Here is a 71,093-nt window from a genome sequence, read left to right on the forward strand (position 1 = left end):
TAATTGACACACTCCAGAATGTTGAGACGTTTTTCTACAACTGATAATACCATAAGTGCTCCTTCTTCAATTACCACCATGACTATTTCTACCACTACTACCTCTACCATTAGACATGGACCAACATGTTTTTTTTTTCCATGGCAGATGCTGATGCCAATGGTTTAGAATTTAAAGTAACCAATGAGCAATGAGATCTGACAATATTTTGGGCCAATATGTTGGGCTGATTTGGATTATTTTCCTCTGTAATTTTAATTTACTACACATTCACCCACAGACTTTTTTTTTTTTTACTACAAAACTAAAGGAGAGCTGAGTAGTCATGTTTTCACCAGTGATCTAACATAAAGCTTTATGTGTACTTTTAGGCAGCATTTCGACTAAAACAAAATATCGGCCTGTGCTGGAGATTTAAGGTCGATGCAGTAAAAAGCCTAAGTATCGTCCCAATAGATCAGCCAGTTGATATATCGGTCTATCGCTATCATAATCCCTTACATTTCCTCATATCGTCAACATAAAGGCTTACTCAAAAGAGTTACTCAAATAGTGGAGAGCTGAGCAAGTATAATTATAAAAATAAAATGATTAAAACCATTAAATTAATTATAGACCTTTTTTAGATGCTCATTATATTATTTATTCTGTGTTCGGTTCACAGAGGGTGATAGAGAATATACTACATGTAATATCCGTCAATAGATCTGCTCCCAAACACTGTCCCACATGGCCAGAGCTCTTGTTTGGGATGTCATTGTGGAGACAAAGTGTGTGAAAGAGGATGGACAATGAGGCAGAGAGAAAGAAAGCGCAGATATCAAGTTTCTTTTTGCAATTCACAGATTCAACAGGTAGTTTTAATCTCAGAAAGAGGGTGAAAAGAGCAGGTAAGGGGAGAGGATGTGGGAATTTGAACCGTAGATAACTGCTTTAGTTCTTTTTAACAGTGCTAAGGCTAGACTTCCATACCATTTAATGAGCACAGAAACTAAGAGATGTACATATTTGAACGGTTATGTACAAAGACTGTTGGAATAGAGGAATTAGCTGCCTCGATCAAGCTACTGTGAGGCCCACTAATCCAAAAGCTGAAGGTCTGAACCCAGCTCTACCCTGTGCATGTTGTAGGTGTGTCCTTGGGCAAAGCACTACACTTGCTTTGCCTCCACTGTAGTTTGGTGCATTAAAGAGAATGCATTTGTGAATGAAAAAACAGGACGAGGATGGAAATTATCTTACAGAAACGATCTGATCTGTCCCTACCAAATGAACAAAATAAACAAATAACAAGTCAAATCTCTTAATAGTAGCCTCAAACCTATGTAACCATATCAAGTTCGGATGTGCTTTAGCTCTGTCCATTGAGCTGAAAACCCCAGCATCTCACAACACGCGTCAACAAACAAAGAATCTATGAAAGATAATTATTTGCTATGGGTCAGTAAAATCAATTATTTTGAAGAAATTAAAGAAAATATTGAGCAACACAATATTATTTTATCCTTTCTTAAAACTTTCAAAACTAAAAAAAAAACAACTATTATTTAAACTTTTTTTTTTGCTTTTGTAATAGTCATGTTCTCAAATCAAATTACGCTTGTCTCCGTGACGTCTCTCTCACCACATCCTGGCCCTGGCTTCAAAAGAAGATGACATGTCTGCTGCACGTTAGCACTTTTCCTGTTAATTTTCAGCTCACAGCCTCACACTTATGCCAACGTATAGGGAAGTGAACATTTTCTCACCATCCCTCACACACTGTGCTGTACTGATAAAATCATATCATGGTTAGCTACTGTCCAATCTGTGGGAAGCCTGTCTACTTTGGTGAGTGTGTCCTCTTCATTTTGCTTCTTTCGCCAACCAGGTTTGTGCAGTGACACTTGTTTTATGTTACCAGTATTTTATCTAAATCTGTTGGTTTTTTTTGTTTTGTTTTTTTATGTATTACCATTGAAATGTAGTTTTAATCCTTTGCCATCTACTTTGAATATGTTACAATGTGCAAAAAAGGAGTAAAAACAAGATCTGGTTAGGGTTTTCTACACAAGCACATTTAAGTTATTGTGCATATTGTGAACAGGATGTGGGCAACGTTCAGGGTTTTTGGGGTTCCTTCTTTCTTATTTGAATTTCTAGTTCACCATAGTGTATATACATCAATAACTTGTTCATAGACAAAGTATATGGTAATCCTAATACAACAAATGACTTACTAAAACACCATCACCTCAACTGAATGGGTCATATTGTTAATTAATTAATATGATAACATAATGATGTTTCAGATTTTGCTTAAAACATTTCCTGTTTTTCTCTAGTTTGGCACTTTTGGTGAAGTTTATAATTTTACTTCTATTTGGACAGGGGCAGCATACACTAACCACACACTAACAAATAGCAAAAGTTTGTCTAATTTATGCAGTTAATTTGACAAATACATTTAAATTACTGTCAGAAAAATGTGTTGCTTGTAAGTAATTTGTTTTTGCCTCTTTTTTTTTGAATTTTGTTTATTGATAGCACACATATGAGGGATTTTTTTCTGGATTAAAACTAGCCAACTTCCTATAATTTTCTTCAACATTTTCATTTTTCAACATTTCTTTATAAAACACCACTTGTCGGGTATATAGAGATATTCCGGTCTCATCCCACTAAAAGAACTAATACGTACAAAAACACAAGAACCTGTCATATGCACACGTGTCCAAATCCAGTTCATTTTAGTTACATGTGTGTGCAAAAGTACCATTTGTGCATGTTTCCATGGTTACTGGGCACCTCACAAATCACTCAAAGCACAACAGCCCTCAGACCTGCTGTCGTAGTGCAGCTGGTTTTACTTGTGGATTCAAGTAGCAGCTAAGTTCAAACTCTGTGATGTGACCTGGCCTACTTACCTCTTTTCCTCCACTAACACTGCACTCTCAGCCTCTTTGTACTGCAGCGGGCAAGAGCTCTGGAGAAGACAGCAGCTAACAAGCCTCACACTACTGCAAAACACATGAAACAGACTGTAAATGCACCAAAATGCTTAACTTTTTAACGTATTCATTTTCTGTTGTTTCAATCCAGTTTCCTGATTAAAGATGCCATTTTGAGAACTTCTGGCCATTCAGAAGATACAATAGCGTACTTGTTAAAAATGTCTATGGCGGTGGTGTTGATTTTTCATTACTCCGATACCCATGGCTAACACAATGATGTTCTATGAACTATGACTGGCCTACACAAGCTACAATATTTGTGTTATACGGTTAAATGTGCTCATTGTAATTTTTCTGGTGAAGGGTCCTCAAGCTACTCATCTCCATGATGTTATTGCTTTCCCAACAATGTTCCATAGTATTAAACCTCACACTGTCTATCTCTATGGGGACAAGCAGGTGACCCCAAGTGGTCACGCTGTTGTTACCTTAACCCTAATCCATTTAGAAAGCATGTTTTCTAGGCATTTTTAGACAAATGCAAAATTTAACTGTTTACTGCAAAACTGTGGAACATTCCTGGCTAAGAAATAACACTCATCAGAAAACTTACATAGTGCACCTTTAACATTTTTATTCTTATACAGGAGAAAGGAAGAGGTCATTAGGAAGAGACTACCACCCACTGTGTCTCAAATGTCACAAGTGTAACAGACAACTCAACGCTGGACAATGCAGAGGTATATGGCAAAGGAAATATAGTATATAGAAATGTATAAATTAAATGAATTCTATTTTTTTATTTCAGTATGACGAGAAGCCATACTGCTCCTACTGCTACTTAAAGATGTTTGGTCCTAAAGGTATAGCTATAAACTGTTATATACAATGTGATTTTTAATGATTACTGATGTTCTTTCTTTGCACAGGTAACAGGTAACCATTGGTAACCACCTGACCTACAAACCAACCATTAAAGAAAAAAAAAAATTTCACCAATAGATAAGGATGTCCTCATGCTCTAAAGATGGACAACATCTACCAGCCATGATGATCTAAAAAGTGGAAATTGTACTCCAAAACCCTAATGTAATAACATGTAATTACTCTCCAAATCAGACCACCTGTATTTGCCCCCAAATACTCAAAATGGGTGATACTTATAAAAAAAAATAAATGTATGTTATTGTTTGGATTTATTTAAAATGCTTAAACATAAAATATGAAAATTAATGTAAAAGAAAAAACATAAAGTACTAAAGACAACTACCTTTACTTTACTTACCCTTTTTATATTGTTACCAGGCATGGGCATGGCAGTAGGTGCAGTGTAGATGAAAGTAAGTCAACATAACCTCCTCACGCCCCACTCATACTGTATATTTATGTTGTAGGTCCACAAATTGGTTCTTTTGTTGCCTCACTGACAAAGAAGGAAAACTGGGAATATACCCATAAGGCCATTAGACACAAGAAAAGAAGACCCACAATAATGTAGTTTGCATAAAAAGACAACCATACTGATTTAAGATATGTACAACTCCTTGTTAACCAGAAATATTTTGTATATAGTATCATTTATGTCATATCTCTCAAATAAGAGCAAAGTCAATGTGATGTAAAGCATGTATTTGCATAACACCCAATGTGCCTGAATTCATGAATAATTTGCCATGTGTGCATTTGAGTATGGACCCCCAGGTACCTTTGGCACGGGGCCCCTGCATTTTCACACTCAAGGGACTCGGGTAAAAGAGTAGGAGAAGAGGGATGGAGGAGATGGTCTCTGTTGGCAGGGCAGAACAGTTATGGTGCCAGCAGAATCCACTGGAATGGAGCGGGCATCGATGTATCTCTGGCACGTACACACACATGTTCATACATTGTGTGGGGCTGCAGGGGCCTGTCACACTGTGCTGAAGGAAGAACACAGCCTCACAAGCACAAAGAGAAGGCACTGTGTATGTAGTGCACCGAGAATGTCATCAAGATATACATACGCGCATTTTCAATCCTACTTTTTATGAATGAGGATCTATTGAGATATGATTTGTTTAAAGGTCCTACATTAAGCAAACTGACTCTTGGGAGCCATGTTGCAGTATTGTTTCCTCCTCAAAAACATACATGGGCCTGTGTTTTGATTCATTCACACATACTTGGCCAATCCTGTATTATTCCTCAGCCTACATCTCCAAAGCTGAAAATGCTCCATTCCACCTTGTGATGTCACAAACCTGTTATTTTCAAGTTAACAGCTTCCTTTTACCTTTAGTTCAGTACGCATTGTCAATTCCAGGGCTGAAAATATACAAATGATTCTAGTGAAGGTGTATGGAAGGTGGAACAGACTGTTTAAGTGTCTGTTTGAGATAAGAAGTCAGCCACAATGTGCAGGGTTTGTGTTAAACATGTGTGAATGAAACAAAAGACAATGTCAGGTATGTTTTTGATGTGGAAACAAAAACATTGCTCAGAAAATAGCTTATATAGGCCCTTTAATTGGATCAGTTCAATTCATTTTCAGGAAATGCATTTGAGGTATAAAGGTTATTTGAAATGTTATTTGCTTAGGCTATCTGGTCAGGGAATAAAGTTGAGGTGTACATTATGAACATTATTACACGCAGACCAAAGTATAACGTGATGCAGTCTTGGAATAGTCCTCATTTGGCACTAGTTTATATCACATGTATTACTCCTTTATTCAGGTTTAGTCATACCAAACTCAGGTAGCTTGGCCGTTGAGTGTATTTTGACCAAAGGCGAGACACAAAAATGAATGCAACAAAATCATTTAAACCATCAATAACAACACCAGTGCAACATGATACAAAACCTTTGAATCTTCTCTGTCTGTTCCCCCACTCATGTACCCGCCCTCTCTCTATGCTGGCTTCACCCTGAACCCCCTACCTTGATAGATCACATGGCTGTTGTGATACCAGCTGGCTGACTGCTCATTTGCATGTGTTTCAGCTACATTGCCTTATTAGAGAAATGGGTGGCAGCGGCTGTGGTAAAGGTGGAGAGAGGCTAGGGTGAAGGAGAGAGCCACGGTGAGACTCTGTAGGCCTGATAAGACATTTGTAGATTTATGAGATTCAAATCAGTGCTTAAGTAATTAAGCTTTTGTTATTATGCCAAAAAATATATGTTAAAATGCAGTCTTTGTACTTCATCCAAAAATGTGCCTTGCCTTATCCTATGTGGTTATTTTATTTTATTTTATTTTTTTTACTTTTTTTTTTTTTTTTTTACTTTTTGTTCATGATGTTCTGTTCATTTGAATATATACACTCAGCTCTGAATATTTGATTATGGGCTGAGCTTAACATGTGAGGCTAAGTCAAAGTTAAAGGATTCAAAACGTAAAGTCATAGTTTATTCATAAAGAAAATGGTCATAACCACATTTCTGTACAAGGAACATGAAAGTGACCTAGCTCTCTACCGCTATCTAGTGGCACAATTAGAAAACTGCAGTTAAGTCCACATTCAGTGCGCATAATACAGGACACTGTGTAGCCTACTAATTCTAGTACAGTGCTGCATAAGATCCCGATGAATCCACTGTGATTATATGCCATAGGTCTATTTTGTTCTGTTGCACAGTGTTTCAAAAAGTAATAAAAAATATTCAGAAAACTACCGCATCTATCTAATTGGGGTCCAGGAAGTAAATATAATCATTAATTTGACCTGGTTTACTTAATTTACTTTGACAAGAGATGCATTTTTCTTCATCCTGAAATATATATATATATATATATATATATATATATATATATATATATATATATATATATATATATATATATATATATATATATATATATATATATATATATATATATATATGTATATGTCCAATTCCCTGTTGCAATTTATAAATGGAACAGAACTATTGCCGTAGATTAGTAGATTAGTTTAGATTGCCGAGACTAGTGCCGTAGATTTCCAAATCTCACCTGAAGGCATCTTTAACCGGCAATCGTCATTTTTCTGTGGCGCGCATGCGTGGTCCGATAAAAAGGAAGCAGACAAGCTCGACGGATTATGTGGACAGATCTGTGTGGAGGGGCAGCTGTTTTAACCAAATTGGGCAGATTTAGGTAGTACTGCCTGAATGGAAGTAGCTGTTGTATTGTAAACAGTAAAGTAGGTCCTAACAGTCGAGCCAAAATGATGTTAGAATGCGACCCGACAGAGACAGAAGGCGAGCCCGGGTTGGATAGCACTGGGACAGCGGCGGAGTGTAACTTTCCCCCTGAAGACACACAAACGGTGTTATTTGACAAGAACCGGATAGGGCTCGGGCTTGCGGTGAACCCCGGAGGCGCTGTTCGTATTTCGGACTCTCGGGAGAGTGTCTTAACGGAGTTGGAGACAGACGGTTCCGGGGAAGAGGCGCTGCTGTTACCGTGCTTAGCAGGAAGCTCTGCGTCTCCACGGCCAGTGCGGGAGAAGAGGGGCAGGCGGAACAGACACAGCTCATCTTCGGATAAGGACACCTTGGCCTCCCCAGGTAATGGCTTTGGGATACACGTGATTAAGACCGGTCCAAGTGTTTGACATGTCAGGCACGCAGCACGCTCACCAACCTCACAGGAAATTGCTGCTTAAGTAGATTTCTAATACGGATCATATATATATATATATATATATATATATATATATATATATATATATATATATATATATATATATATATATATATATATAACTGACCAGTGCATGTTAGAGGACAAATAATGCAGCACTTGCATCTTACTTTCCCATTTTTCCAGTTTTATACAATATACTTCCCCAGCTGATGAAATACACTTTAATAAAACTAAAACATTATTTTCATAACATGTATTTTTCTTTTTAAATCTCATAACAATAATCACATAAGTCAAATATATCTTAAGTGTAAATGCTGCAGCAGACTGGGAGGTTAAAGATCCATTCTAATGTGGCAGGAGTCAAGAGACAATGGTTGTCTGTCGTCAGTGAGTGAGTGCATGTCATACAAATTAGATAAAGTTAGGTGAATATGACTATATCCTAAAATGCCTGGCAGAATATATTGAGACTATGGGTCAAATGTTCAACAGTTCTGTTACAGAATATTTTAAATTCCAAACAATCTTCTTTCCTCTTTTAGTGTAAACTTGACTTGTTGTTTACCCATGTTGGAGTCTGTACTTTGTGTGCCTGCGTATTAACAGTGATATGAGATATCAGTGGTCATGTGTGTGATATGAGCTGGCACTTTTCAAACCTGTGATGTAACTTAAGTCTTGTCACAACTATATCTGTACATTCAAACTTCCCCATTCTAAGAGGATTTAGTTTATTTTTTACTGAAGTGGTGACACAACAATTGAACAAAAACAGTGTTTCTTTCTTTCCAGAAATAGTTTAAAAACAAATCACACTTGAACAACTAGGGACAAACTGAGGACCTAATCTCCTGGCAGTGACTGTTTTTTATAGCAAACGTCTTAGACTTAGAACTTTGTAACCATTTACCTGTAGTTCTATTTAAGTTTGGTTTACCCAGGAGAATCTCATTGAGATCCTTTACCGGATAGGCCCGTCCACAGTGCAGATGCAGTTGTACCTGTTTTAAGTGGTGAAAACAGAAGCACCTGGAGGAGATGAGCAAAATCATGGGAAAAAAGAAAAAGTCCTCACTGTAAGAAAACCCTGTACCCTCTTGTTTTGAGCCAGGAATCCCAAGTTACTTTTTCAGTAAAAAACTATTGTCTACATTACTGCATGCAAGATACTTAAATATAGAACAAAATGACCCTATATTTTTACATCAAATATCTTTGAAACTCCAGTGTACCATAGTGTGGTCATTGATTGTCTTGTTAAGAATAAGAATAACTGATAAACATTAAAATAAAATGTGAAATGCAAAGGTTGGACTGGGACATAGCAAGATGACAAGGTGATCCAGTAACCATAGCAGCAGCACATTCTGAGTCCTGTCAGCTAATTGGTTTTAACACTACACCCCCGCCTCCTACTCGACCTTGTTTCTCTGATAGATCAGTTTTAGATCATTGTTTTCTATTTGGGTTATTTGGGTCTTTCTTTGGCCCCTTTTACATGTGTGCTGGTTTTGTTTGACCAGTGTTATCATGCATGGAAATCTAAGCCAGAGGTACAAACTGAGACCCAAATCACTGGCGTCCCATTTCCTGTGGTCGCTTAAAATGACAATTGTTGCAGCTAGAGTTACCATGCTTTCAGTGAGTGCATTAGAGAGTTACTTGAGCAAGCCAGATTTTTATGACTTTACAGCTCTAAATAACGTTAGAACCTTTTAGGTATAACGTAATAACTTGGACTTAAACAAAACTTGTTGGTTTTACTTCCTGGATTGCAGAAAACCCACATAACAACATATTAATGAGACAGTAATATTTAGCTAAATCAAAAATTTCTGTAATAAAAGGTGTACTTTGTTCTCTCTCTCTCTCTTTCTGTCTCTCTCTCTCGAAATGTTATTTCTTTGCCTGGAATGTTCCACAGTGTAGCATTCTACTCCCTGTACTCCCTACAGATCTGACCTGTAACTTGGCCTGGTCATGTTACCAACTTTCTCTATGGAGCTATACAGAAGTTTAATGTCAGATGAGGGAAAATCTGGCCAAAGCGATAAAATCTCCATGGAGACAGATAGTAATAGCTCCACCAAAAAAAGATCCATAGTAGTGCACCTTTTAAATGTTGCTATTTATTTTTTACAAATTCTCTAATGAAATATGAAAAATATTAGTCAGAAAATGTTGCTGTTGCTAAAAGCATATGACCATATTTTTGCACCATATCAAATCCACTTAGCATACACATACCTGTAATTACATACTTATGCTCTCACACTAAATGTGTATGAATTGATTGGCCACAGATATGAGGAAACTGAGGATGGAAGTTTCCAGAGGGAGGAGTGGTCTGTGCTGTCGGCCTGTGGCTCTGACTCCTGCTGGGAAGAGCTCATAGACCCATTAGCTGGCCCACAGCACAAAGAGTGACATTAAAAATGCACAAGTCCATTCTATGTGCAGAAGCATTTAGTAAAATACAATGTATATCTAGTAAGTCTGGTCTTTGTTTTTTGTTATTGTTGGTTTAAGAATCTCAAAAACGCACTGTACGCACCCATGAATTTCCTATATTATTTCATTATAGAAGATGCTTTATGTTGCCAAAACACTTCACCTTCTGATTCAGTGAGAATCTTGTCTGATAATTGTGGCACAGTCACATGATCTTGCACATGGCACCTACCTCCAACTTCTTAGTGATGAGGTTGAGGGTACAATTTTTATGCCTGATTACGCATAACTTGAGTCTTGATGTTCTTCATGTGTAGCATCTTGTCCCTAGTGTTAATTTGAACAAGAAATTTTTATTATTTTGTCTTTGTCTTTAAAAATGTAGCTTTTAGTCCAGATGAACACTACATGTCCCATTGCTGAAAACATGTTCTATTTCTTGCAGTTCTTTCTTTTATGCCTTTAATTGCCTCAACTTCAAAAGATGCAAAGTTCCTCTGCCAAAAGCTTGCTGTTAAACTGCCCATCAGAAGTCAGATATGAAAGCTCTTGAAGGTGTCAAAGAGAGTGTGAGTGTGGTTCCTCAGCGTGAGGCTGTGAGCCAACAGGCCACAGGAGGCTACTTATATCTGCTCCACTAGTGTTGGAGAAATGTTTTTGTCAACATCAAGGGCGAAATGCCTGAGGTGCATCCAGTTCCTCATCCATAACATTTGATTGATGGATCAAAGACATTTTTGTGGTCCACTTTAAGAAATTAACTGTACTATACCCTTTTATTTCTCAATGTGCATGAAAATTTGGACTATGTTGTTGTCATAGCAATCTTAAATGCAAGTAAATTCAGTGCCATAAAGTAAATGTCTACTGCATCAACTATTCAGTTTTGTATTGCAGTTAAAACCCTAATTTTGTTAGTATTTATCCAATCCTGACATTGTTTACTCAATTTATTCTGACATTTCATATATAAAAATGGTTTTTCGAAGATTGGCTTTATTTCAAATTTTAAACAAATATGCAGTGTCAGAACTGTGTCAAATTAACAGTAAATTGTAACTGCACATTTCACAGACTGTTCCCCCATTTAATACACTTGATTAATTGATTTTGTAGGTATTAATTAATTATTTATTTATTATTTTATGCTTTTCCCAGGCTCTTTGGGATTATCTCTTTATCTTTCCCATATCTCGCTTGTCTTTGTGACAAATGGTGCATCATCTCCCTTTTCTTTTGTTTCTTTGGTGTCCTCCCCACTCCCCTCCTGAGTCTGTCCTTTCTTTTTCCTCACATCCCACTGTGACTGATACAGAGCATATGGAGTCGCTTCCCTGTCCCTCCATGTGACAGCAGGATGCACCGTCAGCTCATGTGATTGGGCAATGGGCATTAACTGAATGAATTAGAATTAGCTCAAACCCATCAGGGAACTGTCATGTTTATTGAATTATGTGCTATATAATTGTATGATTTGTCTCCAATGGCAATTTGTTCCATTTGGATGTGCTTTGAGGTGTAACATCAACTTAATTGATTATTTCTTTGATAAACCAAGTTATAAATCTTAAAATATAACACATAATTATTGTTAATGTTTTATATTAACAGTAATATAACCTTAAAAATCTTGCGCTTAGATTTGCCATGTATGGAACTGCTACTTCCACAAACCCCTATAGCGTCTTAGGTCTTCATCTAGCACTATTATCTCAAAGGTATCATAATTATATAGTGTCAACACAGTCTTTTACACTTTTTATTTTCACTTCTTTGCCACAGACTGTACTCCCCAACAACCCGCTTGCTCAATAATGAATAAATGTCCAAACTTGCACAAGACTAGAAAGTTTACATGATTGTTTCTCTAATGTAGTTGATTCACTTTTCCCTCTAGGTACCCACCATGGCGATGTCAACCATTTTCCAGATGATCCGGAGTTTGCGGATATCATCCAACGGGCAGAACAAGCTATTGAGAATGGTGTTAATCCAGAGAGAATTTCCCAAGGTTCAAGTGGGAGTTATTTTGTCAAGGATCCTAAAGGGGTACGTTACAAAATTACAAAAAAAAACCATAACATCCATCTTAAATTATTTTTGAATTTGTATTTTGTGATTCTTAGACTGTTGGTAATTATTATCTTTTAATGCAGAAAATTATTGGTGTTTTTAAACCAAAGTCAGAGGAGCCCTATGGTCACCTAAACCCCAAATGGACCAAATACTTTCACAAGGTAAGTTTTCTTCTGTCTTTCCCTAGTATTTGCTTATGAACAGTTACTAAAACTCAAAAATGCTTTATCTTTCAGTTGTGTTGTCCGTGCTGTTTTGGTCGAGGCTGCTTGTTGCCAAATCAAGGTTACCTGTCAGAAGCCGCTGCCTCATTGGTTGATTCTAAGCTTGGCCTTGGTGTAGTGCCCAAAACAAAGGTACAAAAATATTAAAGGAATTTGCATGTTTTAGAGTTTTTATTTTTTTATTTACTTGATACTCTTGTTATTCAGGTCGTGTATCTGGCCAGTGAGACCTTCCACTACAGTGCAATAGACCGAGCCAAATCCAGAGGAAAGAAGTATGCTTTAGAGAAGGTCCCTAAAGTTGGACGTCGCTTCCATAGAGTGGGCCTGCCTCCTAAGGTAAAACTGTCTTTTAAGAAGTAAATTTGCAAAGTTTGCAGTTATTTCCATAGAACATTCTCTGAAGGCCTGTTTAATAATAATGTTGGGGGTCAATATTTAGCATGGGTATTATTTGTTTGTACTAGTGGGAACATTTTTGTTATATTTCGGTTCTGATATTATTTGAAATGTAAAGGGTTGAATTATGAATTTCTATGAATCATTATAGAATAACCTAACTACTATATCATTTATTTATTGCAGTTGTATTTATTTTTTTTTTCAGTATTGTACATTTTGAAATCATGTACTTCAGCAGTATATTGCACATCTTCAACATTTGTTATCTTGACAGGCCTATTTTTCTGCAAAGAACAAAATATCCTGTCTTCTTTCTGAAAAATCTTGATGCACCTGTGGTTTAGACCTTTTACAGACATGTTCTGAAATTCTTGCCTTGTTCATATTTTGGTCGTCTTTCAAATGTTAATAATTCTGGAGTAGTTTACAATGTGCAGCCCTAGTCTACTTTCAATAAAACAAGCAGACATAGAAAACTGATCATATACAATAGCCTTTTGCAATTATTTATCTTGCTTTTTGTTGTGCAAATTTGTTGCCCTGTTACCAAAGAGACAGCTCAGATAGATTTTGTAAGAGAAGAAATGACTGCACACAGTTATTTGCTTTCTGGTTTCTATGATAAAATTTGATGTGAAAGATACTACTTGTACTCACTGTCTCATTCTCTGTGTAGATAATGCTACAAATAACCACTTGAGGAAGTAGGTTAAGGAAACAGATTTTTGGCATGCATGGGTTGTTGACATGTTTTGCATGACATGTTATGCATATCAACAAACCATGAGCTACTGTGTTCAAATAATTTCCCTTGTGGTTTGGCTTTTTCAGGTGGGCTCATTTCAGCTGTTTGTGGAAGGGTACCGTGAAGCGGATTACTGGCTGCGGCGCTTTGAGGCCGAGCCGCTGCCGGAGAACATCAGGAAGCAGCTACAGTCTCAGTTTGAGCGCTTGGTCGTGTTGGATTATGTCATAAGAAACACAGGTAACTGAAGGGGTGCATATGTTGACAATAAGCTCAGTGTTTAAGACCTAACATGATATTTGGCAAGCTGGGAATATCACTGATGCAAAAACATGATAGTAAAGAATATGAGTACAGTATATATTTACCAGAATAATGTTTAGGCCTCAGTTAGGAGTGGTAGATAGTGACAAATGAATAGCTGAGCGATTCAGTTCAGACATTTGCTAAAACCGCTTAGTACCACAGCAGTGCAGAAATATTATTTTCTACCCTTAACATGACAAATTGATTTAAGTATTATTATTATTTTTTTTTTATCACTTATTTTGCAGCCTTTATCTAGCTTTTTTATATTATAGATGATTTACTCAATTCTCAATTTTTCATATGACCAAAACAACAATTGCAGTTTTCTATATATTTTTAGATATATTCTCCACCTCTATTCTCAATTTAAATTTATTACAAACAAAAAGATGGCAGATGAACAGATTTCAACTTTAGATTGTTTAGCAAGGGACAATTTAAGTATTTCCAATGAGAATACTGGTGCTTGTTCTAATTGAAAGCTCTAAGAATACACCTCTTACGTAATCAGGTAGTTCTAAATTTGAGGTTAAATAAATCCTTCAATAAAGCATACTTCCTCTGAACACACCTTTGTTTGTTTTCCAGATCGAGGAAATGACAACTGGTTGATCAAGTACGAGAAGCCAGGTGATGGTGAAGAAGAAAAGGTATTCGACTCACCTGTGACCCAGTTGTTTCAAGTTAAAACAGAAAGTTACTCCAATGCAGTCCTGGGAAGTAACTGAATGCATGCACCGAGAATACCTATTCTGAATACTACTTTTGAGTACCAGTAACTAGAGCCCGGCCGATATATCGGCTGGCCGATATGCTTGCTGATATGGGCCGATATTTCACATGGGCATGTTATACCTCGTTATAAAGCTTAGACTCTCTACATTATGTTCATTTAATCCAATTTACAGACAGGTAAATGTCTTAATATGTGGCTCTGCATCAGTATTTATCTGCGGTGTAATTTGTCTGTGTGTGTGTCCGTACTGTCCCTGAACACACCACCAGAGTCACGTCACTTCACTCACGTGCTATTGTTTACACCCGCAGCGGTGCGCAACACTGAGATTATATTCTTTTTACAGACAATCGGTTTGAGTCTGGATTAAAAGGACATTTATTAGTGCAGACTTGTGATGTGAGGAGGAGTCGTGTTTTCTCTTTTTCTCACTTTTTCTCTTCAAGCCGCATGTAGACCCGTAGTTTGACAGCAGCAGCGGCTGAAAACGAAACTTTCAGAAATATGCCTGTGCATAGGATAAAAAAAAGTGCATATTTGGCTGCAGTTCAGCATAAAATGAATAAACCAGGAGTAATCTTGGGCTCGAGTGAGGGAGAGAGATAGAAACCGAGCCCCGACACTCAGTCCTGGTTCAGTTCTGGTTTAGTCCTGCTTGCAACAAAACAATCTCAAGAGTCTCTTGGGAGCCGAAAGAACCAGCTGCTTTAGTGAGCTGAGCCAAAAGAGACGGTTCTCAAAAAAAAAACTGGAATACCCATCACTAGTAGCTAGAATGTGATGCAAAAATGCCATTTGGCCAATCTACTGTATGTAAATATGATGTAAAGAGTCAGAATAACAATAAATGTTGCCTAAATAAACCCAATTTAGAATCCACTAGAGCGAAACTTACGTTTTTTAAACAATTCAAGATTTACAGTGAATTTTTACATCACTAAATATATCGACGATTATATCGGCTATCGGCAGCGCCAACTCCCATTATATCGGTTTCATATCGGCCACAACAAAATCCATATCTGTCGGGCTCTACCAGTAACTACTTCTTCTTCTTTACTTTTTCATTAGGTGAAATTCACAATACAGTTACTTTTTACAAAGGAATACATGGCGGTACTTTTATTAGTGAGAAAAATATAAAACACTGCTCTTGTGATTCATGCAAGTGGGATTTTTTTCCCCTTGTCTGAGCAGTATAATGCATAACAAAATGATAAAACAAATATAAACTGTTTTAATCCTATATTGCATGTTTACACTGTAATTTAAATGCAAACCTGCATAAAAGTATTCAAAATATTCAGAATACAGTACTCTGATTGGACCATATAGTGGAATACTTATGCTGGGATAAATTTGTAAATTTTTCCCGATATCATAGAGTTACATTTTTTACAGTACCAAGCTCAACACATGCCTAAAAACCATGTAGCGTCTCTTTCATTAGAGAGGCCCACATAGGCGAACAATAGGTTGTGTGTAACTAGAATAAACCAGTGGCCTTGTGACCTGCCTAATCGTTCCTTTGGGGTCTGTGACTGTCACCCATTCGTCACAAATGTCTTGTTGTCTTGTATTTGTCCAATTAATCATCCTTCAATGCGTGGATCAATAACTGCTTTGGTCATAAGTTATAGATTTCCATTGAGCTGATGTATATTCTCTGATTGTTATAGGGTGCAGAGTGGCCTGAGAGCAGCACAGACTCCTGCATCAAAATTGCAGCGATCGACAATGGACTGGCCTTTCCCTTTAAGCATCCGGATGAGTGGAGAGCTTGTATGCTTCTTTCACTATATTGTCATAAAAAATGCCACTGCTGTTTTAATGAAATGTGGCTTTGTTCTTTGTGTTTTAGACCCTTTCCACTGGGCTTGGCTCCCTCAGGCTAAAGTGGCCTTCTCCCAAGAAACCAGAGACTTGGTTCTGTCACGTCTCTCAGATATGAACTTCGTACAAGACCTCTGTGAAGACCTCTATGAGATGTTCAAGGTAGAGGCCAATGATCCTTTACCAGTAAACACAAACTACAATACCATTCCTATTCTACTGACAGATGGAAAATGAGTCATACAGATTTTCTTTTCATTGTAGCATTTTGCCCTCAAAGTTGCTGGAGAACTTGCAGCTGTATATGTGTGAAATATTGGCTAGACAATTGCATAAAATAGTGGACAATTTTCTTTACTTTGTTAGTCACTTTGTAGTATAGGAGGCTGCAAGTCAGGCTTAATAAATCATGTCACCAACAGTGTTACAATACTAGTACATCCAAAAAAAACTTAAGGAAAAGACTGGGCACCAATTTTGCTATGTCCCTGATAAAAAAAAAAAAAAACACTGCTTTTTTAAATACTAGAATTTTTTTTTTTTTTGATGCTAGCTTTAGTATTGATCAGTAATTGGATTTATTTTATTATGGGTTATTTTTTACAACTCAACACCAATAACTGTCAAGTTGATTGATCTAACTATATTTTTCTCTTCAGACTGATAAAGGTTTTGACAAGACCATGTTTGAGAGACAAATGTCTGTGATGAGAGGGCAGGTGAGTTTTTTTTTTTTTTAATTTATGACTCTTATTTTTAGATCTCTTTGTGCTTTAATAGTAACTCCTCCTATTTCTATAGGTGTTAAACCTTACCCAAGCCCTGAAGGACGGAAAGAGCCCGATCCAGCTTGTGCAGATGCCACGTGTGGTTGTAGAGCGCAGTCGGTCCGGAGGTCAGGGTCGTGTGGTGACTCTGGGCAATGCCTTCACACAGACATTTCACTGCAAACGCCCGTTCTTCTCCTCCTGGTAGACTGTGTGGGATGCAACCTACATTTGATAACGCTGAATACTGTGAAAGACTGAATGTATGTGAAACTAGGCTTAGCTCACTCCTATTTTGGTAAAGCAGGAGCAATACCCGTGTCTCCAAAAGACGGTGAGGATGTTTGGGTTGCCATGGCGACTTAAAAGTATAATCAGCTTTTCTACTGAAGAGGGATTTGTTTATTGTGAGGCCGAACTTTTTTTTTTTACCCACTTCAAGTTCCTGCTAAAATCTTCCAAGGTTTCCAAGTGGGACTAATGGCCAAAGAACAAAGCACTTTCCGGATAATGTTTTTTCGGATTACCATGGAGACAGAATTGCTACAGGATAGGAGTAAATCATGACATGCTTTGCCTTGTGCGATTACTTATTGAAGCAGGCATAAGTAGATGATGTGTCTTTTATCCACTGGAATGAGCATACCAGCTTTTTCCCAGTGTTAAATTTCAAGTTACACAAGTACTACGATTACAACACAGTGTCTTTTAGTCTCACTACTGCCAAATATGATGTGGTTGGAAGGGATGTTCCAAGCCTCAAGAATAGGAAAACATAGAAACTTAAAACTTGACTATTGGAGAAGACGAGGAATGCGTATTGCTTGAATGTAAGCTGTTTACGGTTTCTATACACTTTTACTCTGAAACATTTCAATATAAAGAATCAAGAAGATCTCGACTCTTAATGAATGTATTTGTCGTTGTATTTAATTGCTGGTAAGTTTTGTTTCTTTTGCTCCTTGCAGCATGGGGCTGGCACCTGGCCTTTCTCCTTTACAGTAAGTTATATAAAGATGAAATGTTAAATTTTAAAAAGCATTTCTCACTTGCTCAAAGTTGTTGTGCTTTATGTCTGCATCTTTTTATGAAACTCAATGATTGTATAAATAAGTTGTATATTTAAAAAATAAACTGCTTTCTGTTGGCATTTAACTAAATAGCCTACTTTGTCTACTAATGTCTGACTAAGTTGTGTTAAAACCAGCTTTTACAGACAGAGCTCTGACAGGACCATTAAACTCAATGGTTACCCTCCAGCACAACTGAGCTATTAATAGACTAACCTTTATGTCCTGAAATGGAACATTTCTTAAGACTTTTGAAAATTACTTTTTGTCTAGGCCTACAGTTTGATTTTGTCAAATCTCATATTTTCAGCACTTTTTGTGCTATGCTGCACCCTTTACACAAGACAACTTACTCTTTAAGTACAACAAAAGCAATAACCTTCATTGTCCAGTAGATGTCGTTATGGCGCATATTGTTACAGTAAACCTGCCTGCAGACGGTCTGTATGTCCAGTCACTGTTTAAATATTGAGACAGGGATGATGTGCGCTTCCCAGCACACACTCAGGTACTTCATACCTTATAGTCTCTCCAGTCCATATAGACATGAGCCCTTCTCAAAATTAGGTTGTTAAAAGTGGTATGAGTTACTGATTCTGCTATTTTTTGCGACGATGCAGTTACTTTCACTGGCAGTCCTTTTTCTTTTCATCAACGACCTAAGCGGAGCTGATAAATGCGCGTCCCCGTGTGATGTGAGCTCGTGTCCGAGTCCCAGCTGTCCGGGCGACTATGTCCCTGACCGGTGTAACTGCTGCCTTGTGTGCTCCCCGGGAGAGGGGGACCCCTGCGGCCGGAAAAATGACCTGCCCTGCGGCGCCGGGCTGGAGTGCCGGCTGCTGAGCGCGGGGAGACGGCGGGGCTCCAGAGGGACCTGCAGATGTCGGAGCCAGCATCAAGTGTGCGCAAGTGACGGGAAAACTTACCCCAATGTGTGCAAGATGAAAGCGGCCAACCGTAAAGCCCAACACAGAGGCAGACCGGAAGTCAAACTGAAACGCAAAGGAGCCTGTACCAACCTGAGTACAGGTGCGAAAACGACAGGTAGGCTTTTTTTTTTTTCTACATATATGTTACATGTAGCCTTCATAAATCAGACACATGTATGCAATGAAATCCATGCATCATTAGCTAGGCTTACCATTCTTGGCAGACTATGCAAGTTTTCAACATTTTGCAACCCTAAATTATAATTTATGTGGGGACTTACATGATTATATGTGTGTGTCTGTTTTTGGTCCCAAACCAACAGAACATCCCAGCAGTGCTCGTTTCAAGTTCAATTTTATTGCTGATGTGGTGGAGCAGATAGCCCCTGCAGTGGTTCACATTGAACTTTTTGTTAGGTTTGTAGAGTTCATCAATTTTTTTCCCAGTTTTTTGTCAATCTTTTTTGAATACTTTACAGTCTCATTGTCTTTCTGTCCAGACACCCTTTATTTGGGCGCCACGTGCGCCTCTCCAGTGGCTCTGGGTTCATTGTGACTCATGCAGGTGTGATTGTCACTAATGCTCATGTTGTAACCACATCCACATCTTCAGTAACCAGCAGACCACAACTGCGCGTTCAACTTCACGATGGAGACACTTATGAAGCTGTGCTCAGAGATGTGGACAAGAAGACAGACATCGCCACAATCAAGATTACTCCCCAAGTAAGAGAAACACAAGTCAAGAATTTTCTGATAGACTTTCATACCGGAAAGTATAAACATCTTCCTTGTGAGTCAGAGGCCTCGCTCTAGTGTGTTTTCTCACACACTTATCTCAAATAGCTGGACAGCATAGTCAGGGTATTCTTCTATCCTCACCACATGAGTGGTTTATACAACAACTGTTACTGCCAGGAGTTGTATTTTTACATAACAAATCCCTGTTCATGTCTTTATTTGATGTTTTGTATTTCTTTATGTCCCTGTAGTGTGGGATCACAAGTTAAATAAACTGTAGGCCTAATTTTTCTATTTTGTTTTTGTTTTCTATCACAACTACATCTGCCATTGATGGCTACATAACCTGAGCTATCCATAGTACTGTTGTTAACTAGCAGGGACGGACTGGAACCAAAAAAATCAGAGGCCACCACAGCAGCCCAAATGTGGTCTGAGGTGGATAGGCCCACCAGGAATTTTCCCGAGCCTGTTACCTAGTAGTAATATCCTCTTGCAATTATGTTAATTGTTTATTTTTGTTTTATGAATTGTTCTTGTTATTCTGTGTCTGTGCTTTTAAGCAGAAGAAGCTCCCTGTCCTCTCTTTGGGCCCTTCCTCAGACCTTAGACCAGGAGAGTTTGTTGTTGCCATCGGCAGCCCCTTTGCTCTCCAAAACACTGTGACGACAGGCATCATCAGCACTGCCCAAAGAGACGGGAAGGAGCTGGGCATCAAGGATTCAGACATGGACTACATCCAGACAGATGCCATTATCAATGTAACATTCCTAACCTACGTATATACAGTAGCTGAGTACTGTGTGTCCCTGTCTTTATGAAATGTGTTTTCCTTCTTTTAGTATGGAAATTCAGGAGGGCCCCTTGTGAATTTGGTGAGTCTAAACTATGACTTAACAGGTATGCACAACAACTCTTATTTTTACATTGTCCTACCAGGCATCCAAGACTTGTCGTATAATTTCTATCTGTGGCCATGCATACTGTCATTCTATCCTTTGGCAAGACACCAATATATGACATTGGTGTGTGAATAATACAGAAGTAGCTTACAGAGATTCAAGAAAGAAATTTATTTGCCATTTGTGCACAGACAAATGTCCATACACATTGGAATTCTTATGAAGGGCTCGTGGGCATTCAACTAAAAACAGGTAAGAGTGCATTTGAGAGAAAAAGACCAACACATACGTTCAACAAAAGAAATCACATAAATACATAATTTGAGTAGACTTGTTATTTAAAAGCAGCAGTGAGGCAGAACACTGTTAATAATAAATACTGTATATTGCACACAATACCATATACTGGAGACTGTATGAATAATGCATTTTTGTTACAGCTATTAAAACATCTTTTATCAGTCATAACTTTACTGTGTGTCAACAGGATGGAGAGGTAATAGGCATCAACACATTGAAAGTCACTGCTGGGATCTCCTTTGCCATACCTTCAGATCGGATCAGCCGTTTCCTCACCGAGTCTCAAATCAAACACAAAAAGAGTCGAGTGTCAAAGGTTATCAGGAAAAAAGGTGACCATGATGTTTTTATGTTATATATTTTGTTAGTGTTCCAAACTTTAACTAACCAATATTCTTACAGAAAAGACAAGACAGCAAAGATTTACCAGCGAACCACAGTCTGATGAAGGTGAGACTCTAGGTGAAGTTTTTATCCTCTGTTCATAATGGCATTACATCACTAACCATTGTCATGTTCTAATAGACACCTTACATGTAAAAAGACGATTTCTAGGCATCAGGATGCTCACAATTACAGATGAGTATGTTTAAGAAAAAACACTTAATCTATTTTATGGTTAATGTTTTTGCTTTTTTCTTCTACTTTTGATCATTTCTCCTTTCCACATTTTTTATTTATTTATTTGTATTTTTTTTTATATAGTCTAGTTGCTGAGTTACAACATCTGAACCCTTATTTTCCTCTGGTCAGTCATGGAGTTCTAGTGCAGCAAGTGCTTTCCGACAGTCCAGCTGAGAGGTATGTTGAGTTATCTGCTATTAACACATTTCTGATTCTTATTATATGCAGTTTTTCCCATTCAAAATATATATTTTGGTCACCGTTAATAATTAGGCCTGTCACAATAAAAAATTTTCAAAGCATCGTATTACAACAGCAATTTTTGCAAAGAACCATGACAAATATTGAACTCCATGTATTGTTTTTATATATTTCAACTTTCATATACTGAACGATAAGTCAATATTGTAATTATCTGTAATTATTCTGAAACCCATATATAAGCCCTGTTAACACGTCATCAGACCTCCATGTAAAGCAGTATTCTTACATATTAATTATTATATTATTATCTTTATTTTATCTTTATTTCAGTGGAGGACTGAAGGACGGGGATATAATCGTCAAATTAAATGGACAACCAGTCTGGAGCATTGAGGACATCTGGCAGGCTTTACAAGGTCGTCATCCACTCTTGTTTGAGATTCTGCGAGCCCATGAGACGTTTCTCTTCCACATTGACTCACAAGAGTGAATCAGAAGAAACTTTTCACTTCAAGAACACCCTTTGAAAATAGTGTATCATTTTAAGAAGTAAGCCTGAATCAGGATTGGGTTCAGACACAAATTAGTGAATAATGGATAATACAATTACAACCTTACAAGGATTTGACCAGTTTCCACTTTAAAAGAGCTACATCTGACCAAAGGATCATCAAGCACACATTTAGCACATAAAGCATCTTAGATAAAATGTCAAACATGATGTACATTTCCATTTTGCTCTAAATGATTTGCATTGCAGGGCTACAATCGTATACTGTTATTTAAATGATGTAAATAAGTCTGCATTTCATCTAATCTCATGAAACGTTATAATTGCAATAACAATAAATGTACTTTTTTTTTTATCAAGCACCATTATATAAAACAAGTTTACATTTAAGTTTATGATAATTATAATTACAGATAATTAATAATAAAGTGTTTGATAATTCCCTTGTCCATAAATGGAGTCTCGAGTGAGAGCATGTGAGCAGCAGATGCAGCACAGACAGAAGACCTCAGTTATGTGTTTATGTCCTGTCCATAGTTCCTCCCTGCTGTGACAGATGTGCTGCTAATTCAAACAAACCTCCCACTAAACGACAGGGCTCCTACTGGAAAATTATTTCTTTCTATTCCTGTTATCCACTCTGAAAGACCCCCTACATTTAAATAAAGGATCTTGCACTACAGAAATCCTTTTTTTTTTTTTTTTTTTACTTAATTTATTTTTTTAAGAAGAATAATTTGATTGGCGTACAGCCTTCACAGTTACTACCCCACACATACAGACAGAAAGTGTACCAAAATATACAAAAGTAAGAACTGAACGAAAGTGTTAGTAGGAAACTACCTCTACTACTTATGATTACTATGACCGTCACACAGGTATTTTAATCAATATACATTAGAAGTTCAGAATATTGTAACAATATGTTCATTTGAATGTTTTTTTTCTGCTAGCAGTGCTACTATTACTATAAATGTAAACAAATAATACAACTTGAATATGTACTGAAGTGGATTTACAACCTATGTTGGCCTATTCCAGACCTGGGCATTGCAGCTCCTGGGCCACGTACGGCCCTTTGGTTGACTCTGACCGGCCCGTTTAAGCTGATTTGGAATTACAAAATAAACATATTTTATAATTTTACCTCATGCATGGACTAAAGCTGCATTGCTTTTATTTTAGAGTTGTTTTTTGGGTTTTTTTTTAAATGACATTTTTTGTTTCATTGCTAAGTCATAACATGTACTCTTACCAGCTTCTCAGAACAATACTATTTCATGCTTTTTATACTGAAATACAATTAATATTATGCAGAATTGAGTTAGGCATTTTGACCCAGCCTTCCACAATATTTTCTCTTTCTCATGTGGTCCCATGGAAAAAAAAAAAAAAAAAAAGACCACCCCAGGCCTATTCAAACTGGATGAAGTTACAGATGGAAGAGAAACCAAACAAAGAGTATTGCATCAGCTCAAGAAAGTTACTCATGTTTTCAATCAAAGTATTTACTGGCTGCAGATTCATTGTTTGAGCCTGTGGGTGGAGGCTGGTTCCTGTTCGCTAGGTCTGTGACCCAGATATGTGTGTGTCTGGCGGTGTCTGGCCAAGACATGTGTCATACTGTACACAGACGGTTTGAGTGGGGAGGCCAAAATCAGCTGTTTGCCCTTAGAAAATAAAATAAATACTTAACTTACCTTACTACTGCTTCTACTACCACTGCTAATTCTATATTACTGTGACCTATACATTATAAACACAGCTGAGTTTGTATGGTATTTTTTCTGTGTTTGATTGGATCTTAAATATTGACAAGTTATATTTTCTACTTATTGAAAGGTGCTTATATACATTTTCAGAGTATGTACCGCAAGTAGTTATTTGGCCTTTTTTACGATATAGCTGAATTTCACTCACTAGAAATGGTTCATGTCTGATCCTCTTCACATAGCGCCAGGTCATGTACATCTACAGTTTGACCAGTAGATGGCGTATGCTGCATAAGCATTATCTGACGTGGCAACAGCACAGCACATGAGAAAAACTGAACTCCATGTGACTGTGAATGCATAAATATTGAATACCAATAGTTGGAGCATCGGTAGATGGAAAATATGTGGATAGGAAATGTCAGAATAAAGTAAATTGTGTTGTGTTGGTAAATGAATCAAGGAGAATGAAGGGCATGTGAGACTAAAGAGAAACTAAATTATATAAACATTTTTCCAACAAATCAGGGCATTATTATGTTATGTTACTCTGTAATCCCATAAAATTTGATATTCAGTGTAAAATCAAATTATGGAGTTATTGAAATTGGTGTATTATCATAGGCTGGTGGTTTCTGTACATGACAAGAGCTAAACACACTTCATGCACACTTATGTGGCCTAATGTCAAACTATGAGACATGGCTGACCTCACCCCCCACTGACATCCACTTTCATCAGTGCCTTATGATAGATTCTAAACAACTACTACCCAGCAAACAGACTGCAGGTACAGTATAAAATTATTTGAATAAGTATAAATGTTCACAATAAACATTTACTTCACATCAAAGAACCATCACCTTGTCTCCAAGGAGAAGTTATTGCATTGCCTGGAATGTTCCATAGTACGGCGTTAAACATTTTCTTGCAATTTTTCAATTACAGGTGTTTTATTTGCTTAAAATATTCTTGCCATGAGCTTGTATTCATGGGAATAATTTAATTGAATTTAATGCCATAATGTGAAACATGTCAGACAACTAGTCTGCAGTTACCTTTACTCTGAATCTTTTTCTATGATTCCTTTGTATTCTGTGGCTTCAGTAATGTAATTCTACACCATTCTTTTGCAGTTTTGTATTAAGTAGCTAGATTTGGTAAGAGCTTGCAAAATGAGAACATTTGTAACCAATTCAAACAATAAAGCATTTAGAAAGTATACACAGAACCAGACACCCACGCCCTTTGCTTCCATGGACAGACAGTAGCAGTTATTATATTGTTTACTTTACAAATCTATAGTTCATAATGATACTGGGTTGAAACTCAGAAGTCACTGGTCATGGCGCATGGCCTATAGCAGCACAGATTGGACGTATTAGAGAAGTGTGGAGTTACAGTAGTTGGGGCTAACTCTTTCCATCTGTCAGACTCCTACTGCATGAGTCAGAGCTGACCAGGGCACTGTGGCCTCCCAGTGCTCTCCAAAACGTAAACTTTCAGAATATTGTGGTGCAAGTTAATGATAGGCTTTAGCCAATAAAAGTCTTGCATCATACAACTGGTTTTAATTTAAGTTTAATAACTAGTAATCTAAAAATAAGGCTGCAACTAATGAATGTTGTCCCCTTGTCAGTAAATGTTTCTAAGTGGCTTGAAAACTTTTTAACAATAAAAATTAACCAATGAAGGCTAAGATATGCTTAATTGAGTCATATTTAATGAGTATATTTACTTAAATAAAAGAAAAAATTACTCTCAAAGACAAATTCTTTATTCTCTCCACACTTAGTGATGCGTTACTATTGTAGCCAACTGACCTGGGGCAGACTGATGCAAGATCTCCCATCCAAGTACTAACCAGGCCTGGCCTTGTTACATTTTTGAGATCTGAAGAGATCAGGCTTTGACAAGCCAGTATGGCCAGGTTACTATTAACAATTAACAAATTGTCAACTAATATTTTAGTTGTCGACAAGTCATTTTATTATGAAAATTAATAGTTGTAGCCCTATAAGAAATCATAACTAAAACAAAAGCTGTTTACTTTTTTGTGTACTGTTTTGTAACATAGTATGGCGAAGTCATAAAATCATCACAGTTCCTTAATGTTTTTCTTTTGTTTGTTTTTTTGTTTGTTTTTTGTTTTTTTTTAATAAAACGTTTTAAGCCAGCAAATGTTGACATTCTCTCTTTTTAAAAATTCTCTCTTTTTAAAAAAATTAAAGGTGCTTAAATTGCTGGCACTCTGTTCTTGTGCCATGATGAGGGAGTTTGCCAGTGTCCTTCTGTAGGACAGGTGTGAATGACTTTCGCTGCTGTTTCAGTGCTCCCCAGTTATTACTTACACCCTGTCTTCTCTCTTTCACACTCTTCGTCTGCACTCTTTTATTCTGCAGCCTGAGATGAGTCTCCTGTGACGACCTCAGAGCCTCCACATTTTTTAGAAAGTGAAAATGAACTGACTAAAGTGTAAAGGACACTTTGGCCTTTTTCATTATGTTGCTCTAACTTAGTCTAAGCAATACGCTGATGTATAATTCTTACAAAATGTATAAAAGTGTGTTATCTCTTCTATCCATTAGCCAGTTATCCTATAGCTTTTTGTGTATTTCAGTGCAAAACTTAGACTTTTTATCATTCAAAATATATAGTTCTGGAACAGTCCTAACAAATACTGCCTATAACATGTAGTTGATACTGAGTTAGTCACTAAATTGACACTGAAGAAATTATCTAAACAATTCACTGTAGGTGATATACTAGTAGTTTCCAACACATGCATGTTGCTGGTTTCATAAGAACTGGACCCACAACCTCCAGAATACTAACCATACACACTCACAGTTATAGTGTAAACTTTGAAACCACATTAATAGGGGCATCAGTCCCAAGTATAACAGAGATTAGATTTACATTAGATTAGGCATATTTCTACCAATTTACAGATTTTGTTCATACCTAAAGGTGCACTGTGTAACTTTTCTTGTGGAGGGACTGCCAAACTGCTGTCTCAATGGAGTTGTTACTGCTTTGTCTGGAATGTTCCACAGTAATGCATCAAATTCATATATGTCTATGAAGATAAGAAGAAAGAAGATACAGGTGAAATCTGTGGAGCCATCTCAGAAAGCCTGTTTTTCATGGTAATTTAAGCAATAAAAGCACCTGTAATTAAATAAATGCAAAATAGCCAAGCCGAATACAGTACTGTGGAACATTCCAGGCTAAGCAATCACATCCCCATGGAAACAAGCAGTGCACCTTTAATTCCTATTTTTTTATTTTAAATTCTCCTCACAAACACTCCACTAGCTGCTGTACAAATGATCCAAGGCAGCTCTTGGTAAAAGCGGCTGCTCTATAAAATGTTTGGGCTGCACATTGCCTTCTAAAATGTTTAGTTGGCTTTGAGATTTGCTCTGTTTCTTCCTCATGCTCTGAGTAAAACTATGGATAAAAGCCAGTGCATTGCTTCACTATTACACAATTCCCTGGAAGATGATATTCTCCTTGCACACAGCCACACTCCTACAGAAAAGCGAGTTAAAGAAGGTTTTTGTCAGGTTTGATAGCTAAATCCTATGTGCTTTTCCTTCTTTGTCAGATTGTCAGATTGCTTTTTATCCAAGAAGCTGAGTCATTTTTCTCCTTTTCTAAGCTCCTGCCTTCTCCCTCCCTGTGCTCCCCTGTGTTGTTAGCGAGGCATTTCACCACAGTTTGAATAATTCAGCACATTTTCTCATCTCATGACCCTTGTGTGGGAGTCGATAGGCCATGGTTCATTATATTATTGTATGTGTGCAAAAAAGTGAAGTAGGCGATGGTTCACTATATTATTGTATGTGTGCAAAAAAAGTGAAGTAATTGCCTTCTACTGCTGGCTGTATACCTGGTTTAATGAGCCTATTGGAAACCCACACATAGCTGGCAGTATTTTGATGACTTACATGTATTTCTCTGGGAAAAAGAGTATTCCTTGTTGGTGGTTGTGTTTTTTTCACACAAGTAGTGGAAAGTCATGGCTGCTGCTTTTTCTCGTAAACATTTTTTTGATTGTAGAAGGTGGAATTTCTGGGATCTTGTCACTCTAAAACTGCTAACACTTTGTAGAGCAGACAGAACACATCTGGAGGGAGCTTGTGTGGAAGTAAACAAAAAACTAGCCAAGTGACAAGGCTGTGGTATCTTAGAGAATCACACAAGCATCAAAACAAAATCACTGTCCTTTGCTCACCGTTTATTTTTTAAGTGCAAGTATAGAACAAGAATTTTTCCACTATGGTACAGCACAGTGCACAGCCAAATATGTAATATTAGAAGACTGTGTTGTGGACCTTGCCAAGTTTGTCACCAGCATTACTGGAACTGGTTGCAGATAGAAATAATGCAATTACTTGAACTGAAGCATTGTGTCCATCGAAGAAACCTTCATGGGCTGGGGGGGAAAAAAATGATGGTGATCCTATATGTTTGAGTGAACTACAATACTCCGAACCCAAATATTTTGTTAATCATATCTCTGACCTTGAGGTAAATAGCAATACATGTACTTTTTATGTTGACAGTTTCATCCTGATGTACAGTTTCTCAAAGCTTTGATACCATGTCATGATAACTATACCTTAAAAGGCTCATATTGGGCTATTTTCTGATCTATGTTATAATGTTGTTTCCTCATCACACACATATCTGGAGTTGTGTTTTGTTTCATTCACATATGCTTAACACACAAGCTCTGTATATTTAGGCATATTAGTTTTTCTCTTAAACAGAAACCATATGTTCCATCTTTATTAGACAAAAGATTGATATCATCTTGAAATCTATTGCTTCATGTCATCACAAGGAGGAACAGAGCCTTTTGAGCTTTGGTGATGTAGACATACTAGGGTGAAACAAGGATTACTCAAATGTGTGAATGAAACAAAGCACAACTTCTGGTATGTTTTTGATTCTAAAATGGCTTCAAACTCACAAAAGTCAATTTTGTATAATATAGGACCGTTTACAAGCCTTATTAAAGCATGAACAAAGACCTAATTCAGAGTGAATAAGTAGTTTACTCTAAATGATTCAGGCTTAGTAGCTACTTAATAGATTAGCTGTTAGGGTCTTGTTGACAGTGTTGCTAGTAAAAGAGTACATGCATTTTTAACCGTTACCTCTACTTTTCTACCATATGCCAAACCAACATGTCCATTTTCACATATTATGTCTTAACAAACACCACAGGCTATTTTGTTATGCATTGTCCTTATTTTACCTCAGTAACTCCTATATCTTATGGTGGTTGATTCCCAGTATACATTATGCACAGTGGGATAAAAACATGTCGAATCAAATGCCTGTCTCTGTATGTTATTCTCACACGCTGCTGCTGGCTGCTCTGCCAGGCTGCCTCAGTGTGGGCACGTGAGGGCGAGCGAGCTGAAGAGGCATGGAGAGAGTGAGAGGAGGAGGGTCTGGGGGGCTCTGTGTGGCTGGACATGTGAGTGTCTATAAGCGTTAGCGTTCAGGAGCTATGTCTCTCTGCTCTGCAGCTTTTGGGCTCTGGGCCTATTTATACACCCACTCCCACACACCACTGTGACATTTGTGCTTGTATCAGTTCACCTCATCCTTTCGTTCCTGTCTTTCATCTCATCTTTTATCTTCTTAGGATGTGTGGTCCTTAGATGTGGGGGCCCACTCACCCCCTCTACCATCCTGACTCTGGGGTCTTGTACGAGGTAGATTTGAGCTGAGGAGAGCAGACAGATCAAGGCCACTGCTGACAAAAAGGTGTTGTATCCCGACAGACTTGCAAGGTTACATTATCTTTCGTCACCTTTCAAGAACAGCTGTTGTTAAAAGTGCACAGAAATACTGATATAAATAGGGCATTCTATTTAAAATCACTACTGTCCAGAAGATTTTCCTGTACTAGATGTGCAATGTTTTATCATTTGGACTAGAACAGGTCAGACTAGGAGACATTTTGTGTGTGGGAATGTGCAGTGTTTGACAGTCAACACACTTGACTCATTATCTCATTATCGCCTTGGTCTACGCTACACTGCCATTACATAACACTCTCTTTATGCAATTTTATTTAGCAACCCCATTACATCACTGAAGCTACAAAGACATTTTAGAAAAATTATATTAATTTTAAGGAAGAATGCATGTTATGTATGTAACTATCCTTCAGCTGAGTCATTCTATGTTATTGAGCATACACAGTAGATTGTATCTAACGTTACATGTGGATATTTTCTTAAAGGAAATGTATGTAATCTACATTAAGCAGAGCTGTACAAGCACATACTGATGATTAGCTGCATGCGTTGTGGTTTAAGTAGTGAGGATTCAGATCAGAGAGAGTCCTTTTATGTTTAACCCAACTTGATTTCACTATTGAAAATGGTAACCCAAATAAGGAGACGCATGTAAAGCTCATTGTATTTTCTGATTGGATAATCATCTTGAGAATCAAAACACACAGTTATAACATAAAGCATAAATATGCAGAAAATGATTTAACAGTTAAAGGTATATTTGATGTGAACCTGTCTACCTCATATCTGGAAACACAGACAGGTCATGTTTATGGAATTTAAAATCCAAATCATACATACATACATACATATAGACAGACAGACAGACAAACATGCATATTCACATACATACATACATACATACGTACACACACATACATACATACATACACACATACATAAATACATACATACACACATACATGCATACACATACACCAGATTTGCCACATATACCAAAACTATGATATACTGATGTTTAGAAAGGTTTACTTGAGTCCCACAAAAGCAGCAGACAGGTTATGAAGCCAATCTTAAGATGATAAGTAGCTCCATATTGTGTTGGCGTGGGCCGTGGGAATTATGGTGTTATGTAATTGGCATAAACAGTCGCTGAGGCCCGAGGCAACCATGACTGAGAGCGATGTGGGACCTACCCCGTCTGCTGCTGCTGCTAACCGGCCTCTACTCTTAAGTTGCTCCTGCCTTTAGCACTCTCCCTGGCTCTTGCATAACAGTTTCTTCGGCCCCATCAACCAAAGGAAGCATGTGACCATGAGAAGGGTTCCTTCTGGCTTTTCTTCTCTGTCCTTCCTTCCCCCTCTCTATCCTTAGCACAAAAGGGTTTTCCCATGCACCAGCTATAGAGCCATTATGTTAACACACACACATGCATCTCCACTCAGGACAGAGTTCCAGCTTATTGGCCATCAACTGTAAATATAATCTTCTAAGAACCTGTTAATGATTAAGTAAAACAGCTGCCTATGGGGATGGGGTTGTAAACAGTGTAGACAGATGCACCTCCATGCACTCATACAAACATCGATTATGATGTGAATGTGGTGCGCATGACAAATCAGAACAAACCCACGCATTTAAACTCAAGCACTGAGGCTGTAAGGCTATCAATACACATGGTATAGCCCTGGTTTATGACTCTTTTAGTCATGGTTGCTTTTTTAAAATGTATTTATTAATCTATGTTTATTTTTGTTCTGGTTTAACTACGAGTTCATCAAGGCCTTTTGATAATTGGTTTGGTCTTGCTGGCTTAAACCTAGTTGAGTTCTGCCTGGCTTAGTCCTTTAGTTATTTTAAAACTAAATTTAATGCTTGGTGCCCAACTCTTTAAAATGACTAGTTAAAACTGTCTTAACTAATTCAATATGAGATGGGGATGACAACAAGGTGTAGTCCCCATCCCTTTTTCCAGATGTCTGTCCTATAAGTGTCCTTTACTTTTAATCCATTTGTCCTCTCTGCACTCCCCAACCGTTTCAACATACAGCACGTGCAGTGTAAACCACCATGCATGCACCTATATGTGTGGGTGTGATAATATAGACAGGAATTTAAATCAACATGCTGAAGTAAATGAGTTTTTCTTGGATCATTATTTAACGTAGACATCAACACAAATCAGAACTGTGAAGTTCAAAGAGGGATGAAGTCAGCAGAGACTGTGTTGCTATGGAAATCAGTTCTTCTGCCTCTGCGCTTCACCTGCTGGTTGGGGGGTGGGGGGGGGGGGGGGGGTATGCTGCTATCATGGGGGCCATGGTGTGTTGTGACAGGTTCACTAAAGACGTATTTTTACAGATTACATCAGCAATTAAATTACAAGATCCACCACCATGCCATATGTTTTTGGTTTAGTTGTGATTAGAAGATGAACCAATATAGTGCGTCTGCTTAGCATTAGGCCTATTTCAACTGAAGTCATGTATTAAACAAATACTTGAGAAGCTTGTCATGCCAGCACTGCTCTATTTAGGCCTATTTGCCCGCTGTGAAGAAATGCTACATTTAACATACTTACACAAGGCATTACTCTTATTTTATGGGCAAAACTTGATTCTGTTTGTTTGACAGCTCAGATATTAACTCCTGCTTGCATGAATATTGTTCATGTGGCGTCACATGAGCCAGCAACCGACTGCACGTGCAGGGCGCACGGCACTACTAGCGAGAGGAGGAGCAGCGAGTGCGCATGATCAAATGTAAACACAGAGCACTTGCACATCCAAGTCCACAACTGCACTTCTTTTAACAATCGGACCAGACACCTGGAAAGTAAAGGGAAATGAGATTCTCGTACAGCTGTAGACCGGCTTACTTTGACCTTTCAGCACTCTGGACAGCGCTCCGCTCTGGTGCGCGTGTGGCATGTGCGCTGGAGAAGTGACCACTGGTAGTGTCAGGAGCTGGTGGGGCGCACGGACAACGAGCATGGCGGACTCTCCATCACATCTTTCTGTCTAACTGTCACCACGAGGATGAACATACCGGAATTTTTACTTCAAGTGTCCATCGTGGTCATAGCGGTGGTCTCTCTCTTGACCAACTTCTCAGTCGTGCTATGTTTTATGCAAAGCAGCGAGCTCAGGTCCCACGTCCCCGGCGTCTTTATCCTAAACCTGTCTTTCTCCAACATCCTGCTAACTGTTATAAATATGCCCGCCACTTTTCTTGGTGTGGTTGAAGGAGATACGCCATTCGGGGATTTGTTCTGTCAGGGCGTAGCGTTTGCAGAGACTTTCCTCACCACTAATGCCATGCTGAGTATGGCAGCGCTGAGCATGGACAGGTGGGTAGCGGTGGTTTTCCCTCTCAGCTACTCCAGTAAGATGCGCTACAGAGACGCTCTTCTCATTGTGGTGTATTCCTGGCTGCACTCGGGGACATTTTCTGTAACACAACTGCTTATGGACTGGGGCGGATTCAGCCACACGTACGCGTCCTGCACCGTGCACCTGAACACCGAGGCAGGTTCACCGAGGAGTACCTTTGCAACTTTCACCGCACTGTTTCACAGCAGCAGCTTTGCGCTCTGCCTACTGGTTCTTTGCTTCGCCTATATAAAAGTTTTGCGCGTTGCAAGATTTCACTGCAAAAGAATAGATGTTATCACAGTGCAGACTTTGCTTCTTCTGGTTGACATCCACCCAAGGTAACTTTAATATGATGTATATTGTGTCCTTGAGTGTGTATGTGCGTGTGTGCGCGCACGTGCATATGCGCGCGCGCGCATGTGTGTGCGTGCCTGTGTGCGTGCTTGTGTATGTCTGTGTGTGTGAGATACTCTATAGTTTTAATGGGATTATTTACTTTACTTTTGTCAGTGTAAAGGAGCGATGTTTAGCTCAGCAGAAAAAGAGGAGACAGCGCGCCACAAAGAAGATTTTCATCTTTATCGGCTCTTTCATCTTTTTCTTCTCACCTTATGTAATAACAAGGTAATATCCGTTTTGTATGTTTTGTACAATAATGATTGCCCTGTAAATGCCCTTACATTTTGACAGTAGTCGAACATAATTATTTTACCTGTGGAATTTGATTATAAAGTTTCATTACAAAAACATTTCTTACTTTTCTTAACATGCTGTTTGATGGCAGTAGGATAGAACTTATTTAATATTTGTGTTTGGAAAGCCTCTTATGATATTTCTAGTGTACACAAGCTTACAGGTTTGTCGGACTCTGTATTCTTTCTGCTATCTGATCACAGTTTAAGTGTTACATGTATTCAGTAAATGATGTTTCATTCTTACTTGTGCAGACTGGTGGAGCTGGTGCCCTCAGTGCACATCCCAAGATACTGGGGTATCTCATCGAAATGTCTGTCCTATGCCAAGGCCTCCACAGACCCGTTTGTGTACTGCCTCCTGAGGCAACAGTACAGGAGAGCTCTGGTCAGCGTCATCTGCAGAGTCCTGAGACAGGACCACTACACACTGTCAGTGCACAGTGCTCACAGCAGTACTCTGGACACCTCAGAAGACAACTATGTCATTAAAAATGCTCTCACCTAGTTTAAATGTGCCCCTCACGCTGCAGGGTCAAAGGTCAGAATGAACCTCAGCGAAGTGCCTTGCTCAAGGACACTCTGCACTTGACTGTTAGCCGCTGTGCTTTCATTGGGAGACTGTTACAGACACAAAACAATGTATTTTGACTATGACTGTCTGACTTCTTCAGGTTTTTCCAGAGGGCTCTGTTTGCTTGTTGAGACAATGCCAAGGATTACACTCCACATCTGAAGTAGGACGCACACACTGTATTATTATCTCTAAATGTGTGTTTGAAGTATACCACTGTGTTTGTGGAAAAGACTGCTCTTCATGTTTCTGTGAAACTGAAAATATATATTTATTCAACTATATCTAAACTTATATTTGGTGGCATTTTAGCACAGTGCAACTATTTAAGTGTGATTTGTAAGGGCATCAACAATAAAGGCAAAAACCCACATGAATGGGTCTGTGTGTGTTCTAAAGCTGTCAAAATTACTGTTACTATTTCTATGGCTATATTAAAGGTACACTGTGTAACTTTTCTGGTGCAGGGTCCGCCACTTGCTTGTCTTTGTGGAGATGTTATTCCTTTGCCTTGAATGTTCCACATTATTTCATTAAACTTATCAGAAAAACAGGTGATGCCATTACTACATAGAAAAAATGAGCTATCAAGTACTACACCACAGTAATACACTTGTAGTGCTGTTACAGGTCATGTTATTTAAATCGTATCTGTGGAGAGGCAAATTCACTCTCAGTAAGAATGCAGCCTTTTTTTTATTAATACATAATTTTTTTTACGAATTTTTTTTTATTATTATTATTATTATAGCGTTTAATCAAGGAAGAGAGAAGAGAAGAATCTTTCATAATAAATGACAAGTTCGTGTTTGTGTTAATGAAATCACCCCCATCAGCAAAGTTCCATGGTCTATCTTTAACTTTTAAATAAATCTAAATTATGCCCTTAAACCTATGCAGTCATCACAGACTTTCGATAATATTACATTGTTATAAATACATAATATAAAATAGGTAACAACCAGCCCTATAGGCCACACTGCTGTCTTGTGTCCCTCGCATACAGACAAAAAACAGCGCAGTGAAATCTGATCTCTGCTGCTGTAATCGTGGGGCTCACCGCTTCTCTGAGGTCAGGGATGCACTGTGCGCACAAAAGAAGGAACTTTCCCAGCGGCGGGAGGTAATTATCAGCTCTGCAGTCGGGGACTCAGAAGAACTGCCTTCCACTCTGCCACATCACACGCCACAGAAGTCAGGCCGAGTGCAGCTACACCATGCTTTTAGGAGTTCTGCTACTCTTTCTGTTGTTGACGGAGAGTTGGTCTGCTCCTCAGCAAGCGTGTGCTCCGGAAGATGAGGTTTTCGGTAAGGTAAAGGTCATTGATAACTAAACTCCTGTTTTTGTGCTCTGTTAACAAGCTATAAACTGGTAAACCACTCGAGTATAATGGCGAACATTTTTCTTATTAAACAAAGGGGTCATTATCTTGTGTGGCCTTTATAAAGATATGTGCTATTTTTTATATCATATTCTAAAGTTTGAAGTCGTTGATATTGTCGTCGTCCATGCACACTGCTATGAGATTTTTGCATGTTGTTTGCGTCTCATTTGAAACATGTCGCCTCCTAGTGTCCTGTTTCTTTTCTTTCCCAGGGAGATGCAACAGTAATGCGTTTGAAGAAACACGTAAGTGTTTTAATGTTGCTCGTATTAACAGTAAAGATATTTTGTCGACATGCTGTGCGCCAGGATTGTAGGTCGTCGTTGACCTAGGTGACTCAGTGGTAGAGCTCCTGGGAACAGGAAATACCAGCGCAGGATGTGACAAGTCTGGCCATCTGGGGAACTGGTGGAGGGCACCTGGCTACACTTCTTCCACACCTGGATTTTTGTCTTCAAAATCCCCCAAATTTATTGCACCACATGTTACATAACTCAAGTGTATTTTACAGTTTTATATGCATACAGTCACCACATGTTGTTATTAAGATTTGGAATGCTAATGCTGACTCTCTCTTTCTCCAGCTAAATGCACAGAGATGAATCTGGGCTACTGCACTGATCTGGAGTATTCAAGGTGTGTTTTGAGACTGATTTTAAAATGTGATATCACCTGCCCACTCCATAACTGCTATGCTTACCTGTCTCATGTGCAACTCCTCATATCAAGGTCACATTTATTTATATGGCACATTTCTGGTGCCATTGCAAAAATAACATTGTCGTGTGCATTAGAATCATGTTTGGAATCATTGATCCTTCCTGTTTATGTATCAGCATTAATTGTTAAATGTTAAATAGGGACACATACCCTGGAATGCTCTGTAGTATGGCATTTTGCGTAGAAGTTCAAGGGAGAGTAGCACACATGATAACCTTTTTTAGGTGCAGATGCAGGAGTAGATGCACTAAAATTTCAAACAAAATTTAATTTTCTTTGAAATTCTGGGTAAAAATAACACCATACTGACACTAATGATACACATGGAAATGAATTATGTACTAGATATACTGGTCTTTGTTATGTTCCTGCTACCATGTTTTCACTTTTATAATTCTTTCAGAACCATATTCCCAAACATCCTGGGACATCGGTCTAGAGTTGAGGCAGAATCAGGGGCGGAGTACCTCCTCTTGAGTGTGATCCATGGGTTGTTGAATGGAGAGTGCTCTCCTGAGATCCGTCTGGTTGGCTGTTCTGTTCTTGCCTCTCCGTGTCGAAACAACCGCATGATCAAGCCCTGTCGGAACTCATGTGAAGCACTGAGGAAAGACTGCGCTCACGCCTTTGAGTCTATAGAAATGGCCTGGCCCTACTTCCTCGACTGTGACCGCTTCTTTGCCAGTGATCAGGAGGGCTGCTTTGATCCTTTGGCTGGACTGAGAGGTACAGCTTATTACCATGTCTTCTGAACTATAATATTTTGGGTTAAAATTCATGCACAGTAAATTGGTTTATACAATTTTTTTTATATACATACAAAAGTAAATCACCCTATTTTTTCTAAATTATGAGAAGAAAAGGTATTACTTAAAACTTTTCTGGTGTCATGTATTGATTGTCTCCATGGAGAAGTTATTGCTTTGCCTGAAATGGTCCAAAATAAAAGATGCATTTATTTACTTGTGGGTGGGTTAATTGTTCAGTAATACCTTTTTTACTTTGAGGGCTTGTCTCGCCACAAATCTAACCTGTAACTTTGTCTGGAAGCATCATCTCATCAACTTTAATTCTGTATTTTGGAAATTTCCAGGCAACGCAAAACATCATCATGAAGACTGGCAGGTGCAAACCCTTGTCCCAAAAAAATTTGATACTGCACCTTTAAACACACTGTATGTAAAGAAGGAAAATAAAGAGAATAATTGAGTAGAAGTATTATTATTTTACTTTCCATTATAGATTGGTCTCTTGAGTACACAGTTTGTGTGCTTCTTCTTTGTCTACTTCTAGCCAGACAAGAGTTAGCTCTGTCCAGTCTTTCTCCAGAGGAACCCAGCACTATCATCCAGTTCACGTACACATCCAATGCCCAGATGTACAACCTACTCCGAAGAACTGCAGCCAAGTGCTCCCACATCTCCCACGTGTACAGCATCGGGCGCAGCACAGAAGGCCGAGACCTACTGGTTATTGAGTTCTCCAACAACCCAGGGAAACACGAGTTATGTGGGTATAATAACAAATACATTTTTCAACCCAAGGGCTGGATTTTTGATGACATGACAATAATATCAAATGCATACTAGAATGGGGTGGCTAAAATAAATATTCTTTTTTGAAATGTAGCTGTGGATTTCAGAATGATGAAAAATGTGTTTCCATAACAGTTAAAAATTTAAAACTACATAAGTCTTCCTTAACAGGAAGATGAAGCCCATGATTATGGTTTAATCACATGTTCTAATCACTCAAGAAAAAAAACAAAAAACGGAAAATGTTTGTTTTTGACCTATATTATTTCATGTTTAGAGCTTCAGGACATTGTCTGATAGTCCCACCCCATTACAAAATGCATTTAGGGAGTCCACTAGTCACACGTTTTGGATATTTCTTATGAGAATACAACATAAACAATAGGAAATACTGGTGTTTGACCCATCATGCAAAGAGGTTAGCTCACCTCACAGCAAGAAGGTCCTGGATTCTGGGGTGGTGCGAGGCTTTCTGTGTATAGTTTGCATATTCTCCCTGTGCCTAGGTTTCCTCCTGGTGCTTTGGTTTGTATGATGTACAGTAAGACTTTTATTAAGTAGCGTTTGTATATGTTTACACTACCAACTGTCACTGTCAACTTCAGAAGATGAATATATTATTGTACTCATCTTTAATATGTTGATATATATTTTATTTTTGTATTTCTAATCTTTTCTTTATGTCACAGTGGAGCCAGAGATCAAATTGGTAGGCAACATGCACGGTAATGAAGTTTTGGGTAGACAGCTGCTCATATATCTGGCCCAATACTTGTGCTCTGAGTACATTTTGGGGAACCAACGCATCCAAACCATCATCAACACTACACGCATCCACCTGCTGGCCTCCATGAATCCTGATGGATACGAGCTGGCTGCCTCTGAGGTAGAAGATAACAGTGACCCGGAGCTCAGCAACCATGAAGTAAATATTGTTAACGACACACGAGACAAACCTATAATATCCGCTCTTACTGAATTGCAGAGGGTAGGAGAAGAAAACACATTTACTGTACACTGTATGTTGAAATATGTGATTTGATTTAAAATCCATTGCATATTATTGCATTCAGATGTTGATATAAAATGCTGTATATGGCATAAAAAAGTGAATGTGTAATTCTTCTTCCTCCCACCTATCTGTCTGACAATTTTCATTATTTTGTGGTAATTGGTCTGGAAATTAGATGTTAAATTGTGGTTCTCCTGATAGAGTTTGTACAGCACTCTTTTGAGCATGACATTTCAGCTGCCTTGCTTCCAGTGTTTAATTTATAATTTTTTGAATGCTATGTAGTGTTGTCATGATAGTAATACTCAAATTTTGATTTCAATACAAAGAAAAAGGCTTGATACTCTACTGGAGACTATTTTGATAACACAGCGATTCTAACAACACTATATTTAGACATTTTAAAACATATAATATAACATATAATAATACTAGTTTCTTTAACATTACCATGTGGTGGAAATATTCAATTTTGTCCTGTAACTGTGAGTTATTCAGTGTTAATATATGTTCAAATGAATATCTAGTTACAATTCTTTTTTCAATATTGATTTCTATCTGGGTATCAAAACTTTTGACAACCCCAGTGTTAAGTGAATGGGTAAACCAACACTGTCCATCAAGTGAATGTAGATTTAAGATTACATTGTAAATTCAGACATAATGCCTCATGATAAGCACATACAAATCTGCTGTCAAACTGCTGCCTGCTTTTGCAAGACACATACTGTACCTATAGTATTCATCCAGCATATACTTTTACTGCTTTACATATAAATATGCTGCCACCTAAAATACATGCAAATACTGTAGGTAGGTCTTTTTTACAGCTGCATGTGCCTTACAATTTCTTTATGTTGCTTGATCTAATGACGGATATATGGTCTTGTCTTTATGTTAACAATGTAATTAATAATTAACTGTCTATTTGTGTACATACTAATTATTAATGTTGTCTACTCATGGTGTGATCAAGGTTTACTAATAATATTACTAATATGTCTACAATACACCCTTCTAATAAACCCAGTTGTTTGAATTGAACCTTGCTTTAGGGACACTTGCTCAATGGTTGGACGAATGGTCGGACCAACGCACAGAACCTCGACTTGAACAGAAACTTCCCCGACCTCACCTCTGTCTACTACAGGAACCGCCGCAGCAGACACTACCGCACCGACCACATCCCCATCCCCGACGCTTACTGGTTTGGCAAGGTAACACGTTTGCTGTCTGTTGGATAAGGACAATTTACTGATTTAGGTTTATGGGAATGGTATTGGAAATTTTGAAGAGTATTCTCAGATATTAATATTGGTCTCATACTGAAAATTTAGGCAATACTTGGCACCAATATTTTTACCTAGCTGTCAGTCTATTAGTATGTGTCTTTGTCAGTCTATCCTTTCATCTTTCTAACAGACTGACAAGCAAATATAGAAATTAGAAAAAAACTGTAAAACTAAAAATATGATTTTATGTTTACATAAGCATGCAACAAATTACTTTATATCTCAGATAGATACATTTTGTTCTTATTTTGGCAAATGTGAAAAGTACATTTGTGAAATTCAATACAACTTTACAGACATGTTATTGTGGGCCTTGCTAGATTTAAAAATCTCAAATAATCTGTTATTAAATATACCTGTCTATCACAGCAATTCATCAAATATTGTACTGCCAAAACATACAAAAAAACAAAACAACAAACAAACAAGAATTTGCTTCAATTTTAAGAATGTAATGTTTCGTTTTTGACTGTAGGTGGCGCCAGAGACTTACGCAGTCATGAAGTGGATCCGGTCTCTGCCGTTTGTGCAGTCTGCCAGTCTTCATGGAGGAGAGCTGGTGGTCTCTTACCCCTTTGACTTCTCCAGACACCCTCATGAGGAGAGGATGTTCTCACCCACACCAGATGAGCAGGTCCAGATCCCTCAATACAGTCTATGTTCCTGTAGTCCTGTTTGCTGTAGTTCTTACGCAGTTATTTATGTTGTTGTAGTAAACATACTTATCCTCAGATCCAGTAACCTTTATCTTTCCCATTCTCAGATTTTTAAACAGCTGGCCCGTACCTATGCTGATGCCCATGCCACCATGTCTAACAATGACACAGACAGATGTGGTGCCTCCTTTTTCCGAACCAGAGGCATCATCAATGGAGCACTTTGGTACAGTTTTGCTGGGGGTAAGACAAATATATATGACAAATATATATATTTGTGTGTTGACATGTTAGGGTGTGTTAACATCTGTCTTGGTTTGGTCCTAGTTTGGGACTAGTTAAAGTCGTAATGAAGAGTTGGTTTGGTCTAGTTGTCGCCCTGGTTTAGTTCCAGGTTCAGTCCCAGTTTTGTCTCATTTTGATATGGTGATTTTGCAAGTATGGATGCACGCTGAATGTTTAAAAGAAACATACTTGTAAGTCATCATCTGAATGTATTTTATTATCTACAGGTATGTCAGACTTTAATTACTTGCACACAAATTGCTTTGAGATCACAGTGGAGCTTGGCTGTGACAAATTCCCATCAGAGGCGGAGCTATACCCCGAGTGGAAGAGAAACAAGGAGTCACTGTTAAGTTTTATGGAGTCTGTAAGTTAAATACAGAGAGCAGCATGGGTTATGTGTGTCTTTTTGCATTTTAATCAGTGCATTTACCTTTCAAACAGGTCCATAGAGGTGTGAAGGGTATTGTACGAGATCTTGACGGTAATGGAATAAAAGGCGCAACAATCTCTGTCAGGGGAATCAGGAAGGATGTTACAACAGGTAAGTTAAATTCAACCAATTTTATTTTTATCTTTTAGTACCATCTTTAAGTAATACCCAAATTATGTGGTCAAGACCAAGTATTGCTAGTTTTAAATTATATCTGTAACCAGAAATCAGATGCTTCTTTAATTGCTATGTAAAACAAATATTCCACTTAAGTAAATTACCTTTTTTAGCTGAAGATGGAGATTACTGGCGCTTACTGAATCCTGGGACTCACATCTTGACTGCCACAGCTAAAGGCTATTCTAAGGTCACCAAGAGAGTCCACATACCACACAACATGAACAAAGCAGGGCGAGTGGATTTTGTCTTGGAAAAGGTATTTGCAACCTCTGAAATATACAAAGTGCTTTTACACATTATATTAATTTGACCTCAAACTTTGTGTAGGTGCCGGTAGAGCCAGATATTGATGACCACTTCTTCCCAACAGAAGACACATGGGACAGATTTGACCCATACAATCAGTTTGAGAGGGTTACAGAGCCGGGGTTTGGAGAAGAGATAGAGAGGCAGGAGAAACCATGGTGGTGGAACTACTTTTCCCAGTCTGGAATCACACCTCCAAACTGGCTGCTCCGACATATTTAGGCCAAAACTTTCCCTGAACCATGAAGCCTTAAAAACAATCACTACTTTGTAATTGCATAATGGACTGTCCCAGGGCCATAAAATACCTTAAAGTAAAACATTTTTTTGTTTTTTTTATGTTTTAAATTTATAAAATGTTGCACTTACCAATACATTCTGATTACATATAATACAAATTGATGTGCCATGGCAGCTTTTTGGTAAGATTTTTGGATTAAAGATTAATAGGTGGGAATGATGAACAGGGATTTACTTACTTAACTGAAGGGTTCCCTACCTGTAAAATGTATAGACTGGCTTTGTTGTTTTTGTAATAAAACATCTTACTTTAATCATGAGGTGTTACATGGTTTTTCTTTTTTTTATCGTGATCTTATTTAAAAACTTTGGTTTATATAAATACTACCTAATATAACCTGTTTTTTTGACCAAGTATGTCAGAATTATAAGTTTGTATGGAGTCCCAAATAGTAATTCCTATGGACAGGAATTTGAAAATGTTTAACATTAGTTCACTAGTTATGCCTCTGCGATCCGCTAGGAGGAGCTAAAGCTCGTCGGTTTCATAAGAGCAGGCGCCACTGAGCTGGAGCCCCCCGTGATTGAGGTAAATCTTCACTAGTTTAAAGAAGTTCTATAGTTATTTAAGGATATTTTCTATGTTACGTTCCTAGATTTAGTTAAAATATAAATGTGTTCTTAAATAAATGTTTAAGTAGGCCTAAACAGATGTGCCATCGCATAGGACTACCTCTAAAAACATGTACATATTAGCAATAGCCACAGACTGCATGCTTTTGGCCAAGGTATGCTACCAAAGATAGCCACGAAAGAAACAACCATTTTCCCCCCTCCAAATTATGTGCAATCATTGTAGTTTACAGCAGTTTTTACATTTCAAACAGAACACATTTAATTGCATTGCCAATGCTTTTTTAAGGCTAAATAGGATCATAAAATGAAGACCAGGCAGCGCACATAATTTACAAAACCAGATTGATGTAGCTGAGTTGACCATACCTGCAGTATCCACTGTACAAGTGGATGTATAAGTATACAAGACTTGAACCGGATGGTTTACAGAATTACAGAAGAGAAATTGTTGCACGTTTGCCAAGGCACTGGTCCTATCATGTAGTGCCCCGATCTGGATAATAATAATAATAATGCAAAATAATAACAAAATAATACAAATTTGTTCATTACTTACAAAGTCTGTAAAACCAAAAAATAACTGTACGTCTTTTTTTGTGGCGTCAACCTTACTTACGGCCAGTTGTCTCTGCCGGAGCCCTGAACCACGGCGGCATATCAATAAAATGTGCTGGGCGCTGGATCGCGTGTAACCTCTCCTAACCTCGGTCTCCGTCTGCTATGTGTTTGTGAAACACGCTGACCTGTGCTTGATCTAATGTATGTAAGCGCATTAAGGCCGCCTGACGACGATTCATCATATCGTAATGCATCTTGTAATTAGCAGCAGTAAAGTGATGGCTGTATTGTTGTAACAACAACTGGCCAGACACTGTAACGTTTAATATGAAAAAGTTGTGATTTCATGTTTTCTCCAATGCAAAAATGTGCATAAAATAAAATGTAGTAGTCTAAGTGCCACTGTTTCAGTCGTTGTTCCTCGTTACTGTAGTAATGAGTTAAAATGACTTGGGTAACTCTGACCAAATTGGACTTCTCTTGCACCAAAACAGTTACACAGTACTTTATTTTTTATTGAATTATTATTTAACCAGGAAAGTCCCTCTTTTTCCAGAACTCTGCTCAATCAGTTGGCAGCAATACCCATAGTCAAGATCTCATGCAAGTCAGACATGTGGACTGTTGACAGACTGTGTAAGATTACCCAATACTTTTTTTCACTTTTCTTCTTAACTTGGATAACTACTTTTTAATTTCTACTTCCATCCGTTTCCTCCATTTTATCTGTGCCTGGGTTGCAGGGAAGTCCAGATTTCCCTCTTTCTGAAGTGCACACACCCTACCTCCAGCTCCTCTGAGGGGATCCCAGTGCGTACCCAGGCCAGTGATACATAATCGCTCATATTAATGGTACTCTTACTTGTGTTACCACATGATGTTTTCAAACCCAATTTTGATACAAAGGTAAGGGCTCAATACTCAGTATTAGGTTCAGCACCACAGTCGCCTTTTGTGCGATACTTGAAGTTAAGACTAACACATATGCAATCTAATTAGTTAGTGTTAATCAATACACCGCAGTACAGAGTGGAGCGTGCAACCCTAATAGTTGCAAGATGAATAGTTGGAAATATTTAAAAGAAAATATATTATTTCATAAGTATTAGAAAAATATGATGTTCAGGTACCGCCTTTGAATCAAACATTTTACTTTGGATATACAGTAAGTCAGATTTCTATGCCAGTGCTTTCTCCTGTGCCCTTCTTATTTTCCTGGAGTGAGTTTCCATCTGGCAGACTCTCTTCCCAATGCTCCATGTAGTCACTTTCAATCTGACTGCCCGTGCTTCTCAAACATAACACTTTTTAACACTTTGCATTTATAATGCAACTGCCAGACCACTGTGAGCACCAGCCTCCTCTGTCTCTGAGCTCTTGTCTCTCTGCTGAGGCTGGTCTGCCCCATGAGTGGAGGCCTGCTCAATGTGGCAGAGATGATTTGTTTGCTTTGCAATTATTTTCCATCAGTGGAGACAAATGGATTCATAGTGCATAGAGACACCCACGCAGACAGCAGTGATCAATGTGAAACGGACTAAAACACACTGCTTTTGCTTTCAAGGATATAAGTGACTCTTACCGACACAACCGTAAATGTCACATTTACAAATATGACTTAAAGGAAATTGTCCCACAAAGGTTTTGGCACAACAATGCAGCAGGTGAAAGAACAAGCTGGTGCCCTTACCTAAATTGTAGAGCACCGTCCTTTAACTTTTCTAAAGAGAGCAGGGTTTGAATGGGCTGCACAGGAGTTAGTTTATAAGAATTGAAAACCCTCTAGATTCTGTTAGAACTACTACAGTGAATAGGTCTGTTATGATGGACACAGGCAGGCTGAAGGCTTCGATGCATCTGCTGAACTTTGAAACAATCCTCTGTTAAAGAGATTAACCTTTTCCTCTCTGCTCGCGTCGTCTCTAGTTTTCTTTCTTCTGTGCTCTGTCCCGCTTTTCCTCTTCATGACCCTGTCTCCGCTTTTGCAACGTCTCTGCTGACGATCCCCGTGCCCCCCTGCCCACTCCCCTCCTCCTTTATACAAAGAACAAGTTCAAAGGTCACCAATTACTTGAAGATGGTTGAGAAAGTTGTATGGGCTCTGCCCTCTGGGCTGCCATGTTGTGTTACTGTCAGGCAGTTCGCAGGTAGCAGCAGCAGCAGCAGCCACTGGCCACATACACAGCAATTCTTATACTGTGGCACAAGCTCAGGCCTAGAGCCACACACTTCAGCTGTGCTCCTACAGACCTGCTGGAACAAACTGAAGTCCTAACAACACAGGAGCTGGACAATGGCTCCTTACATGTGTGTGTTGTTTTTGCAAGTGGCAATAATAACTATCTTCCTTTCTTCTCCAATCCTTAGCTGGATGAGAATTGAAACAGTAGCCAATAGGGTGTAAAGTATAAAAAAAAAAAAAAAAAAAGAAAAAAAAGAAGAAGGGGCAATCTTATTTGACAGGTGCCTTGCCAATCACAGTTGTTTTGTGTTTAGCCCTGTCAGCATAGGCAGGAGCGACAGAAGCTGTGCAGTCAGTTGGAGTTGAACTAACCCTAAATGGAGGGAAACTCAAAGTCTGATTTTGTATGCTCAGTCAAACTTGAGTAATTGCAATAACAGCACTTGGTTCACTAATAATTGGTGCGTGTCATCTTCAATCCCGGTCCATTCTGTCCCAGTCACTGAGCCAGCAATTACAGGCTGAGGCTGCCACTATGCACAGTGTCAACTGACCAGCAGTGTGCTGCCTGGGCATGTGGGGACTCTGTGCTTGTGGAAAAACGCAGTGATAAAATAAACACTTTTCATGTATGAAATTTAAAAAATTCTATCTATTTGTGGTGAAAACTTCATTCTTAGAATTTACCTACTGGTAATCCTAAACACACATTTAAATGAGTTTTCACTGTGCCTTTCTTTAAACACATCCATGATCAGCGTCCTGTGCCCATTACAGGACCTTGACTGGAGAACACATTGAGTCTGTGCTGTGACTGTTTACATTTGATCTTTTCTGCTCAGGCCAGACCATGGACAAGAGTCCAGTCAAGGATGGCTCTCACCAGTACTTTTACCTCAACACTTTTGTTTTTTGGTTGCAATTAAAACTCAAGGGTGTCTAGTTGCTTAAGGGGTCAAAGGGCAGGGCAATAGCCCCAAGCAGAAAAAAATGTGTGAAATTGGACACAGCAAAGCACCATTTGTATGTGATTATGGTGATTTCCTAGGGCAACTTCTGTCTGAGCCTTCATAACATACTCTTTGAGCAATCGGATTTGTTTTCATGTGTATAGTTGATACAGATTGCGACAGTGGATAGCCACTGGTTCTCGAAGTAATATTCACATTCACATTTTTCACATAAAATAAGTTAATATTTGAAGGTTAAAAGCACAACTGCCCCTTTACAGGCATTTGTAATTACAAGATCCTGTGATATTTTGGTCTTGTCAGTCACAAATATATGGGAACATTAAATAGGAATTTTACTTCTAGATCCTGAAATGTCTGCCCAATGCTAAGCTTTGTTGCTTTTTTGTATTACAATATTTTCTTCTCAGATACTGTGCATGTGTAAGGAGAATACAATCAATTAATTGTAATTGCAAAGTATTAATTTAAAACCAGTTTACAATGGATGCAGCCAATCATTCACATGTGCTTTTACAGGTCTAAAAGTTACACTGAAAGGACAGAGAGCCGAGCAGAAGATGTGGAGGGGGTACTTGTTTATATCCAGGTAAGACAACAGACATTATATTTATAAACAATGATAAAGATCTAAACATGATAACCTGGCCCTCTATGCATCAGTCTGGGATGGCTCCAAACCAGGAGCTCTGGAACCACTGATAAGAACTTTCAAACAAATCGTTCACACTAATTAGTCGAAGTGTCACAACAGTGGAACAAGCTGTAAAATCTAAGTTTGGCTAAATCTCAATTGTTTGTGGACTCACAAACATTTTGAGAATTCATCTTGTTAGCAAGGTCATAATATTATGGACAAAAGATGATTACTAAACTAATATAGTACATTTACAGAATGATCCTATGGTAAACATACTAGATTGCTCACAGCTGAAATCCTTTATTCTTGGCTACAATTAAACTGCAACATTCAGGCCTCCCTCTAATAATATGAGTTATGTTGAAAATGGTGGCATTAAGGTCATGATAAGCCACTCATAGACACTCAGATCAGTGCCACTTTGGCAGAGTGACTTTTGTGGGCTGCATTACCTCAGGGAAAAGAGGAAAAAAACTGATGAACACTTAAGAAGTCAGAAGAAGAAGCAACCAGAGAATGAGGAAAGGCCCTGCAGGCAAATGGCAGGAAACATCAGTGGCGTTAGACGGAGCTACTTTAGCTGTCATGCAAGAGTATGTGAATGCACCATTGAACACGCACAGTCAACTGCACTCAACACATGCACAAACACACAGCCTCCTCCACTCTTCATGTAATACAGTGTGATGCTCAAAATGCTCAATTAAACACTAGGCAATTTAAAGCATACACAGAATAATGTTAGTATTGTGAAATAATGCCTCTACATAGTTATGTGTGTATAGTGGAGAATTTATATTTTTAATTTTTTAGATTTGGAATTTAGATCTAAAACTAAGACAATGTTCACAATGTGTATTATAAACTGATAAACCTATACAAAGAATGTCAAGGGTTTTTGTTAAATTTTCAGTCTTGATGATTCAGGTCATAATACCATTGTAAAAACTTAAAAATAATAATCAATGCTATTTCAGAACCAAAATTCATGAATTAAAAAAATAAATAAATGTTGTCATAGATACCTAGTGTAGATAAAAGAAAATTAAGAATTTTACAATTGTTTTGTCATGGTGCTGGTCAATAATTGTGAGTAGTTGTGATGTTTGTTCTCACAATAATCATATCTTTAAAATTTGATATTATGAAATCCTTTTACCTGAGTCACATGCACTTCAGAACAGGTTTGTACCGGTATAAATATTATACTGTTGGCAGGATTTATTAAAAAAACAACAACATGGAGACACAATTTAGTTCACTGCAAAGAATAATATATTATGTCAGTAATTGCCGCTATTACAAATTTCTAATTACAGCTATCCAAATGTGATTTTTAATTGATTGTGATTAATCTTTCAGTCCTGTAGTTGTTTGTTATTGATTTTAGGATATATTAGGTGGGAATTATCCCAGTTGCAGATTCATTTAAACATCATGTGACTGTTATAAATGCTACTGACCTCAAAGCCATGCAATCTGCTGCATAGTTAGAAGTCAACCGACAAGTCAAACCAAGTGGCGTGAACTCCCCAGAGATATTGGGTTTGTCAGAGCTGATTAGACCCAGGCAGGCGTGAGAAGACACTCTAGGCCAGGCCACTACTCTAGCCATCAGTGTCAGAGTGTTTACCGGACAATGTGTTAGGGCAAAGAAGATGAGGAGATGATGAGGGGCTGCTTTAGAAGAAAAATTACAGTGTGTGTACTAACATTCGTACTGTATAGCATATTAATGGAATAACTCAAGCCCTACACATAGCCACTCCTTACTGCTCCTCTACTGTACCTTCTGTTTTCCCAAGACAGAGTCTTTATGTACTTGAAGCTTATTTAACACTGTTGGTGATGATTCTCTCAACCACTTTCTTTGACAGTATATGTTCACTGTTTAACTCAAATAAGTATTCAAGAGAAAGAGGGGTTTAATTGTTTACTGATTGAACAATAGCCTGTATGTCCACCCTAAGTCACATGTTATCTAGCCAACTTCAGCTGACTGTGTCTTTACTTTCGGCCTCCTTGGTACCGCCATTGTTCCTTCATCACATTTAACTTATAACTTATAAATATGTTTAATTTACCCTTTGTTGTTTGGTCCTTGCATCTAACATTATTTAGCTGTTTTGCTTCTTGACTTTTTGAAAAGAACTACAGTATATCTAAAGTAGTGTGCACATACAGTGTAGTGTGCAGACGATGGAGTGAGTGAAACACTTTGGTTCTGTATGTCACACAGGATCACACGATGAGATCACTTTACACAATGTGACAGAGTAGGGAGCATCTCAGCAAGAGGCTCTAGGATTTTAATTGATGTTAAAGGCACCAAGTACTCTATGTGTGAAGTGGCGTTTAAAGTGAGAGAGACACCATTAGACCCCCAGGATTACAAGAATAAACCAGTCCTCAGCATCTAGAGATGAGCAATAGAGCGAAAATCATGTACATTGAGTAGCATTATAGTATACCTTTAAGTAGAACAGTAGATCTGTTTCTTCTCCAAGTGCACACTTTAATGTGATTTGCTAAAGCTGAACATGAGAAAGTGGGTGGATTTTGGTCATGGGGTCAGCTAACGATACAATATATAATATTGCCTGCTCATATTATCTACTTTATTATCTACTATGTTAAAAATAAAGTAACTTCAATGCTATTTTACTATTTCAATAATATAATCTTTCATTTTAGTACTTTTTTGCATAAACCTTAAACCCAAATCAATTAGCCTTGGTCGTAGCTTACAAATTGCTATGCACATTTCAGTGAAACACTCACTTGAGATTGTATTCACCCTGTCACCTTCTATTAAGATTTTTATTGGAAGACATAATTTGACTTTTGTGTAAAACCAAACCAGTCACAACGAACGTCACAGTTTTTTGTCATGTTTTCTCTCAGCCTCTGCACCAGTTCAATGTAAATCCTCTGCATATGACCCTCCATAATCTTGCATTAGACCAAAGTGATCCTGTGTTAGCTTAGTGCATTAAGCTTATTACATGATGATGAATCTCTCACATTGAGTTAAGTCATTTGGATAGGAAATATTGAGGTGTACAGAGGGAAATTAGCATAGCTCTGGTTTAACTTACCGTATTAGCTCTATATGGACCCATTGTAAAAGGCACCCTTTGGCAGACAACAAAGCTAATATTAGCTTAGCATTAACATGAGCAAATAGGGGGCTTAATCGGCCTACTGGGCTGTCAGAACATATAACCGCATGCTTCCCAGGGTCCCTTTGGAGTTCTAATCCAGGTCTCGGTGGGCGATGACCTCATGGACTGGACTGGTGCCTGTGGGAGGACTGGGAAACCCTGTGTGTCTGAGGGCGCTGTGTTCACTGAACATAATTGTTCGATTGAGCCATGACTTTAGTGACAGTTCAATGATGAGAGTTGAACTTCGCCTGGTACAAAGGACGCCTGGCTGTTTGGTTTGGAGAGGATTCCTGCTGTATTTATCAATGTGTGTGAGCCCCAGGGAACCAGAGCGATGATATTTCAATTGTCTCCATGCCACTTTGCATTAACTGAGTGCATTGTTTGTCCTCTTGGCCATAAGATAATTGAAAAGGTTAACCTGTCAGTTTGAGCCTATGTCATCTGCTTCTTGTCAGGCTAGAGGCGTGGCTGGAACACAATCAGTGGATATCATAACTTTACACATTTTCTATGTCTTTCTGAAATATCTTTATTATATGATTGGTGCTTTTGCTTATTGCACTTGTGTATGGGTAAAAATAACTGAGACAAAGCAAACTAGTTACTATAAAAATATGGCTTAATGCTTCAGCAGAACTATATAACAGTGGGGCCGTGGGGTTAAAATAACTCCACATCCACACAATGGACCCTTTGGAAATTGGCGGTCAGTTGAGTGAGTTAAATGCGCCCGCACAGCAGCAGCGATCACAGGGTCTCAGAGGCAGATGGCTTGACTGTCATTCCAGGGCTGTGTCAGGAGAGCCAGTCAGCCATGGACCTAGTAATATGTACCAAAGTTAGTCTACTTTAACAATCTACATTATTTACATGGCAGAACCTCCACTAAAAATGTTTCCATCTGTTTGCCACCACGGAGATGTTACTGCTTTGGCTAGAATTTTCTACAGTATATTATTACATTATACAATAAACTTATCTATCTCCATGGAGACAAATTGGGGGTTCCACCAGGACAAGTTACTGGTCAGATCTGTTGAGACAGGAACCCATTCATAGTAGGAATTCAAGTATTTTCAGGTATTTAAAAAGACCTATAATTTAAATAAATACAAGATTCATACATATAATGCCATAATGTATTTCCCAAGTGTATTACCATTTAAATTAATGAAACACAGTAGTTGGTAACATTTTTATTTTATCAGTGATGCCTTTTTAGGCACTTCATGCATCTTTTAGAAATAGTTGTCTGTTAGGACAACAAAAAATGAGAAAAGGATGCAATATTTGATAGCTACCTTCAAATAAAACAAGATGTACATCTCTTAATTCAAACATGAGACAAAGTTAAACTTAACCAAGACCAAAACTAAGCAAAATTTTGACTTATTATTTATTTTCTTGCGATAACTTTTGCACTATCAATATCGCTATATCAATATTTTGGTGACATACTGTGTAGCCCTTTTGTCTATCTCTTTCATGAGAACCAGCCTCTGGACTTCCAGCTGAGTTCACACAAATCCAAAGTGGAGTTAATCTGGTTTTACCTTTAGCCCCAAAAACAACACAGGGTTAATCCAGAAACAGTTGTAATCAGGCATGAACTCATAGATGCTACTAGAGGTCAGAGAGCACACCTCCACAGAGCACTGAGACATTGAACTAATAGTCACACATGATGTATGTGGACCATGGGGAAACTTTTTAGTGGTATACCTAACAATATTATGGAAGATTGTGGGGACTGCAAAAAGGACTGCTAATATTTGTGCATTACAGAACATGTTTGTTTAGGCCCAATCTAAGCGGTTTGTGGGTTTTAGAGACAAGGAGACTAGATAGGCTATAAAGTGCTTTTCAGAAGGTATTAAATTACCAAAACAACAGCAGCCTTTGCAATTTATAAACATGATCTTGCAGTAAAAAACTGTGTAATGACAGCTGTACACTGGGACAGTACCTTGAAAGTAGTTGCAGTATACTGCATTTTAGGTGTAGACTGTACTCTCACTGATTATCAAATCTTAACTGATTATGACCTATTTTTTAGCCAGTAGAATAAAAGTTCTACAGTTATGTTTTTGTTTTTTTTTTAAATACATTTTTCTAAGTTTTTCTTTTTTACATTATAAATTACAAAGGATTTTAGTTTGAGCAACAAGTCATGCACAGAACAGATTGTCCCTGTGATAATCTGGGCTCTCAGTGCAGTTACATGAGGCATGAGGTCCACACAGATGAATAAATGAGTTAAGTGGAGAGAGGGGAGTGTCAGTGGCTGCTTTAAGTGCTCTCCCTGCTCTCCTTGCGCTCCACTGCCTCATGCCCGACTCCCTAAAGAAACTGCTCAGTGACATTAAATATGTAAAATTAGCATTTTAAGTGGAACACGTTTCTGTGTCGAGCCCCTCCCCTGCCCACTACCCAGCCCTGAGCGCATCAGCCACACAAACTCATGCATGCATATGATATGCATTTGGTCATTGCCATAGCAACACTGTGAGCCAAGAAACGGGGTCGTGGAGGAGGAAAAATGTAAAGGTGCTGATACTGTAGTAGAACGAACTGTGCATTCTTCAAGATGTTTATTCATCAAGTTAGTCCTACTTTTGTGACGTATGTGTCATGTCAACTTGTGATTTTAACTTTGTATAGGCAAGGCGAGGCAAGTTTATTTGTATAGCACAATTCATACACAAATTTAAAGTGTATGTATAGTGCTGCAACATCACAATTGCAGTCTAATCTAAATTGACAGACACAACAGAATCCTATTATTAAAACATTAAATCACAAACCTAATCACAATGCTTATCAGAAAACAACATTCCAAAATTGTTCAGCCCTAATGTAAAGGGAGTCTCTGGTTTTCTAATGACAGGCTCTTTTGTTATTTTATATACATGTTTCCACAATAGACACATTCTGTAGGAGACAGTAGCATCCACAAACACATCATCTCAGCCATCACACAATGTGGAGCGGTCCATTAACCTCTGGCCCCACAGATGACAGACAGAGGGCATACAGGGTAGGGCCTCAGCAGAGCAGTGACCTCTGAGCCTCCAACACCCAAAGTCCACTTCAGATCAACAGCACTGTCCCTCTCAAGAACGCTCAGTTTCACACTATGCATCATATAGGTCACAACTGTCTTTCAGCACAGTTTTTCGTGTCATATTGAATTTTACCATTGAGGCAAACATATTTTGTTTACGTTTATAACAGAGGGTTAAAACAGTTGTAAACTGGACACTATTTTTCAGTGGAGAACAGAGAATGCTCCTCTGTGACTAAGGGACTACTACACATGCATTACATTACAAAATATTTACAAAAGAAAGCTCTTACACATCAAAGTTGTATGCATTATGTATTTTATTTGCAGCTTTTGGCCTGTTTTTATTTATACTCAATGAATTACTTAATTCAGAAGTGTTCAAACTACAAATTACAACATGACCATTGACATCACTGTCATGAGCAAGTATAAATGAACTACTGTGCTCATCGTGTCTTCATGTATGTCTTCATGCTTGACCAGACACAACCAGGATGTACAGTTCTGTAAAATCCTGCATTAATTTCAAACTAACAGTGAATTTTTAATTGGACATAAAAGCCAATATGAGTCAATGCCCCGTTTAGACCCGCAGCACTGTGGTGGGCATCATCATTCTCATTTACAGACTATGGTCAACCTTTACTGTTGTTGTGGTCTTTACCCCTGATGACAAAGAACAAAGGTGATGAAGAGGTTGTGTCAAATATATGTATCAAATATATTAATTTCTTCTATGAGGAATCTTAAAATGTTGACAGAAAGAATTCAATGGAATTTGCCATTACTATGCCTCAAAAACAAAAAAAAACAAATCCCATTAGAAGCTAAATTATACATTGTCATATACATTGTCAAAAATGAAGGTTGACTTAATTAACTTCACAATAAACATCACCCTGATTTAGGTTTGCTTTTTACTGTGCACTTATAATTCAGGACATGAATTTCTGTGTTCACATTGATTTTGAGCATTGCCCTTTTAATTAGCATAAACTTGGTTTTCCGTAGCACTCATTTGGTCACTAGATTAGCATCCCCTTCAGCTAATCAAGTCTAAAATATCTGACAAAAATCTTGACTAAAAAGATTATGGATTTCCTTTCATGTATCTTTTTATATGTGTGAAGAGATTTACACCCGTCCCATATGTTCTGAGTGTGTGCGTGTGAGAGAGAGAGACTGAAAGAGAAAGAGAGTGAAGATGGCCTACAGCGCAGTCAGCCTGGCAAACACACATTAGCACTGATCCATTAGTGCCATCGTTTAACTTGTGATCAACTCTTTGCAAATTAGCAAATGTCTGTTCATTTTCTCTCTTTCATTTGATGCTGTTTGGTTCTGTGTAATACTGAAAACCGTTTATATTTGAGGATGTTATTGACAGAAACCAAATCTCATACCAGGGCTGAAAAAACTCAAAATAAACTTTGGCAGGCCTTTCCGTTTGGAGCATTCGCATAATCAATCATAACCAAGGCGTACAAATTCATCAGCCTGGATCCATTTTGCTGTAGTTAGAGATCAAAAGGTTGCAAGTTGACTATAGGAAGTCCAGGTACTAACCCAGACTAATTTATCTAACATGGGAGAGATTTAGCCCCCTGAGGAGAAGGGGACATGGTTTTTCTCCATCACATTGAATATCCTCCATGGGGCTCGGGGCACTTAGTTCTGCCGCAGCATATCCTGTACACCATTTAACATTCCATTGATCAGATTAATTGTAGTTGATTATGTCCTGTTTGGAGAAGCCTGCTGAAGCACACATTTGACCAAAATCATTCTTAAAAGTCTCCTTAGTTTTGCATGCATTTGTGTTTGGGGTTGAAGTTCTTATAGAAAGTGCCAACAAGCTGCCTATCCCAAATCTATGCCCTGCCCAAGAAGCTGGACTCGTTGGTTCTCCATTTTCCCATAGTTCACCAAATCTCGTTTTACCCCTTTATTGAAAGTGTCAGTTCATGGGCCTTTCAACTCTAGTTTTTGCCTCTCTCCCACAAACGCAGACTCTACATTTCGGTGTAATTATGAATAATTGTGAGTGTGAGAGTAGAGTCCCCTGGTTCTGCTCAGTGCTCTGGGGCACTCACCTTGCTTGCACATACATTCAAACACATTCACACATTCAGAGAAAGGCCAGCGCTCAGGAAGTGGAAGCACTTTGAAGACAGCAATTCATGTTTGAGAGCGTCGAGCACTTATTGGAGGTCAGACTGGGGGTCTATTAGGCCTCTCATATTCATTACGGAGGGCGAGAGGCGAAAGATCTCAGGAACAAGATACCCCCTAGTTACCATGACCCCTGGTCCCAGGATGTTTTTCTGTTGGTTTTTGGTATTTAACTCCTGAGGCCTGAGAGGAGGTGCTGATTACAGACTACAGTTTGGTACTGGTGAGTTTATCCATGTTCATGTAGATGCCCCAGGTTAAAGCAGTGTACAGTGGCCATTTTACAAACTAAAGAGATGCAGAGGCAGCAGCCAAGAGCTGAAAGCTTGTGGTAAAATCTTGGATCTGATTATTGTCCAGACTCAAAGGAAAGACTATTTCAATTCATGGCTTGAGGATTAATGCCGGTGCATATTTCCTCTGTGTGCTGTGTGTAGATGTAAAAGTCTTTGTCAAATTTACCATTAGTATGCATTAATATATCCAGAAGAGCCTGAGCGTCTCCGTTACACACTGGCGAACATGCCAAAACATGCAACACTCAATCTCACAAAGTCACACAAACTTAGAAATACATCCTGCAGATCAAAAAGCCGTTTGTCTCTGAGGGGCTGCAGGGGTGATATCCTACACCTCTGGCCTGAAACCCAGGCCAGCCTCAGAAAGTGAGCGGGCCGCCGCCTTCACAGTGCATGTGTGTTAAACACTCACGTCACTTTAGACTAAGGTGATGGGCCCGCCGCAGCCCCGCGGGGGTATCCCTGCGACCCACTCTCACGGCGTGGGAAGGCCCAGTGCAGGATGGGATATCCCGTAGCGCCGGCCTGGCTCCTGGGCAGCAGACAGCTAAATCAGTCACAGGTTGGAGCGTGAATGCATATAGTTGTGAATATATCTTTCATAAATGCACTCTTAGGAAAAGGTGAGCTGAAGCTGTGCATTACTACAGCTGTTACAGCAGGGACTGGACTAATGCCCAACAGATTTATCTGTACACACATTACTGTTGGCTTTGGGTTCGTGTTGACTTTCTTTTTGTGTAATTGTCTCATACATATTTCTTCTCTTCACTCCTTCTCTTTCCTGTTGTTCTGCTGCCTCAGGTCATAGAGTCACTTTCAAAGTGTTGATCCTCATCTGAAATCTATTGCAATCAGTGCAGTGCGGGACATAAAATACAGCCGTGAGACCTGATCCTTGTGTGTGCAGATAGCATTTTCTTACACTGTCAGTCTGAAGGAATCAGACGGACATTGAGTAAAGAGGAGCTGAAAGTCACACATTTAATCATTTAACCATTTTACTCTTTTCACTGTGCTCTGTGTAAAGCAACAAACTCAAAATTCTATGGCATAAAGTACTATGTTGATGGTTACGGTTGTCAGTCTTATTTAATAATTTTCTCACATTTTTGTAGCTTAATGTATAACCTCAGATTTGTCTCTTTTACAGTTTTTGTCAACTTATAATTTCTGTGTCATCACTTGGAAATACTTTTTGCATTTTATAATTGTAATCCTGGCAGATAGCATCTTAAACACCCTGTAAAACCATGAGATAGCAGAACCCTTGTTTTACTGGATTATTCCTTTAGAGGTGATTTTACTGTCATCAGCCTTAAGCAGCAGTTTACCCATTATTTTAATGGGAGGCATTCATATCTGCTGCTGCTCCTGGCCCATAGATTAGTTAGTGTGTGCGTTTGTGTGTCTTTGTGTGTATATGTGTGTGTGTGTGTGTGGGTGTGTGCTTGTTGCACTGTGGCTCTGATCTCCCAAGCTGAGGACCGTAGTCCTGATCTAGTCCTGATAAGAACTCTACTTGTTTCTTTCATCACCTGCAATGAAAAATTCCTTTATAATAGTTCAGATCACAGACTGCTAACATTAGTTTAGATGTACAAATTTTTAACCAAACTAAACAAAGGGATATTAAAATTATTAAGAGCTTCCTTAGATTTAAGTACTTTTAGAGAAACCTGGCATCGTATAAGTTCACTTTAATTTTCTGTATATGGATAAGAATTATGTTTGTCCCTTTGTTCCTGCAGTCTTTGGATGCTTGTTCCAGAAAGATCCATGCAGCTTCTCTACATCGTTAACAACATTTAATCAAAGCTCAATCAAAATGGCCGCCTGTCTTCTGGAGCCTGCCGGAGGTAAAGTATGTCTGTTGGAGGCAGTCCTGTCTGCGTCCGCTGACAGATGACCAAAGAAGGCTTCTGTATGCTCTTATCTGCATCTAACCTGCTGTCAAACCAGGCCAACATGAAAGACACACAGACCCACAGCAACGTACACTGGGCCAGGCTGTGTATAGTTTCACAAATGGTTTAAATATTTGACAATTCTTCAGTTTTTATTTTTAAAAACCTCAAAACGCATTTTATATTCATTAGCTTTGGTTATTTTTGACATGTTTGGCTGCTAGGTGCCAGCCATTTCAGTTCTGAAGATGCCTCACAGCTAGCAGCTAAAACATGTCAACAAAATAAACACTTTTTATATCTTAATGTTAAAAAAAATAACTAAACTAACGTTGGTGTGTCTAAAAATCCAATTTGGGCAGATGTGTTTTAATTCTCCTCATTTTATTTACAGCTAATCTACTTTAGCACACAATAAATGCCCTGGTTTGAGAGCAGATAGAGTTTCTCATGTGGGAATAGTCATGCGTGCAGCTCGAGTTCCCAGCCCATATGCTGAGCAACCCCAGTATCAGTCACTGCATCTAAATGACTTAAAAGAACATTATTGATTACCAATACAGCACCATTAATCAACACAGACACGTGTTTCTCACTCTCCCTCGTTCTACACTGTTACTGGTACATGCGTGTAGAACCGGGACCATAGTTTTACGCTTTCTTTTATGCTTCTAAAGTCACTTGTGGACATAATAAGATATTTCTATTACATGCTAAGTTGGTTTACAAGATTGGAAAATTACAAAAGATTTGTGCCATAAAGCAATTAAATTCTATACATTATCTTATGTAACTTTACACCTTTGTTTTTATTAACTAAAATGCCTGTGTTTCTTCTTTTAGTACAGTTCATATGAGATTTCCGTTTATAATTGTTAAATCTAAATAGTTAATGGTTCTTAAAATAGTCACTCTAAACAGAATCCTGATTCAAAAACATAAATTGCACATCTAATTGCAATCACAATGCTTGTCAGAAAAAAACAGGAAAACTTAGACATTACAGTAATAGATTTGTACTTCAATAAATGTAATGAAATAGGTTTAATAATCATAACAATTAGCAAGTAGTATGACAGATGCATTTCTCAAGCAAAAACTAAACTGCATTTTAAACAATTATTCAACTATATACACACATAAATATACATTATTTTTATATCATAGTATCCAGTTCCTCCCGAGAAAATCCTCTGTATTTTTTTGCGACCCTAGTAGTTTTGGTTTTGTGAATAAAATGCTGTGTTGAGTGCTGTGGACAGTAATGGGACACATGTTGGTCTGTTGTGTGGCCGAAGGGCAAACATGGAAACTGCAGCAATAAGAGCATTTCAAACTAGAAATGTCTTTTTATGAATTTATTTATTTATCTCAACAACAATCCTACAAGAAGGGCCTATTCAAAAGCGGCAATACCATTTTGAAAAGTGCAAGAGCTTTAAAAACAACATAGAGTACTTTCAAATCAATTCTCTTTAAGTGTGTTTTTTTTTTTTTTCATGTTTATTTATGTCACCCGTTTCATTTTCTCTATATTGTGCACACACAGTACACTTGTGAAACAACAAATACAGCGTGCTCCTTGCAATAAAAGTATCCCATCTAATATTTATACAGCAATATAACTCTACCCGGACTCTGCTCAGTTTAGTGTAAAGATGGACTAAGTGCTCTGTCCTCAGTATTTTTAGAGAGAAAAAAAAAACACCCTTTTTGTCTACATTTAACAAATACAATCTTTCAGTGACTAAAAACTACCATACAAATAAAGTAAAACTACACCATTAAGTTATTACACTTTTATATCAATTTATATAATAGTAAGTAACCCCTTTAAAATTTGGAAAGGAAATACAAGTGTGAATCCTTTACATTACTGCAACGTGTTTTATATTTATTATGCTATGAACAGAGAGACCAATGTAGTAGACCTTGGGAAATATTTTGCTACTGTGCCAAACATCGCCATAAAGATTCATTAGCAAATAAAAGTAATCTACCAACTGGAGGAGTTCACACTTATTCAGTGTACATTTTGTTTGTGAATGGAGGGCATTCAGCATAAAAAAAACTTCTGTTAAAAAAAAAAAAAAAAAAATCTTTTCCTGAGGCAATCCCAAATAAATGAAGATAATTTATCTCATGTCACCTTCAGGCTCTTGGTTTTCGTCCATCTGTTCTCTTTTACATTTACGCTCAGTCCTCACTCATCTTCCTCACTTGAACTGTAACATGAGATCAAGCCACCTCTTGGGCTTTCAAATACTCTTTTAATGATGTGTGATACAGTATTTACGTGGAAGATGTCCCCCAAAAGGTTGTGTTAGTTATTGTTGGCCCTTTTAATTTGGTAAAAAATATATTATGAATATGCCACTTAGGTATGAGTTTTTACAACACTGTAAGCATTTTCCCATCCATAGAGCATTCTTGCAAGTCTTTAAGAGATATTTAATTTGCTGTGTATTTGGCACTGGGACTGTAGTGCTTTAGTCATTTAGTCAATGAATTGGTTGATGAAGTCTTAAAGTTGTATGAGTTGACAATGTACTAGTATTTTATTGGGATTATGGACCACATGCAGAAAGGAGTATGCACAGTCCTTTAAAAATATTTATTTAAAAATGTAGCAATCATTTTGTACAACAAATTGTGCTTTAATGTATGTTGAATTGTAAATATGTAAAATATTTATCCAGTGGCGGCCCAACACTGATTTGATTCCTGGGCGAGACCACATCTCATGCTCCATATTTTAAACTGTTAAGACCCCACACAGTTCTAGTTTTGTTCTAGTTTAAAAGATAGAAATATAAAATGAAATATTATATATGTAAAATATTGTAGCATTCAAACTATGAGTACGACGAAACACAATTCACTTTTTATTTAAGTGTTTCGATTGGAAGCTCCAAACTCACAAAGGACTTGTGCGAGTACAAGCCTATGGTGAAAAAAGAATTGTTTTCTTTGTTAATGTATGGAGCAATAAATAAACAATGCAGCATTTTTCTAGAAACATCATAAATAGTTTAAAGACTTGAACAATGCAAACATTGTTGAGAAAATACAGTGCACAAGAACAGAACTATAGCCTACACAATAATATTTTGAAGGCTAAAATTTTACATTGAAGAAACATTAAAGAACTGCACTTCATAGCATCACACAAACAATAAACTTATTTTTGATAATGAGTTTTTCCATGTTTGGCGGCAAATATAAAAGCATCCATTAAGTCACAGTTGATTTGGTCTCATTCAAAGAGGGAGTTTAGTGGTTTATAGCATTTAGCGCTCATTGTGTACATGTTGGAATAAACCAAGGAGCACTCAAAGACACACAGATTCCAGACTGAGATGCAGCCCGTTCTGTGCTCCAGTTTGAGCATCTGATCTGAGTGGAGCAGACAGGCGAGAGCAGCCTGCCCTACAGTCATGTAAAATGCAAAGGAATATACTCCGCTATTAAAATGGCCTGATGGGCGAGAGAGAGGGACGGCTTTTTATATCTGTATGTCGCAATATGCTTTCTTCTGCTGCATTATACCACAATATGTACAAAAAATATATGACACAAAATACAGTTATGTAAAAATATTTTAATCAGAGTAAAAGAATTATGTTAACTCTAACTGATCAAATTATACTTTTTTGTGGCTAAGAAATAATTTGTAGTAATTTGAGTTTGAAAATCATGAAGCCCAATTGTGGCCATTTTAAAAACAAGCTTTTAGCATTTTTGATTCTTTATTTTGTATATATATTGTGATTCATTGCTATTTTAAAGTATATAAAGACATTTATTTCTGCCATATCCTAACTTGTATTAATACATTACAGGTCAAATGCTTCATCATTTTAGCAATATGAGTAGTATGAAGGTGTCTTGATGCACTGAAAGCCAAACCAGATTCAGACTCATGTGCTGTTAACCACTTTGGCAACACCTCCTGGTCTCAGCGTGTCATCTGGTATCTTTACCACAACACTTTGGAGTGCACTTTTAAGTGTACTTTACTCCAGCGACTCTGCATGTTCTTGTTTCATTATTAAATCGTCCCCACAGACTATCAACTTTTCATCTTTCTGCTGCTGCAAGGCACTCCTTCAATCTTTTCTGATCAAACCCTATAACCCAGTGCTTAAAACACTTAAGTTTGAAACATTCTCAAACACAGGACAAAATATTTACTGAAGACAGGAATACTTCTGACAACAAACAGACGTTATCGCTCGTAAGTAGCCAAAGTGCTTGAGGTTATTGTGCTTTGAAAAGAGCGATTTCAGATGACGTATTTCTTTATCATGGGCCAAAGAGCCGGGAGACACTCTTATGAGCCATGCACATTATTATTGATAGACAATCTCAGTGCTTAAGGGCAAACGCAGCTGATGTCAGCTCAGGTCTCATGCTTGTCTCCATTCTGCTCACTTAATTGGTGTGCAACGTAGTGATGAACATTACATTTCAGTAGCTTTGCTGAACAGGAGGTTAACCAGGGTTATTGCAACCCTTTCTACTGTTTGTTGCTTCAGTCTGCCCCAAATGTAACCCTATAGCCCCTCATTATATTTAGTACTATAATATTTAATAGAAATTGTGTCTCTCTTTCCTTGGGCATCTGAGACTATATTTGGACTGCTGACTCCTCTGCGTTTACACAATTGGTTGCTGTTGTGCTTCCCTAAAATGCTTGCTCACCCAGAGCCACTTGTTTATTCATCTAATGTTAGTTCTTGTCAGGAACAATATGTCCTCTCTCGGCTGCAGTTACTAGCCTCCCCATGGGGCCCCTAGGCAGTCCATAGTCAGCGTCTGTCCCTAGACACCTCTCCATTGACCAATGACCAACGGAGGACTTTAACTATTTAAGTCTATGAGTTGTGGGCAATGAGCAAATGAGATAGTTGAGAGAACTGGAGGTGTGCGTCTATGCAAAGTAGATTTTTTGACCTTTCTACCACATTATAACGTTCCCTCATCAAAAACATGGCTGAAGAGGTTTTAGATGTCATCCATGCGTATTTGAGTATTTTAGAGATCTTTCCTATTCAACCCCTCCTTATGGTTAGATGTAAGATTGTGTCCAAAGCTCAGCCCACAAGCCTACACCATCCATGCTCTCACATGACAATTCTCGATAAATATACAAAAACATGATACAAAACTGTACACAGCATCTTGACAAACCTGGCGCAATGTGCAGGAGTTTCATTAGTGGGATGCATGCTGACTGTGTCCAAAGCCTGACAAGAAGTGTTTCTGTGGTGCAGGAGCTAGACAGTGCCTTTTTGTGTGTACTTTATAATGTGTAACTTTCATGAAAAGTTAAGGACCTTTATTACAGCCTATCTTTGCAGGATTATTCTGGTGGCAGATTATTGCAATGACAGCACAGTTTGAAGTAAGTGACCTCGGAGACTCAGTCCCAATTGTGGCTTCACAAATGCAACTTGGAAGCTTCCGGACCAAGAGGAATTTTCCTTTTTCATTTCCGTCCACTTGGGATGTGATTTCACACCATTAACCCCCTCCACCTCACACCACCCCAGCACCATAAATATTTCAGACACCCAATCTATATTCATTATAAAACACATGCCCATTGCAATATGCGGTTGTGAAGACACGGGCTTTTATTTATTCATCTTATTTATTTATATTTTTTCCTGGGGGTTTGTATCCATCTGGGGTGATTGTAGCTATTACTGAGCACTTAGAGCCTCTCCTGAACTGACCAGAGGGAACTGCATCCTCCAGAGATCAACTGCTCACAGTGACATGACTTAGCTTTGTCGGAGCGTGTTTGACAAAGTGCATGCCACAAGGATAGTCCATTCTCAACAGTTCAAACAGTTGTACTGAAATACCACCTTTGATGAACCGACTGGCCTTTAGGAGGTTGTTGCTGATGTTAGTCATTTCTTTTATTTGTCTTTTAATGCTCAGAATTTGGATAACAGTTTGTCAACACCAGTGGACAAGTCAAGATGGATGCTGCTTTGCTTCTGGACTGGGAGAGCGCTGAAGCTAAACAAAGCCTCTGGCTAAGTGTCTTGCCTTGGCAGTGCTCAAAGAGCGGCTCACTAATGAACCCAGTTGGGCTTACACATTTAATTGCAACTGTAAATGTTGTCTGCTTTCTACATCAGTGCTCAGGATAAATATAGTCTTACACTATCCCTGTTGGCAGTTTAAAAAAAAATAGTTGTGGAAATGAGGGCTTCCCCATCACATTTATGTTCAACAAAACAGAGAAAGATGAGACGTACAACAAAATAAACTTTTTAATAAGATGACTCTCTTTGTAGATCCCAAAGTCCATCCTTGAGAGAACATATTTTTCTTGCTTTGCTGGCTGATTCCTGGTGTCTAACAGAAAATCACATAAGATTAAATGGGGTGAAGATAAATGTTGATGTGATAAGGTGGTCTCATCTACAATAATATTAATTGTACTTCTTGCAAAACTACATAAAAGTTGTTTGTTAAACATTACAATACTGTCACAGCTGAACCTATAGGCTCTCATATGATTTACTGAGGACACATAATTTCATGCAGAACTGAAATTTATTGCAAACTAGTCACGAAGGATTTAGTAAGTGACAACTATAAATGACAAGCTTGTTCTGCTTTTGGATTGAATAATTAACTCAGTAATATGACTGTGAATACAACATTACAGTTGTGATGAAAAAATACATATTCATTTTGAAGTCATGAAATTATATCTAAGGACACAGGGAAATCATAGTCACAAAATATTACTACGTACATAGTAGTGCCATTAATGTTCTCCGGGGGCTAACATGGTAGATGCAGGTGTTTGTAAATACCACTGTATTGTCACTCTCCTCACCTGCACAGGACCGGACTTAAAACAGCGCCTCCTGGGATAGTGCTGTGAGCTGAGATCTGTGAATGCAGTGGGCTACAGTGTCTCCTGGGTCTTACTGCCATGTCACTAGAAGCTGCAGGTTTTCTCCAAAACATCTGCTCACTTTAGGTCTGGATGACCGCATCCTCCTGCTCACTTCGTAGAGGTGTGAGTGCAAGCTGAGAGGCCCACCAGCTTCAGACTGAGACCCTCAGAGCCTTTACAATGTTTAGTGTCACCAAAGACATCTGTCCTATTGCACATGATTAAAGAGCAGGAAGCACTCTAGCTTTCCATTTAAAGCACAACTTAATTTCTGATTGGGAAGAGTACAGAGGGGAGTGCTTTGGTTCAGGTCAAAGGAACAATATGTGGTCTGTGTAATGAACTACTATATGATTTGAGAATTCTTGCAGCCACAAAATATCAGTGTTTTTAAGCACTATACTTCAAATAGAAGTGCTATGACTAAATAGTGACTTAGTAATAAAAAAGGAAAAAATAGTAAGATATTTACATTTCTATTTTAAGACCCTTTACCTGATTATTTCCCATGTATTTGACCAAATTTGTCTTGCCCCAGTACAGATATACTGTATATATTGACCAATAATGAGGAAGTGCATGTTAAAATGTTTAGCATTAAGGTGATGATAAAACTCTGCTGTGTCTAAGAAGTGCTTTTAAACCCATTACTGTGAATAATTAGGACGGTCAAATTGCATAAAGTAAGTGAGGAACAACTTTGGACCACAGCAAACAGTTTTTCACATTTTTAAGGCAGTAAAAATCAAGTTGTGCAGTGAAATTGCCATTCAATTAGAATTTTAAAAACAGACTTGTTTATTTGAAATGTACCCCATTTCATTTTCCTTTGATAGATTTGACAATACCACATACTTCGTAGTACAGTGCGGTATCACTCCTAGACCAACATTCTCAATCAGTATTTAAGTACTGATATGATATGGTACAGTTACTTTGGACTTGAGTCTAATGTATGTTACAGTGAGGTGGTTATAAACAGTGCAAAAAAATAAAAGTTTGCCTCTGACAGTTGTCTGTTGTTAATGGACCTGTATTGACTGTGAGCATGAAACCGCAGAGTGTCCATGTCTGGGCACACACAAACTCATCTCTGGTGTTATGGATAAGTGTTATGGACCCCTCCTCCCCATCTCTCTGCTGCACGCCTCCCCCAAGACTAGCTATATCTTCCCCCTGCGTCCTGTCCTTGCCCCGCTTCCTTCTCCTCTTTCCTCTGCCTTTATCCCTCCATTGTGTCTATTGATTGGCCAATAATGTGTTTTCAGTGGTAGATTAATGGCACATTATCCTGACGAGGGTGTCTGAGGGGACAGGACGTGAGGGAGCTCCTCTGAAACAATGCTTTTTAATTGATATATTGTGTCTGCAAGCTTCTTCAACCCAGACAGATCAGACTAAATGCAATGAATGAACTATTTTGAAACTCGGGTCATCTAAATTGAACCAAACAAAATACAAAAGTCCCAAGAACTAAAAAAGTAGCAAGTTCACAGCAGCAAAATATGAATGGGCAGATACTAGCCAATTACTAGCCAGTTCCTACAAAATTCTGTCTCAAGTACTTCTTTTTAATGTACTCTGACAAATCAATAGGAAGGGAAAAGAGGGATGCCAATATTAACTAATTGTCACTATTTATAATTTTCTATTTTTTGTTTGAATAAACCATTGTGAAAACTTTTCACTTAATGAATACCCTTTTTTTATGTTATCATACTTATTTACTGTTATCATAAATTGTTTTATTGCACCATTTTGCTGAACTAACTTCCTATTGTTTGTGATTTTTTTCTGATTTGAGAAATTGGCAGTTATTGTCGTTAGGTTACATATATTGACCTACTTTTCTAAACCCAAAGTTCTGCTTGGCTACTTCAAACACCAACACCATCAATAATAGGAAAGGCCTGTGAACACAAAACACAGTTATTTGATTATTTGTTATTTTATGGTAGAATACAATAACCTTTTATCTTATTTCTCCTTCCAGCCTTCAATTTCCTCAAGCAATTTTCATTATTAGGGAAGGGGGTTGTTGGGCTAATTGAGCAGATCAATAGGCCATCAAACGGTCTTTAAGTGCGACACATGCATGGGCGTCTAGTCTCGAGTTTCCTTGTCTAACTAATAGCCTCCTTGTTTACTTTACAATGTGCTGTGTCATGTAGTTTAGGTTTCAGGTTGCCCCGACAGAGCCAGGGACACAGAGGGGAATCCAAACAGCAGTTGCATGTCTCTATAGTAATACGTATAGTAATAGTGATATGTTTTGCAATCAAACTACATCATTTGTACAAATTTGATATTCTTCTATCATTTTGAATAACTCATTCTGTTTTAACTATAGGATGTATTTGCAGTATGAATATTGCTTGTTTTTCCTAATATCTTGGAGTTCTATAAGTTCTATTAGTTCTGACACTTCCTTATTTGTCAAAGAAAAGCTGCTGGCGACAGTCTCTCCTATTGTCTTGACTGGGGGGACCTTTGAAGAATTCCAGTAGAGGAACCCCAGCTCCTTTCAGAAGATACTTAGATGCACAGGTACACACACACTTTCTGGGGGTTAAATGCATCATGATCAGTGGGTGCTCAGATTTTGCATGCTGATCTTGACATTTTAAAATGAATTTAGATACATAACTTACATTATGCACATGATTGCGATGGCATACTCTGCTCATGCGTAGCCCATATGCACTTCAGAACAGAACATGTTCTGGCAGGGATGCACTAAACATCTAAATCAGAATAAAATGTATTGCCGTTGTCAGCAAACAAAATTCACAAAGTAAGAACTTGGTTTGGTGATATGATGCAACATTCAACAGTGACCATAACATGAGAGAGAGATGATTATTTTCTGTTTGTTGTTGCTAGTTTCATTCAAAATTAAATCTACACTACATTCTGTTAATTGTGTTATTGTAGCATCATGGTTAGAAGCTATATTTGGGGAAATTTGATCCTAACAGAATTGTGGTCTATGTCTCAAAAAATATTAGGACGAATAAATTGTTATTTAATTACACTTAAATAATTTGGATCTTATGTTTGATTCTCTGGCCAATAGAGAGCCACAGAGACGTTTTAACATCAACACACACTCATCAGGCGACTGACCTCTCCTTCCTCTTTCTCACCCTCTGCTCGACCCATTGTTGTACAGTGTCCTCTCCTGGGCACCAGCACACTGCCTGCTTCACTGAACACTGGACTCTGATGGGCTCTGACAACTCAAGTGCAGGAACAATGGACAAGGGGGATAGAGTGACAAAATAAAAGAAACACTGGGAGAATCAATTAGCACTTATAATGACAAGAATAAAGTGCTACTGTGTATATCCAACATCAGCTGCATCACTGAAGTACAGTTTACTGCTACTTGGGCAAACCACAATTTCCTCTGCTATGAATTATGGGTAGTGAGCAAACACGAGACTGCCAGACGGACACAACAAGCCCTGTAAGTTTGGAAAACACTGTTTCCACATCATACTTTTACTGATGCATGCAAGTGGCTTCAAGATCCCTCATCTTATAGGACAACAATGTGTAAAAATATATCCTTTTGGGAATATATAAAAAAATGTAATGGAACTTTTCCAAGGTTTGCAGATGTAAATATTAATCATGTTATGGCACAGTGTGTGTTTTCACATAACCTGTGTCTTGTTTTAGCCCATGGACAGAAAAATTAATTAGAAAAATCAGTTGATATTTGTTATTGAGAAAATCATAACTTCCTGGGTGTGTGTGTGTATGTGTGAGTGTGTGTATAAAATATAAATATAAATATAAAAAAAAAAAAAAATATATATATATATATATATATATATATATATATATATATATATATATATTATATTTTTTTTTTTTTTTTTTAAACAATGATACGATTACATGCATTTTCTATTGATACCAAGAGTAAGAAACACATGATGAAAAACTAATGTGTTAAGACAACTGTATGCTATTTTTTTTCTGGCCAGAATTAAACATTTGCTTTATACACCTTATTTCTTAAATCAGTTAGGTCTTCCACATGATTATTTTTAAATTCAAATTTTAATAACAGTTTGATAAATGGTGTAATGAGCCACTAATGTGAAGTAACATAACAATAGAAGGATATTCAGAAAAATAAACATGCGTGAGACATAATAAGATGTTAATTACATTCATTAGATACACGATCATTTATGTGCATTTAAAATTATTTTGATACAGGAATTGCATGCAAATATAGCTTTAGGCTATGCTATAGTAATTTCTTTGGTGGCTGAGGCTGCTCCAATGATAATAATAATAATAATAATAATAATAATAATAATAATAATAATAACTGCATGAATTAAAAATATATGGGGCTGATAGTGAAGCAGGCCTCTCTATAAGGCTAGCTGTGGTTTTGTAGTTGTTTTTTTTTTTTTTTTTTTTTTTTTTTGCCTGCCATGTTTTTAAAACATGTGAATTGCAGTCCTTAGAAAACATAGGCCTATAAGGCTCAAAAATAAATAAATCTGAGTCCGCTTACATTAACGTGATATGTAACTATTTCGTGCCGTCAGTCCAGGCCTAACTCCTGCTCCACGCTTTAAAATGCTGATGACTGGCACCGAGCGCATCACAGTTTTCTTTGCCTAGTGCGGGCTTCATACGTCCCCGTCGTACAAGCCAAAGTACTTGGAGGCGCCAGAGAAGCAGAGGTAAGGCGTGCTGCCGCCTGGGTACATCACGGGCAGGGGCATGGGCAGCAAGCACCTTCCCAGCAGACTGCTCTCCTTATACAGAGCCGGGAGTTGCCCCAGAGCCACCGCCTTCCCGCTCTCAGGAAAGTCCCCGACGGTTCCGTCCATCTCTGTTGAGATCTGCCTTTTAAGTTTATTCCTGCGGTTCTGAAACCAGATTTTGACCTGTGTCTCTGTCAACTGGAGGGAGCTGGCGAGGCACGCGCGCTCCGCGCTGCTCAGGTAGCGCTTCATGTCAAAAGTAGACTCCAACTGAAAAATCTGTCTCTTGGAAAAGATCGTGCGCGTCTTCTTTTTTGTAATAATTTTGCTTTTTTTGGAGGAGTTGCTATCGTGGCACGCGTCCGTGGTTGTGGAACTGTTGTCCTCGCAGCTGCTGTCGCCGCTTTCAAAGCGTATATCCGTGGACTTTTCTTGCTCTCCTTGACTAATGATGACTGAATCTGCGATTAGCTCTGCCAACACAAGAAAGCGGATGAGTCTATAGTGCTGAGGATACATGAGTCAGGACAAACTCTGTTCTTGAGACAGATAGAAAAAAATCTCTTACCGCTGATAACAGGTCTGGGTAGCTGGCCCGTGTCCTCCTGGTTCTGGTAAATGTCTGTGCGCGTGGCCACTTCATTTTTCGGAGTGGGAAGGCCGTCATTACTTCTTGAACTGGACTTCAAGTTAAGTATGTTGTCGATGGTAAAGGTGAGCGCAGCAGTGGGACGGCATGGCGCGTGCACTTTGTTCATATTCTTCTCGGCGTGAGTCCTGAGACGTCCACAGTACGTTCACATAAAGTACGGCGGTGACACTGGGTCTGGATACTCCACGCGCATAGCAGCAGTCTCGGGGGCTACCCGTGCACTGTTTGGTCTCGCTTTGGATTCACCGGATGGAGCTAACGCTCTGCTCACCGATTGGCTGAGGACTCTGCATAGTTTGAACCAATGGCAGCAGTGGGGTGAGACCCTTCCTCCGCCCGCCACTCACACGCGTCCTTGTCCACCATTCAACTTCGGTAGAATAGCGGGTCAGTGACGAAAATAATTGGATTTGGAGTGCACCACAGACACGACTAACCCTAAACGTCACCTGGCTCCATGTTTTTTTTTTTAATCAGGCCTATATAAAATAATTATTTTGTTATCTCCTAACTCAAGGAGGTAGCCTAAATAATAAGCAGTCTCATTTGGTGCATTAACGCAAACCCAATTATTGTGTGTGTCTGTGTGACAGTGTTTTCTTTTTCTTCTCTGTTTCTTCAGTTTGATAT

At 38.2% G+C, this 71,093-nt stretch overlaps 5 protein-coding genes and 1 long non-coding RNA gene across 9 annotated transcripts; 5 read left to right on the plus strand and 1 right to left on the minus strand.

Moving 5' to 3' along the window:
- The first annotated feature begins 1,642 nt into the window (after nucleotides 1-1,642).
- Nucleotides 1,643-4,208, plus strand: LOC110175724 (uncharacterized). The gene is made up of 3 exons (XR_008632836.1): nucleotides 1,643-1,830; nucleotides 3,581-3,796; nucleotides 3,863-4,208. It is a non-coding gene; the product is annotated as an uncharacterized LOC110175724 (long non-coding RNA).
- A 2,745-nt stretch (nucleotides 4,209-6,953) lies between these two features.
- On the plus strand, nucleotides 6,954-18,245 carry pi4k2b (phosphatidylinositol 4-kinase type 2 beta). Its single transcript, XM_020941899.2, has 11 exons — nucleotides 6,954-7,460; nucleotides 11,891-12,042; nucleotides 12,150-12,230; nucleotides 12,306-12,425; nucleotides 12,501-12,632; nucleotides 13,527-13,680; nucleotides 14,338-14,399; nucleotides 16,165-16,267; nucleotides 16,347-16,480; nucleotides 16,978-17,037; nucleotides 17,120-18,245. The coding sequence occupies exons 1-11, from the start codon at nucleotides 7,118-7,120 to the stop codon at nucleotides 17,291-17,293; spliced, it is 1,515 nt and encodes a 504-aa protein (XP_020797558.1). The 5' UTR covers nucleotides 6,954-7,117; the 3' UTR covers nucleotides 17,294-18,245.
- A 139-nt stretch (nucleotides 18,246-18,384) lies between these two features.
- Nucleotides 18,385-23,512, plus strand: htra3a (HtrA serine peptidase 3a). 4 transcript variants are annotated; one of them, XR_008632824.1, is made up of 10 exons: nucleotides 18,385-19,199; nucleotides 19,408-19,501; nucleotides 19,585-19,810; nucleotides 20,389-20,586; nucleotides 20,668-20,700; nucleotides 20,919-20,979; nucleotides 21,215-21,359; nucleotides 21,430-21,477; nucleotides 21,553-21,610; nucleotides 21,733-21,814. XR_008632824.1 is itself a non-coding variant. In XM_055158084.1 (10 exons), the coding sequence occupies exons 1-10, from the start codon at nucleotides 18,770-18,772 to the stop codon at nucleotides 22,343-22,345; spliced, it is 1,488 nt and encodes a 495-aa protein (XP_055014059.1). In that variant the 5' UTR covers nucleotides 18,385-18,769; the 3' UTR covers nucleotides 22,346-23,512. The 4 variants fall into 4 exon arrangements, 2 of the variants coding, with proteins under 2 accessions (XP_055014059.1, XP_055014060.1); XM_055158084.1 differs by lacking the exon at nucleotides 20,919-20,979 and adding an exon at nucleotides 22,186-23,512 and having other exon boundaries at nucleotides 21,733-21,828; XM_055158085.1 differs by lacking the exon at nucleotides 20,919-20,979 and adding an exon at nucleotides 22,186-23,512 and having other exon boundaries at nucleotides 20,392-20,586; nucleotides 21,733-21,828.
- A 9,164-nt stretch (nucleotides 23,513-32,676) lies between these two features.
- gpr78a (G protein-coupled receptor 78a) lies at nucleotides 32,677-34,435 on the plus strand. The gene is made up of 3 exons (XM_055158447.1): nucleotides 32,677-33,573; nucleotides 33,746-33,859; nucleotides 34,183-34,435. Exons 1-3 carry the CDS (start codon nucleotides 32,900-32,902, stop codon nucleotides 34,433-34,435), a joined length of 1,041 nt encoding a protein of 346 aa, XP_055014422.1. The 5' UTR covers nucleotides 32,677-32,899.
- Nucleotides 34,436-35,611: 1,176 nt separating this feature from the next.
- Nucleotides 35,612-42,859, plus strand: cpz (carboxypeptidase Z). The gene is made up of 13 exons (XM_020941875.2): nucleotides 35,612-35,809; nucleotides 36,099-36,131; nucleotides 36,471-36,522; nucleotides 37,010-37,332; nucleotides 37,900-38,115; nucleotides 38,831-39,066; nucleotides 40,209-40,370; nucleotides 40,921-41,079; nucleotides 41,209-41,344; nucleotides 41,614-41,753; nucleotides 41,831-41,930; nucleotides 42,110-42,255; nucleotides 42,327-42,859. The coding sequence occupies exons 1-13, from the start codon at nucleotides 35,719-35,721 to the stop codon at nucleotides 42,525-42,527; spliced, it is 1,995 nt and encodes a 664-aa protein (XP_020797534.1). The 5' UTR covers nucleotides 35,612-35,718; the 3' UTR covers nucleotides 42,528-42,859.
- A 26,710-nt stretch (nucleotides 42,860-69,569) lies between these two features.
- Nucleotides 69,570-70,655, minus strand: hmx4 (H6 family homeobox 4). Its single transcript, XM_020941970.2, has 2 exons — nucleotides 70,380-70,655; nucleotides 69,570-70,284 (listed from the first exon to the last, which is right to left on the minus strand). Exons 1-2 carry the CDS (start codon nucleotides 70,567-70,569, stop codon nucleotides 69,734-69,736), a joined length of 741 nt encoding a protein of 246 aa, XP_020797629.1. The 5' UTR covers nucleotides 70,570-70,655; the 3' UTR covers nucleotides 69,570-69,733.
- Between the last annotated feature and the right edge of the window lie 438 nt (nucleotides 70,656-71,093).

The sequence above is a fragment of the Boleophthalmus pectinirostris genome, unplaced genomic scaffold, assembly GCF_026225935.1.
Source record: "Boleophthalmus pectinirostris isolate CB_2022bp ecotype Guang Dong unplaced genomic scaffold, ASM2622593v1 HiC_scaffold_22, whole genome shotgun sequence".
In the NCBI taxonomy this organism is placed as follows: domain Eukaryota; kingdom Metazoa; phylum Chordata; class Actinopteri; order Gobiiformes; family Gobiidae; genus Boleophthalmus; species Boleophthalmus pectinirostris.

What these genes read in the sequence shown, in the direction of transcription:
- cpz (XM_020941875.2), top strand. Translation starts at nt 35,719, where the DNA reads ATGCTTTTAGGAGTTCTGCTACTCTTTCTGTTGTTGACGGAGAGTTGG. An exon ending in TAATGCGTTTGAAGAAACAC is followed by an intron (nt 36,132 to 36,470) that starts GTAAGTGTTTTA and finishes CTCTTTCTCCAG; the next exon opens with CTAAATGCACAGAGATGAAT. An exon ending in TTGGTACAGTTTTGCTGGGG is followed by an intron (nt 41,345 to 41,613) that starts GTAAGACAAATA and finishes TATTATCTACAG; the next exon opens with GTATGTCAGACTTTAATTAC.
- htra3a (XM_055158084.1), top strand. Translation starts at nt 18,770, where the DNA reads ATGCAGTTACTTTCACTGGCAGTCCTTTTTCTTTTCATCAACGACCTA. An exon ending in AGACAGATGCCATTATCAAT is followed by an intron (nt 20,587 to 20,667) that starts GTAACATTCCTA and finishes TCCTTCTTTTAG; the next exon opens with TATGGAAATTCAGGAGGGCC. An exon ending in AAAGGTTATCAGGAAAAAAG is followed by an intron (nt 21,360 to 21,429) that starts GTGACCATGATG and finishes ATATTCTTACAG; the next exon opens with AAAAGACAAGACAGCAAAGA.
- gpr78a (XM_055158447.1), top strand. Translation starts at nt 32,900, where the DNA reads ATGAACATACCGGAATTTTTACTTCAAGTGTCCATCGTGGTCATAGCG. An exon ending in CTGGTTGACATCCACCCAAG is followed by an intron (nt 33,574 to 33,745) that starts GTAACTTTAATA and finishes TACTTTTGTCAG; the next exon opens with TGTAAAGGAGCGATGTTTAG. An exon ending in TCACCTTATGTAATAACAAG is followed by an intron (nt 33,860 to 34,182) that starts GTAATATCCGTT and finishes TTACTTGTGCAG; the next exon opens with ACTGGTGGAGCTGGTGCCCT.
- hmx4 (XM_020941970.2), bottom strand. Translation starts at nt 70,569, where the DNA reads ATGAACAAAGTGCACGCGCCATGCCGTCCCACTGCTGCGCTCACCTTT. An exon ending in ACCCAGACCTGTTATCAGCG is followed by an intron (nt 70,285 to 70,379) that starts GTAAGAGATTTT and finishes TTGTGTTGGCAG; the next exon opens with AGCTAATCGCAGATTCAGTC.
- pi4k2b (XM_020941899.2), top strand. Translation starts at nt 7,118, where the DNA reads ATGATGTTAGAATGCGACCCGACAGAGACAGAAGGCGAGCCCGGGTTG. An exon ending in TTATGTCATAAGAAACACAG is followed by an intron (nt 13,681 to 14,337) that starts GTAACTGAAGGG and finishes TTTGTTTTCCAG; the next exon opens with ATCGAGGAAATGACAACTGG. An exon ending in TGTCTGTGATGAGAGGGCAG is followed by an intron (nt 17,038 to 17,119) that starts GTGAGTTTTTTT and finishes CTATTTCTATAG; the next exon opens with GTGTTAAACCTTACCCAAGC.